A 51795-nucleotide genomic window follows, 5' to 3' on the forward strand; every position below is an offset into this window, starting at 1 on the left:
GGTCAACTGCCTGATTGTTTGTGTCAGGCATTCACACTGTTCACTTCGGGACAGTATGCTCGATGTGATAGTGCACATAGAATGGTTCTCAGCGATGAACGCATATGTATGTACATACATATGTGAGGGTTTTAACGCTTGAATTTGTCGCAAAATATTGTACATGGGTTATAAATCGAACATCGGAGTATGTACGTACATAAGTATGCATACAAGTGGACTTACATAGCTGTGAAGATGTACAGCCAAGTACATGGCTTGACGGTCCGATAGTGATACTTCACATCTCTCAATGTGTTTTGCTTTTATTCTTGTATGCAATTGCACCAATTTATTCGTAAACAAACCAAATGGCAAGAGCTTTAGGAAGTAGCTATGGGATTAGTATTGGAATAATTTGAATTGTTAACATCAACCAAACTAAAAAAACTCTCAATTTTCTGCAATGCGATATTGAAAATTCAGGAATTCTACTTTTCCTCCTCTTATATCAGTTCTATTTATATTATTATGAGCCGGTTACCCATACTAAAAGGCGAAGGCAAGAAGTTATGTGGAGCCTGACAGAGCACGTTAAGAAAAAAAAAAACAAATTCGATAAAAAGTTGTAATTTAATATGTATTTGAATACCAAGAGCAATGGCTGTGTATGAAAAAAAGAATGGATATGACTGGCTGCTTTGTGTAAAGTATGCTTCGCATTGTCTGTCGTTTGCTTCTAATGATGTCGGTACTGATTTCCGCAGCTCATTACGCGCTTGACAACACTAATACCAGTATATACCAGACGCACATTTGTACATGTGTTCGCGATAAAGCTGATTACATTATCAGCACCGTTGTCTCGGTTGCCGTTCAACGTTTCAGTTTCTCTATGGAGTTCCGTCGTTCTTCCTTTCGCTTACGCTATTGCCTTATGGTGTAATGTTACGAAAATGGCTCAGCTTTTACAAAAAATTTCACTTTATACCCTAATGTGTGGCTGGCTGGGAGATCTAAATCTTTCACTACACACGCGCTTTCACTCCTACGAGTAAATCTTTGTATGCATGTACACGAGTGTGTTTTTTTTTCTTTTTACAAAGCTGACTTGCTTCTTCTGAACTTCCGACATTTAGTCTGCTGACCTTACTTCGTTGTGTCTCTTTAGTGTGTGTCAATTAAGTGTTTTTATTAGCAAATATTTGATTTTGCCTTATCTTATTTGGCGTCTAATGTATTAATGTACAAACATACATACATATGTATGTAAGTGAGTAAATTTATAGTCTGTATATGCATAGTTGTGTGTGTCTATTTCTAAGTGAACGGTAGTGGTAGTTATCGAAGACTGTCATTAATGTGGTAGCACTTAAAGCTATATCTACTCTATATAACTGACTAATCGGTTATTTCAGCTACTCGAACACACATTGTACACCTAGTAAATCCTAATGCTCATATACGCACACCTAATTATGTTGACATTAATTGAGACTTAAGTACAAAGGAGTAGTGTCAAGATGAAGCTTTTTAAGTTAAGTTTAGCTATTCAATTTCTAAGTATTAAACTGAGTTAAAGAGTATATACGGTATAGACTTGTTAAAATGTCCCAAATGCATACATATATAATATCACTTTGAAAATTTGTTTTTGGTTTTTGGTTCTTACACCATGGTGGTATATTGTTACTTTAGTAAAGCTAGTCATACTATATACTTAATCTTGTGTTTTAAACATTTTGAGCATTCACACTATGCACTTGTCACCAGTTAGTAAGTTAACAATTTGCAGTGGTAATTAGAGTTTTCTGCAAGAGTAGTAAAAAGGCAGAGTGCATACGGTTCAATTATTGTTATTAAATATTAAATAAGTAATGAATGATAACTGTAAATGGAAAGTCAAGTGTGAATGCCTATCTGGTTTTGTAACCGTGGTCTAACACCCGCTGTATGTATGCCTTGAGCAAGTATAGAATGAAAATATGAAAGTTATAGAGAAGGAACATGGTTCCTGAAAATTAATTGTTTTTAACATTAAAATCTTTTTATCATAGCATAAAGTTGTACATGTACATATATAATTATTCATATATCTTCAATTGATTTTTTTTTATGTTTTATAACCATTTAAAAGCTGTTTAACCGCGTAATTAAAAAAATATACACACATAACCTCAAAAAGTCTATAGTTAGGTTTCGGAGCATGGATGTGGTTCAAGTTTTTGAGTTATAGTTATTGAAAAACAAAGGAATATTGAAAACTTATTTTATTAATCCATTAAGTAGCAATGTATGTATGTCCATGGTATCTCCGAAATCTTTGTTGTCATTTTCATATGGTAAATACCTTTTGTTTGTTAAAAATAGTTTTGGTTTTTTTTTATTTTAAAATTTTTTAAGAGATTTAATACACTACATAATAAAATTTTTATACTCCTGTATGTAAGTGTATGTATATTTCTAATTTCCTATTCAAATTCGATTAGTAATATTTTAGTTTTAAAGTAATATATTCAGCTCTTTTAAATATCATCGTTATTTTTTTAATTTTGTAAGTAATTTCAATCTTTCCAAAGGCCGTACCTAGTTTTATTTAAAGCTTTTTAAAATGTGGGAATATTATTTTCCTCTTTAGCTCACCGTGTAGTGTTCATAGGTAGCGTCGTCTCCCGTTTTCACTCTCTAAATTGCCATTGTGTACGAAATCATATACATATGTATATGTACACACGATTATTAGATACTTTCGTATACTTTCATGGCGCTCGGTGAACACATCTCGATTACTGTCCAAACCCAATAGTGCAACGGAAGAATATATGTACGTAAATACGTATGTACATATACATATATGGTTGTGTGTGTGTGGATGTGTAATGTTTAAATGCTTGAGTTGGAGTCTTGCCCTCTTGTCATCTAATTCGACGCTTTAACTAAACTCAACTGGGATTGCGTCGCTGCTCATTTTCCAGCGGAAAGTATCTCAGCACATTCATGATGACCGGAATACGAGTAGCAGTGCAAAGAAAATTGCTAAGATAATGTTGCTATGCACTTCCGGTGGCAAGTGCAAATGCTTCCTTCGCATTGCAACTGTGTGAATAAAATGTAATTTTGTGCACGTTTTTGCACTTCTGGGCTCATTTCGAAGTGCGCACCATACATACAGACATATTGGGTTGGTTGGTGGGTGAATACTTATATAATTGGAAATGCGAAGTGCCGCTGAAAGCGACTCGTGGTCGACGGTTGGTGGTTGGCGGCTGTTGGCAACTCTATTTTAACAATTTTCATGCAATGCTTTGTGAATATCACTTTTCCCCTCTACTCACACTAGCACTTCGCCTAATCATTCCGCAATTCTCTCATGATGCTCGCTTTGCTTTTATGCTTTTACTCTTTCCGGTAATGGCGGAACCTCCACACCACATTAACATTTTCGTTGTGAATTATTTTTGGCCACGTTGTTACAACTTGGCTTTAATTGCATGCATTGCGCGCCCCATAACACTGCATGCCGTTCGCTCGCATAAGTGGCTGCAAGTTGCCATTAAATGGCACTGTCTCAAAGCGACCGCGTTATGCGTTAATGTAGTATTCGCGTTTCTTGTGGCACTTCTCGTAAGCGATGTAGCACAGTGCTATAGTGATTAGCACAATTATAGTGACGCCCATGCCGATGCTCACCCATATGATTTCATCGTTGATGCTTTTGTAGGAATGGCCTGGAAAAATATGGGAAGAGGCGGGAACAGAAAACATAGTAATTAGATATGAGTCTTAACTGTAATATCCAAGCCACATATATAATACATATAATGAGAATTCATTTTTAAAGTTTTTTTTCACTCTTTACCCTATTCAATTATGTTCATTTAAATATACAGTGGAACCATATTCTCGAACTTCCATAACTCGAGCTTCTATAACTCGAAGATCTCCATAACTCAAACTTTTGAACTGGCAATAGCGTTTAGAAGTCAAATTTCATAAAAATTTCCTTCCATAAATCAAACTTTTCGACAAGGGCATAATTAACAAGTAAGGAAAGGCTAAGTTCGGGTGCAACCGAACATTTTATACTGTCGCAATTTATTGAAGATATTTTATTAAGATAACATATAAATTAACCCATAAATTCGGCATACAGTTTAATAGAATAATGAAAATCGTCATATATAGTATATGAGGGCTGAGGTAATTCCTGAACCGATTTCATTCATTTTCACCAACAAGGTAACAAATCTTTTGAAAAACCTATAATTAAGTATATGGGAGCTAGGATATGTTATGACCCGATTTTAATAATTTTTGGAACAGAGACACACTTTTAGAAGAAAACATTTTCTTCTGAATTACATTAAATTATCTGGGAGATTTACCCATATATTCGGTTAAAATTTAACCTTAGGCGCTGAGTTCAACATGTTCAATATCTGGGGCCTTGAAAAGTTATAATCCGTATTCGACAATTTTTTCACACGTGAAACCAGAGATGATATGCACTATTTGTGTAAAGTTCTATCCCGCTATCTTCATAGGTTCCTTATGTTTATATTATAAAGTGAAGGAATAAGATTGAATTTGAATTGATTTGAAAATTGAGTTATAAGGAATGTAGTCGTGGTTGTGAACAGATTTCACCCATTTTTTATCCGTGTTATCAGGGTGTGAAGAAAATATTATATACCGAATTTCATTGAAATCTGTCGAGTAGTTCCTGAGATATGGTTTTTCACCCATAAGTGGGCGATGCCACGCCCATTTTCCATTTTGTAAAAAAAAATCTGAGTGCAGCTTCCTTTTGCTATTTCTGACGTTTTTCGTTAGTGAGTTAACACATTTTTTGTCATTTTCAACTTAACCTTTGTATGAGAGGTGGGCGTGGTTATTATCCGATTTCAACTATTTTCATGGTGTGTACGTAAGAGAACCGACTGCAGAAAGTTTGGTTTATATAGCTTTATTGGTTTGCGAGTTAAATACAATTAACAGATATGTGGGCGGGGCTACGCCCACTTCCCCAAAAAAATTACACCCAAATATGCACCTTCCTAGTGCGATCCTTTATTCCAAATTTTACTTTTATAACTTCATTTATGGCTTAGTTATGAAACTTTATGTGTTTTTGGTTTTCGCCATTTTGTGGGCGTGGTAATGGTGTGATTCCGCCCATTTTCGAAAGCAACCCTCTTTCGGTGCCAAGGAATATTTGTGCCAAGTCACAAGTGCGTCAAGATATCTTAATTTTTACTCAAGTTACAGCTTGCATAGACGGACAGACGGACGGACGGACAGACATCCGGATTTCAAATCTACTCGTCACCCTGATCACTTTGGAATATATGTATGACTCTATATCTCACTCTTTTAGTTTTAGGTGTTACAAACAACCGTTATGTGAACAAAACTATAATACTCTCTTAGCAACTTTTGTTGCGAGAGTATAAAAATTTAAAATTTTACTATCTAGGCAGATTTAAAATAGTCCCTATATATCGTATAGAGATTAACAAAAAATATGGTATTACACTTATGGATTTCATAAATCATGTAACAATGGAATGGGATATAGAGTTCAAGAGCTAAACAATAACAAAGTGCAACCAACAAAATTACAGAATAACAGGTTTTATGCGAAGTAAATAAATAGGGCTGGGAATAAACCTACATTGTACGCCTTTTTGAAAAATTTATGGTGGATTTTTGTGGATTATGGTGATTCGAGTTAGAAAAGTTCCACTGTAGTATTGTTTTGATTATGTTTAGTTTTTCATTTTAAGGCGAAAATTACAAATATCCTGTCCCATGTGTAGGTGAATACCTGACCAATCACTTTACGCTCATTCTAGAGATTACGGTTCAGTAATTTTACGCGATCTACCGGTTGAAATCAATAAATCAATCCCAAACACTTTCAAGGTTTGTTGCTGCAACTAAAAATATACTAATGAATAAATTGACGTGAAATAAAAAATGTACTCATTTATTTACACGTAAAAACTAGATACAAAATAAATATGCATCCACCAATGCGATACCACTTCGGTGGCGCATTTATATATGTACATTAGACTGGTCTTTTTTTGTATGGGAAAATTTTTTTTTTGCAAAAAGAGTGTACCGCCCCCGCAAATTTTTCCTTTTTATGTCAATAACGAAATTCCAAAATCTTAAACTGATTGCCCTAGGTTAAGGCGTGGCACATGCCCACTAAAGTGGCTAAAACCGGTTTATATGGACTTTTCAAGAGACAAGGCACGAAAATATAAGTAAAATGTTTCATAGATGTCTTTAGTATATTATTATATTGAAATTAACTTACGTTTAATGATTAATATTCTTTATAATCATTTAAACTTAAGCGTAAAGGTCTGATTTATTAATGCTAGCGTATTTTTTCGTATATTCAGTTACTGTTTGCAAGATGTATTGTTTCTCTTCTTCGTTTTTTGTTAGAGCTGCATTATATTCTTCCATTAGTTTTACAAAACGCTCTGCGGTATCATTAACAACATGTAAGTTTTTCACAATATTCATTCCTTTTTGAAATTCGGAGTCATTGTGCCACTTGGATGGGTCAAGTTTTAGAAAGTTAGTTTGAATATTAAATCTTTCGAAAAAGCTCACTGTTTTTTTGTTAACAAAATCTGAAATATTGTTTTGGTTTAATTCATTCATGTTTGTTACTATTCTTTTATTCTCATTAGTTTGTTCTTTTTTGAGATTTTCAACCATTTTTCTCTTTTCTCCAAGGTCTACAGCATTATCAAAAAATGAAAGACCTGCTGCTTCTGGTGTCAGGTACCACAAGTGATTCGAAAACTTGAGCGTTACTTCATTGCTTATTATTTCATTCAATTCATTGAATTTAATAATATTTTTAATAAAATTTAAATCATTTAAAGGTGCTTTCGCGGCAATTGACGCTTCAATCCACGGTCTCAAATAAATTTTCAAAATGAACACACTAATATCTTGTATAGCGTTTGCCTCATCTGACGACATTAAGAATTGGTGGCGGAAAAGAAAAATCTTTATTGTATATATCGCTTTAGCCATCCATCGGGCATGATGAATCGCTCCAGGTGATTTAAACCTTACAGGCTCTGTGTTTCGACCAAGAAATATAAGGCTCAATTCCAATAACTCCTTGTAGTCTGCCCTGGGATGTTGTTTAGTGATATAGTTATGAGCAAATTGAGCTAATTGGTCTTGTTCAGCTTTGTTTAGCGCAAGATTTATTTTTTTATCCACCATTCCACTTGCAAATTTTTGCTGATTGATTTTTGGCCAATTTTTTTTAAAACGCTGGAAAATATCTAATGATGGACCACTTAATTTTAAATCATATTTCGCGAAAGCACTTTTCAGCAAGAGCTCATATATGTGATGACGGCAAGGGAGATATAACAATTCTCTATTGAGGTGTTGTTCTAATAAAATGCAAGTACCTTGTAATCTACCTGTATTTGTCGCGGTAGTATCAAAACATAAAGCTTCTACCTTGTTTGGAAAGAATGTTGTTAATATTTACTTTTATAAGAAATTACTTTTAAATACCTTTTCTGTTAGATTCCATTCCTTTAATAGTTCGAGTATGGCGTAAGTCTGTTCTTTGCCAGTACCAGCTGACAGGGCAGGTACTCCAAGTAGATGTTCAATGCCATCTGTTGTTATCACAACTGGTAATCTGTCCACTTTTGCGTTTCCTGTTGATTGATCTATATTGCTGTTTTTAAAATCCGTCATCAGTTTTGCAGCAGTTTCCGAACGAATTTGTTTACGGCAAAGCCGAATCAGTACCAATGTACTGATATCATGTTCCAATGCTTCAGCCGCAGCTATCAGAATACGTACTGCGTCCCTATCACTGACTTTGCACTTGTCTAAGGTCGCAACAAGCTTTGAAGTGATAAAATGTTTTATTCCTCGTTTTCTGTTTTTTTGTTGAAATCTACAGTTAGCAGTTTGATCAGTATTATCATCAGTATTGTCATCGTATACATCAATTAGTTCTTCAGTATTGTCACTCAAATCATTCGCTGTTAGGAATACTTGGAATTGTTCTTCATCCTGCTTTCCTTTTCGGATAACCTCTTTCTCAATACGAGTATTTCTTCGCTTTTCTTTTTCAAATAATGAACGATCGCATCCCACCATTGCACCAGGTCTACCTTCTTTACGTTGATTCTTCAAAAACTCTTTATCTTCTTCTATTTTAATTAAATCTAACGCATTTCCGTGCGCAATGTCAAATAAGTTATTCATATTTTTAATAAACTGATCTTCTCGCATTTTTTGAAGTGGTGTGCTGCGTTTGCAAGTTTTTTGCAGATTTTTCCATTCTTTATATAAAGCTTCAACTTTTTGAACACTTCTATCAATTTGGCGCACTGGAATACGGGCTTTATTCCAAAGAATTTCGGCCTCTTTGATAACCAGATACGCACTTGAACGAAGATCCAATTTCACTTTACGCTTTATAAAACAACACTTTCAAAACTTGCCCATTGGAAGGCAGCTTAGATCCAACAATTTGGCTTTCGTCATATTCTAATAAATAAATTTTTTCACTAGCCCTTGTGTCCATTTTGTAAATACAATCAATATCAATTCTCTTTAAAGCAATAATGTTTCTCTGATTCAAAGCTCAAAATAAATACACTTCACTTTTTACACACTTTTAATTGCCACGTGGCTCAAAACTAACGGTATTGACCAGATGTTGACTTTCCTCCGTTGTTGCCAACATTTTATTTTACGATTTAAATATAAGTTTACAGAGTTGCCTTTTTGCGATTTTTTTAAAGGCTTATGTTTTAAAACTTTTATGCAAACAGTAACTGAGTATAGGAAAAAATACGGTAGCATTAATCAATCAGACCTTTGCGCTTAAGTTTAAATGATTATAAAGAATATTAATCATTAAACGTAAGTTAATTTCAATATAATAATATACTAAAGACATCTATGAAACATTTTACTTATATTTTCGTGCCTTGTCTCTTGAAAAGTCCATATAAACCGGTTTTAGCCACTTTAGTGGGCATGTGCCACGCCTTAACCTAGGGCAATCAGTTTAAGATTTTGGAATTTCGTTATTGACATAAAAAGGAAAAATTTGCGGGGGCGGTACACTCTTTTTGCAAAAAAAAAGAAATTAAGTCCGGTCTAATGTACATACATATGTTTGGTAACCATTAAGAGATAAAAAGCTTTTACTGGTTTTCTTTACTTTTGGCATTGTCTAAAATTACCCCCATGAAAAGCAAGAGTCAGCGCTGATTGATTTGTATCACAATATCTTTCGTGCTTCATGTGAATCTGAAGCAACATGATTTTACACTTTGTATTCCCAGCACGCCGTGACTTATTTTTTATAGTTAAATATTTATGTATAACGAATACACTGACGAGTATATATATGTAACTTGATTTAGCTACATTTTTATAGCTTCGAAAATTGCTGCATAAGTGTCTTGTAGTCTTCGTCAGCTAGAGCTTCGTTAGCACAATATGTTTAAAAAGTTGCAAATTTTCGAAGAAATGGTTTGACCATGTCCTCTAATAGGTATAGCATAATACTACGAAACATATCTCCCGTAAGAAATACCGTCAGAACGATAATTTCGGTGATAATCATAACATTTACTCAGCAGTGCGAAGTTGGACAATGGACATGACATTGGTAACTTACGGGTCATATCTGCCAAACCACTGATTTTGATATTAATCATAATCCTATTCACTTAGAACCGAAAATGGATGACATCAGTCCATACCAAACCCTTGTCCACTTAAACCGTACCTGTTAATTGCTGTTTATCTGGTTGACGATTCTAACCCAACTAATTTAGAATTTAATTATACTCTCGCAACAATTTTTCTACGAGAGTATTATAGTTTTGTCCACATAACGGTTGGTTGTAAGTTCTAAAACTAAACGAGTATGATCAGGATGACGAGAAAATTTCAAATCCAGATGTCTGTCTGTCCGTCCGTCCGTGCAAGCTGTAACTTGAGTAAAAATTGAGATATCTTGATGAAACTTGGAAGACGTATTTCTTGGCACCATAAGAAGGTTAAGTTTGAAAATGGGGGTAATCGGCTATGAAAATAAAATTTGGTATGAAGGATCGCACTATGAAGGGGCATATGTGGATGCAATTTTTTTGGGAAAGTGGGCGTGGCCCCGCCCCCTACTAAGTTTTTTGTACATATCTCGCAAACTACTAAAGCTAGATCAAGGAAACTTTCTAGAGTCGTTTCTTTTAGGTACTACCTTATACAGTCCAAAAACTGAGGAAATCTGATTGTAACCACGCCCACCTCCCATACAAAGGTTATGTTGAAAACTACTAAAAGTGGGGTAACTCACTAACGAAAAACGCCAGAAACAGTAAATTTCATATAAGATATGGCATATGGAAGCTGTACTCAGATTTTTTTACAAAATGGAAAATGGGCGTGGCATCGCCCACTTATGGGTCAAAAACCATATCTCAGGAACTACTCGACCGATTTCAATGAAACTTGGTTTGTAATAGTTTCCTTACACCCCAATGATATGTTGTGAAAATAGGCCAAATCGCTTCACAACCACGCTTACTTCCTATATACCAGAACTTTGAAGCTAAATTATTTCCTCTGCCTTTGCTGGCACCATAAAATCTCAATGGCAATCACAATTCTATTATGATGCATGTTATAATAGGATTGTGATATTTAAAATTTAAATATAGTGTGAAAGAACTCTCAACTCTGGGTGCATAAACGTTTACCAGTTTAAAGCAAAAAATTGATATTAGTCTACAGTCAACATTGCGAACATTAATGTTTTTGTATATACATAATATACAAACATACTTTTCCAAGAGAAATTGTATTGCATATTTGCGCATCATCGCAAACATTGCGCTTTGGATTGGCATTCGCGCGAAAGTGCCTTGGGTAAAAGAGTGATTTATATCGCCAAAAAAATACATATACATATGTATATGAATATAAATACAGAAACAAGTTTATAGAGTTTCAACACAGAGCAGATGAAACAATTCTAAAATGTGTCATATGCATACATACATGTACATCATTTTATGCTTGTGTACGTTCACAAATTTACTTCCGCTCACATGTTACTTCAATATATTTACAAATGCACAGAGAATCGAGAGGGCATGGTGGCTTTTTTCACTGCACGTTACCACAGAAGCTGTCATTGAAACGCCTCTTGAAATTCGTGCAGCTTGTCAGTTTCGACGTCCTTCAGGCCTATCCGCGAAGCGCTGTAATCGACATCACCACAGGCTCCCATGCATTCACTAAGAGCGTTTAAGTGCGCTTGTATTCGCTTCATCTGCTTTAAACGCATTAAACACTTTCGGCCACTTCGCCTACCTTTGTTCCTTTGTTATTGGCTTTTTTAAACATGAGAATTTAACTATGGAAATGCTATGTGTGCATCCTACGTATGTAATTGTTCACTCTTATTGTTAAGTTTTCCAATTCAAATGAGTAAATGAGTAAATAAAATGTGCACACATTTGCATATATAGTAAATAGTATATACTAAATAGTACATACAGTCACAGGGAAGCCGGTAAATTGCAGGAAGACAATGGAGCAAAGTTTTCGCAGCCACTGAAACTGTGCAAGTGGCTTGAAGTTAGAAAGTAATAAAAGTGTTAACAAGAGGGTAGTTAAGAATAAATACTTTTGTTGGTCCATTTCACCCAATCTCTCGTATATAATATTTGTGTTGCACAATGCAAGCATTCGAGTTTCATTCAAACTTTGTATCTGTTGTGCGGATATCTGCGGATATACATTTGATGTGGTTGATTAAATCTGTTCCACAAATAGCATTAATTGCTTAGTTGTTAAGACCAATGTGTTTTTTTGCAAAATAAAGTAGAGATTAATAATTTCCAATAACAAAGTACAATAACTCTCTGAAAAACTGCATGGAATGGGGGGAGGCATTTATTCGATCTGTTCAAAAATTTAATTATCGGCGCTACTAAAATATCATATATAATATATCATAAACAATTCGATCTATGAAGCATGCTATTGTGGTCCACTGCATTTCCATAATGTTCTTTAACACAGCTTCAAGTTGGAAAAATTGGTCCATAGCCAACCTTAAATCAGTGAAATCAATTCATATGTTTTCATAAAGGAATTTTAGTGGTTTTGGTCTACCAATGTCACTCCATTTGGCATATGCATACAAGGGGTTTTTCAATAGGGACGCTACAAAAGTAGACCGATAGGAACAGCAAACGGCGGCATATTTTCCCAGCTCTTTTGACACTTCTCTTTAGTAGGAATTGACATTTCGTCATTGAAAAATATCCCATAGACACAACAACGAGTCGAAATTATTATATTCTACTACAGAAATTCTGAGTCATTGAATGATATTGACTTGGACAATATGTAGTTCCAACAGGACGGCGCCAAAAGCCACACAACGAATCAAATATCGCTCTTATTGAAAACCAAGTTTGGTGAATGTGTTATCTTACGAAAATTAGGTTCAGCGTTTGGAATTCTGCAAATACTACATAATGGCATCGAATGTACTTTCATGGGTTTAAAGAATTTCATTGATATCGCAAACCGTTTTAGTTTTATGTAAAAAAAACTCTTGTTGCGCTCTTATTGAAAACCCCTTTATAGTATTAAGAATATTTGGTAGAATACCTGATACGAGTATAATGAGTGAAGATATTGCGTGATGGTCGGTTAAATTCAATTATTTAAAATAATGCCAGGCTGCGTTAAGCAGCGATAATTTAAGTATTTCTAATAACAAGTGAAATAAATATAATGATAAATAAAGATTTGAGAACTATTCGTGAATATATCAATTAATCAAATTGTTGCAAACAGTAAGAAATGGACACTTTCATTGATTGGTGTATATATGTGTAAGTTTATATTTCCAAAATCCTTCGAAATAGTTGTCTGGCAGCGAATTCCATATATCATTATATAAATATTTGATTTAAAACGTCATTAAGTGTGCCATTACTCGCGGAAATATCTTTTGCATTGACCTCGTTTCGGTGTCAAATGTTTTACTGTGATTTTTTGTACCAAAAGAGTTCAAAGCTTGAAATTGCTGAAAATAGCTGGAAAGTGTCATAGTGAAGGTCGAGCAGAAGTCGCTTTATTTCACGTTGCATTACGCTTCCCAAACAGCGCGAGCGTTGAATCTGTCGCGTGTCATTGAGAGCGTTAAGCGAAAATGGAAAGAGTGATTATTTTATGAGAATAACAAGAACATGAGTGGTTGTATGAACGATAGTTTATATGCACAAAATTCACACAGAGAAAGCGCTGGGCGAAAGGGTGAAATATTGACACTTTTTCGGTACATTGAATTCGGTCAATGAGTTCCATTGTATTGCCAGCATGTGAATATACATGCGGGAGCATGTTGGCCATTTGTAATGAACACAAAGCGCCGAGATTTCTCCTAGCTTGTTTACTACCATATTTTAGTCATTTTGCGCAAAAGCTATTAATTTTCCTTGTTTGAATGTCCCGCTTCAGTTAGATGTTGCTTAGGGTTCATCGTTGACACTAGAAGCTAGCAGTCCACTGCGTTTCGGTAGCAAGGAAAACTGTTACGATTCATACTATATACATATAGACGTGCATTTATTATGCCGAATCGTAGCTGTATCACATGACAGTGGGAGGGGTTAAAGGCGGGGTAGGTGGAGACTGTGAATTCTCATTTTCTGTTATTAATGTGTCCGCTATGTTGTTGTAACTAGCACTTGTAGCCGAAAGCTTAGAGCGTGGATGAGCTGTTGGCCCTGAATAAAGTTATGAACTTACCACTGTAGTAACTGCTGTCGGAATATCCGTATTTGCCAGCTGTGCGCCCACCCACGGGCATTTTGTGACAAAATTTGATACGCCAAAAATGAAATGAAACGAGTAGCGTGGCTAAGCCAACGCAGTCAAGTGAATGTTGTGTAGGTTGGTGGACTGGCGAGCTAACTGTTATGACTCCACAGTCGGCCAACGTGGCAGTTGACAGGCGTATGAAGAGCGTTTACGTGTTTACTAGTACGTTCCGGCAATAAAAGCCGTACCGTTTGTTATTGGCTTTGTTCTAACGTTGTGATTGACGAGACTGACTATGCTGAGGATGGTTTTGCGCCTTTAAGTAGTCGAAAACAGTGATGTTGTTGAAGGCAATTTTCGCTGATGCAGAGCTGTCAAGCGCTTCGTACCCTGTGGCCTTTGTAAATGTTTGCACCTCCTTATTTTTACCGCCACTGTTGTTTTCAACTTTCCGACTTGCTGATGCTATTTCTGCAGAGATCTTCCTACAAACTCGGAGATGAGTAGTTAATAATTGCTTTTATGGTAGTTCTTCAGAATTGTTGTTGCCTCTTCTGGTATTTAAATTTGAATTAGCCTGTCGAAAATAGAAAATTCATTACATTACAATATTACAATGTTATATATATTTACATACAACTACAAAAACTTACAAGAGAGCAAAGCAATTCAAAATCTCAATCCATCCATACCCACAGCATCGTATGTGGTTTCTGCTCAAATTTACTTCAAAATATAGTTAGCCATACAAATTATAACTCAAAACATCAAACTAGTTAGAAAACTTCCAGTTTACTCCTATCTAGATACTTATGACTTTTGAAGCTAAAACGAATTGTATTCGTATTTATCTATTTTAAACTGGTATAATACTACATCAACATCCGATGAGACGACACTAGGAGTTTCCGAGAGGAAAATGGCCTCCACTCTGTTGAAGGGACCAGGTGGAGAGCAACCTGGTAACACTTTGAATCTCCAACTGGCGCCGAACTGCGAGGGAAAGAGAAGAGATTCGGCTATAATCGGCTAAACGGTTTCTACGCCAATCACACACATACATACATACATAATACTATTATAGGAAAAAATTTTAAGAAGTTGGCTTAACAGTTGTTATCGAGAAGAAGAGCTAAATTTCATACAATATTGCTTAATCTAATAATTATTCTCAAATAGCATTGAAAGCCGAATAAGTTCGTTAATCCCACACTTATTTCGGACATCTCGTTTGTTCTGTAATAAACAAGATTATTAACGTTTTTCTCAGGATATTCAACTCTACAAAAACAAACAGATGTATGTATCCAATATAAATCGTTTTTGGCGCCAATGCATTTGCCTTTTGAGTGTTTTTGCGGTATAATTAAGTTGACATTTGAGTATGAATCCCTGTGATGTCCTTATTAATGAATAATAAACCCATCTACATACTTTATTGTGGGGTATATTTCAGTCTTGATTATGGTCATTAGTTTTGCCTTTCTCTTTCATCGCTGTTGTTGAATATGTTTAATGCTTGGTTTTTTGCTTATGCGTTTTTATTCTCTATAAGGATTTTATGTGTTATGCTTTACCACCTATTCTATAAAGGAAAGTGGTTCGACGCATGTACACATTCATACATACTAACTTTTTGTACTTACAGCCTTTAATAGTGTTGTGTGTGTGCACTTAAGCACTTCTACTTTAGCATCACTAATGTGGCGCATAAAATTACAAATTACTGCCCACAGACGATTTCTCTTTGTCTATGCTCATGAAGTAATATTCGTACATTCTTGGTTTAATGGACTCTTAAAGGGAAAATTACTGCAAGATCTTTATACTCGATATAATGAGAACGAGCGGAAAATACGTATGTATTCATCGGATAGAAGAGAGAGGTTAGAGAATCGTTTACTTGACCTGTAAAAAATTTTATTTTTGTCCAAATAAATCACTTATTTATTTTTAGTAAGTACAGTTGCCATACCGTGAAATGATAAAGTCAATAAAAAATCCAAATTCCAAAAAGCTCATTTTAATTTCAAACTAAAAATAAACTTCATATTTTTTTTTACTAGCGTTTGTTTATTTACCAACATATGTATATACCATAAAGCATGTGGATGTAAAGCTTATCGGAACATGAATTCATCATTTATTTTAGGGAACTCTGCAATTGATAGAATGAAATAAGCAGAGATATACATGTATATATATATATGTAAATATAGTTGACCATTAATAACAGCCAAATAGTAATTGAAGGACAGAAAACGAAAATCTGGAAATATTTATAAATAAATATTCATGATCTAAGAAATGATTTTTAGAAGATACTTTCCAAGTGGTGTTTTATACAGTTGATGTAGTATCGAAAAGTAAATAGTATACTAGTAGTTGCCAAGGTTTGATTCTGTGGAAAACTCTATACGAATTTTGAATTATATATTATTTTACCTTAGGATCACTACTTTTGAAAGATATAGAAATAGCATGCTTTTTGAACACTAATATGCACGACAGTCTATTATTTATATATACTATAGGAAGACTTAAAACTAACTCAATTCAACACCTTCCTTCAACTGCTTTATGTACTTTTCCGTCTTTTGAAAAAAAAGACGCACCACATCGTTTGATTATAGCGATTCCAAACACATGAAAGTATGTGGGTGTGCATATGATTTTGTTCCAATTGGCAGCACAGCATAATTTGGCACTAAACTCTAAATGACTAAAATGCAGTGTTCAATTCGCAGAGCGGCAAGCGGGTTCTATTCTATTTGAATTTTAAGTGTCATTGCGAGCGAAATCCTTTATTTAATGCGCGCGTCGTCGAAATGGAGCAAAGTGCTGACATAAAGAATTTAATGAACGACAATGAACGCGTTCAATTGCTGACGGTCAATAAAAAATTACGAAAATAGAAAATGCTGAGAAAACACAAACTCAAGGAATAAGTTAGATACTAATAGACGCGCCAGACAAGATAAGACATTGGTTAGACTTCCAATTGTGGTAATTTTAATGGAACTAAGGCGGACTGAAGACATACGAGTACATGGACACATGCCGCTGTAAGGCGAAGTGTTCGGGGGCAATGTACGATTTTTGGTAGGACCTTAGAGCGTTAGCATGGTTGAGACTTGGTGGTCAATGTGCGTGTGAGCGTACATATTTGGAGTTTTTCTGAAAAATATACCGTAGTACGCTCATATTAGTCGCATCTTTATGATATATCAGTAATTTTTTTCTTTTAGAACTGCGAGGAGCCGCAGAAGAAATATATAATATATAAATTTTTTATGTGGCTTTTTATTTACACTTCTTTCGCTCTCTTTTTTGTCTCTCTGAACGTAATCTGATTAGTAGGAACAATTGAATAGAGGAACGTTCCCCGGTGACACAACGCATTCATGTTCTCGCACCGCTAAATGAAATCAGCAAATACTTCGGCGTACAAAGGAAGACATTTGAATTGTACGCACCTGTACACGTACATATGTATGACCAAATTTTAAAACTCACTGACATTAAATGAATTTATAGCCGCCATGACGACGAATAGCTCAGGCTGTTTATTTGAAAAGTGTGTGTCAAGCGTAAAGGACTTACGAGAAAGAATGTTCTACTTAAACAAAAAATAATTCATTACATTAGCAGAAATGAGAGATATCTATACTACGAATTTCGAACGAAAAATTCAATAACAAAAAATATCCTTATATTATCGTCTTTGCTTTGTTTTGATACTCTTAAGCTGATTAAAATTACAAAATCGAGTAGACATACTCGTATGCGAGAAAACAAAATACAATAGAAACCAGTAGGGAAGAGTTGAGTTCGGTTGCAGCCGATTCCTTTAAACTCTTGCAATTATCAAAGGTCTGAGTACTATTTCAAATGCCAGTAATACTTTATAAGAGACTATTTAACATATATCAGGGTAGGCGTGGTTGTAGTACGAATTAGACCATTTTCAAATTATAAAATAAGGATAAAGATGGACTATTATATATATATTTTAGAATTTTACATAAAAGTTAGCTGTACCAAACCCATTATGTAATTTTAAAATCGATTCCCATGCTAACCTGCAGTATTATTTTACTTAAATAATCTATCTCACCACCAGGTATGTACATTTAACCTATTAGAGAGCTTTGGTTTTTTTAACCACTGATTCCCATCCGTTATATGATTCATACATATATGTATCGTTTAGTTCTAGGTGTTACAAACAACCTTTATGTGAAGAACACTATTGTGCTCTGTGCAACATATTGCGAGCGTAGAATGAAACCTACTCTTAATATCATTTTATGACTTCTGGCCGATTGATTGAATCTTTTTATATGTGCAAATATACATAAACAAAACTCTTGGATCCATGAAACCGAGACAACAATCCAACATAATCAAAGCTTCTTTGAGTTTGTGAACAAAAACATTCGTATGTGAAAAGGCGTTGCTTTGGGGAAAATTGCAAATGCAACAGGAAAAATAAAAATGTGAAAAAAGTACATAAGCACATTTGTACATACATATGTATGTATCTATTAATGTATTAAACCCTATGTAAGTATGCACGGATTTGTATAGGAAAGCATATCCGAACGAATGAACTGTGTTAAGCAAATGAGCGAAACGATTGTGGAGACTTTATGGATAGGAGATAAAGGGCGATATTTACACACATTACGTATTAGGGTAGTTTAGTTCATGTGCTATGACGTTTACATTTTATTTCCTTAAAATTATAAATGATAAAGTGCTTTCAATTACTTTTTTTTACTTTTACTTGACTTTTCAAGTGTTTCATTCTATGCATGGAAGTTCTTAATATTCAGTTCAGATAATGTTTTATTATGCTTTCATTTTTGTGTGATAAATAATAGAGCGATCAAAATAAATATATACAAAATTCTGCAATATCTATATGCTCGTATACTATTACATTCTATAAACCAACTTAAGTTTATTCAATACCATAAATGACACCCTAATGGAAAGAAATCTTTATTTATATACAAATGTGTATTTGTTTGTACTTGCATTTTAAGCCAATCAAGCAAAGCAACCCAAGCACTAAGAATAATAATAAAATAACGTTTTTGCGTGCAAATAAAAACCCATCGCTGAAATGGTAAATTCAAAAGCATCGACCGAGAAACAATTTCTATTTCGTACACACATATGTACGAATGGATGTTGGCAAGTACGTAAGCAGTACGTTTGTTTGACTTTATGCAAAGGATAAAGAAAGGGGTCCTTTACGCATGTAAGTATATGTACGAGTATATGAAATTTAAGAGCTGAATTCATGGAAGCTCCCAATTTATGATACCAGAAAATCGTGACACGACTCTAGGTGTAGATGTTTGAAATCGTGATTGACATCCGATTGCATATTTTTCATTCTCTTAATCTGAATACTTCGTTGAAAAAATTGTCTAAATCACATACAACACATAAATATTTATACATATGTAAAAGACAGTAAAACATGTTCGACAGGTCGTATGATGAACAAATGCAGTGTTCCGTCTAAATGCCTCTTTGCATTTGATTTGCTCTCGCATCATCAAGTTGCACACGTAAGTGTTTTGCTTTAAGTGCTTATTACGTTACGATTCAAAATGGATTTCCTTAATGATTCATCATTATTTTAATTCACAACTGAAGTAGATTCTCAATTTCAGCATAATATAATATAGTCATACATTTAATTTTCTATTATACATATATGTATGAGTAAATATTTTCTACAATTCACAACTGCAGTCATTGCTAAATTAAATTTCAAAAGACTTGCCAAAGGCTCCACTATTATCAACAATTAAAAAATATATGTCAGGTTGATACAAACAACTTGTCAATTTCGATATTCCGAATTTCGAATGGCAACGAGATGTTGATTTTGCTTTTCGGTCATCAAAGTTGCACAACCGTATGTAAATGTTGCAACAACAAGAGACTGAAATGTTAATTGATACAATTAAAAGAACACTGGTGAGTTGCCAAACGCAGGCGACAAAGGTGGATTGCATAATATATGAGGAATTTAATTGCATTCACATTCGTCCAATCATTGCTTAAGTATGTATATAAGTATATACTTAAATTTTGGGTGGGATTTATTGAAATTCGTATGAAGAATATTCCAGTAACGCCAGTTTGTTGTTGTCAGCAATTAAATCACTTTCTCGCTAGAATATTAAGAGGAAATGTCCTGCGCCGCTTACTACTGTCTTAGCACACTCCGTTTACTCCGTTTGCAGCTAAGCGAGATTAGGCAAGTGATTTGCAGAAAAGACTCCACAAATCCCTTACGTCCAATTAACAATTTATCGGCATTACCGCAGATCCACTTGCTCAAATCTCCATGAAATGGCTTACAGGAGCTGATGTAGTAGTTCTTTCAGCCAAGTATGAGAAATTCTTCGTATGACAGTTGAAGAGAGCCAACAACACTCAGCTCATATGCATAAATTTCTGAAGAAACCTTGTTGGAATCTTACTTTGAATATACTCACAAATGTAAATGAAATAAAGAACAAGTAAGGAAAGGCTAAGTTCGGGTGCAACCGAACATTTTATACTCTCGCAATTTATTGCCATATTTTTATTAAGAAAACACACAATTTGACCCATATATTCGGCATAAAGAATAACGAAAATCGTCCTATATAGTGTATGAGGGCTGAGGTAATTCCTGAACCTATTTCATTCATTTTCACCAACAAGGTACATTATATTCAAGACTATACACTCACTTAATTTCGCTAAGATATCTCACATATTAACCAATACATATATGCAGATAAAGCCCACTGTATTTTTGAAAAACCTTAATTAGGAAATGTTATTATCCGATTGTAATAATTTTTGGAATAGAAACAAACTATTAGAAGAAAACAATTTCCTTTGAATTACATTAAATTATCAGAGAGATTTATCCATATTTTCCGTTAAAATTTACCCTTAGGCGCGGAGTTCAACATGTTCGATAACAGGGGCCTTGAAAAGTTATGGTCCGTTTTCGACAATTTTTTCTCAGGTGAAGTCAGAGATGATATGCACTATTTGTGTAAAGTTTTATTCCGCTATCTTCATTGGTTCCTTATGTTTACATCATAAAGTGAAGGAATCAGATGGAATTCACAATTGAGTTGTATGGGAAGTTGTCGTGGTTATGAACCGATTTCATCCATTTTTCTTATGTGTCATCAAGGTGTCAAGAAGGTATTATATACCGAATTTCATTGAAATCAGTGGAGTAGTTTCTGAGATATGGTTTTTGACCCATAAGTGAGCGAAGCCACGCCCATTTTTTATTTTGTAAAAAAATCTGAGTGCAGCTTCCTTCTGCTATTTCTTCTGTAAAATTTAGTGTTTCTGACGTTTCTCGTTAGTGAGTTAACCCACTTTTAGTCATTTTCAACCAAACCCTTGTATGGGAGGTGGGCGTGGTTATTATCCGATTTCTTTCATATACTGTATAAGGAAACGGCTAAAAGAAATGACTGCAGAAAGTTTGGTTTATATAGCTTTATTGGTTTGCGAGTTATATACAAAAAACCTATTTGAGGGCGGGGTCACGCCCACTTTTCCAAAAAAATTACATCCGAATGTGCCCCTCCCTAATACGATCCTCTGTTCCAAATTTTACTTTTATAACTTTATTTATGGCTTAGTTATGACACTTTATGTGTTTTCGTTTTTCGCCATTTTGTGGGCGTGGCAATGGTCCGATTTTGCCCATTTTCGAAAGCAACGTCCTCAGGGTGCCAAGGAATACGTGTTCCAAGTTTCGTTAAGATATCTCATTTTTTACTCAAGTTATCCGTTGCAAGGAGACAGACATCCGGATTTCAACTCGTCTCGTTTAGTTTTATGACTTACTAACAACCGCTATGTGAACAAAACTATAATACTCTCTTAGCAACTTTTGTTGCGAGAGTATAAAAACACTTTCACTTTATTATATAAATAAATACTTGTATTATAATTTGTAAAAAAATAATGTTTATATAATAAAATATATGTGTTAAAGAACGGCATGCAAACAGTGAGTTAAGGTATTTTTTCTGTGGAACCATGCTTCACAAACGAATGTATATTTTATATTCCCCAAATAGAAAATGCATTGCAGCTGTATATGAGCTCACGCATATTTAATTATTACGATATTCAAATAACTGTAGTTAATTAAAGACATAATTTTACAGAAATGCCGTATTTATTTATGAATGCATGTATGTATATTTAATTGCTCAAATTAAGTTGAAATGGCGCTTTTCGTGTAAAAGCTTATTAATTGTTTAAGTATTTGTACGTAATTGGCGTAGGCATCGCCAATAAAAGCGCGCCATTCGTCTCTTTTTCTCGCAATTTGGCGCCAAATTTAAACCATTTCGCTCTCCACCTGTGCTTTCCAAGAAAGTAGAGGTCTCGGAGTGCTTTTGTCCATTCGGACCCGATAGCCTAGCCAGCGTAGCCGCTGTCTTTTTGTTCGCTGGACTATATCAATATCGCCGTATAACTCGTACAGCTCATTGTTCCATTGTTTGCGGTATTTGCCGTTGCCAGTGTCCAAAGGTCTATAAATCTTTCGCAAAACCTTTCTCTCGAAAACTCCAAGTGCCGTCTCATCAGATATTGAAATCGCTTCCGCACCATATAGCAGGACGGGAATAATGAGTAGAGTTTGGTTTTAGTTCGTCGAGAGAGGAATTTACTTTCAAAGCTCAAGTATTTACTTCTAAAAAACTGCTATACTTAAGACACAATTTTCAGGAATGAATGAAGTACATGGATTTGTTTAGAAACAATCAATGGAATGTCTTGATTTTGTTGATTGAAAAGCACTACATTTAGTAAAGCCTAGGCGTATGTAGTTGATGTTGCTATGAAAATCATAGGTGTACATTTAAGCAACAAATTAGATGAAAAATACTGTCGGAATTGTTTCATCTATTTTGGTTGGAAATTCCCCGTGCGTCATGGCGTATGAGTGTTACACTGATGGTGAGACTATTAGGCTTTTCCCAACTACAAACTAAGTGAAGGAGGCTTTTGGTATCAAAAATATCATAGCTAAAATAAAATAATACGCATTAATACATCAGTTTAATCTTTATCTCTCACAATCTATTACATACCAATATCCTTATAATCCGCAGAAAATTCTATAACTCAGCTTTCCTCATTTTTATATAATTAAACATAATCACAACTTCCTCCCTATGCACGTAATCAAATGGATGAATATAAATGTAGATATTCTGTTATCCTCAATTTTCCGTGGGTATCTAATATTCCGTTCGTGATTACACGCTTTTTAATTTATTCTTGTGGAATGAAGCCTGTTATTACGAGGCCTTGCTTGTCCAACTTGTATGTAATTACATCGAGAGGATGCAATCAGTCGGAATAATTGAACGAAAAATGTTGTAAAAATAAAATTCCTTAGCATTATGTTATTATAACTCCCACCGCCCTTTTGGCTCTTTGGTGGTGCAGGTGGTGAGCTATAAATTTAAGTGCGGGGGACTAATTGGCAACTCATCACTAAAAAATCTACAACCTGTGTACAAGTAAATTAAAATTTGAATATTTCAAAGCGTGCTTTCATGAATTTGCGGTTTTGTTTTTGCATTTAGTAATTGAAAGTATATAATCGAAGTTGGGAAGTCCAGAAGGGCGAAGCTGCCACTTTCTGCGTTGCTTAATTATTGAGCCGATTTTTCATGACTAGTAATGCAAAAGTTTTTCGACGTTTATGGAAAAAAAATCATGAACATAGTGTCAAAGTTCAAAAACACAAGCAAAAGTCAAGGGAATAATGTGTGAGCAAAGATGACTGAAGCTGACAAAAATACAGCCAAGACGGTTGGAATAATTTTATAGTTTGTGGCTATAAGGCGAAACTTCTGCCAAGTCGTAATTTTATCTGACGCACTTATTTTTCCACAGACTTTAGAAGTTGTGTGTACATAGCAACGTCAACAGCGTGGGATTATACTAAATATAGTTTCGAGTTTAATACTTTACACATACAAACATACATACATACATACATACATATGTATATATCTATAAATGTACATGGTATGTGGAATATCTACTAAGGACCAAATTTACGGCTGAATAGTTTCGATGGTACAATAAACACTGCTACGTAAATTACTGTGAAATGGGTTACAGATACACTAGCAAACGCACACCCACACCAGCGGCCTTTGTTACCAGTATCAAATGTAGTTCATAGTTACAAGCTCAAACATATGCCACCGATACCTGGCTAATACAGATATCTCTCTACATCACAATATGCACCGCTTCCTGGTGGACGCACACAAACTTTTGGCATTTCATGTCACTGACTCGATTCGTGTGTATAACTTGTGGGGCTAACCAAACAGCAACGAGTCCCAAATACATATATGTGCATATGCGATTGTGTGGCATAGTACACCACCATTCGGAGGCCGAAATAGTATGATACAATTAAATTGAGCTGCAATTATGCTTCGAGTATTTATGGATTAATGGAGGAGCTCGGCTTCTGGCAAATAATTCCCACAGCAATGCCATATGAACAGTCGGAGCATATAACATGTACTTATGTTTATACGCACTCAAATAGGGTGGCCCCACGAATATTTCAATCGCCAGAACAAAAGCCCGAAGGCAGAGCTGACACACCACACACCGAGCGCCGTTCTAAACGATCGACGTAATCATCTAACACCCGTTCGGTAATTCATCTAAATGTTTATCCATAATGGTGAGTACCGCAGTCTCTGCAGTTTATTTAAGCGCTATTGGTGGGGGTTTTATAGGTCTGATTTGAAATAGTCATTGTCTAAATTTTGATGGCGTTTTTTATGCGTTCGCCGCCTCTGTTCATATCTCTGCTTAACCGAACACGCTTTCAACCACATTACCCTCGCAGTACTCCCACATTAGCATACGCAAAAACACTGCGCACTCGACAGCAGCCATCCATCCAACCAACCGTCCATCCGTTCGTTCATCGACTTTATTAGCGGGTGTCTGTCTGCCCAGTAGGGAATTTGCCGACAATCAGTGTATTTGTGTGTTGTGGTCGCAGCAGTGTGCCAACCGCGTTGGTAAAAAGCCTTTTATCATTCCAATTCAGTCTTTTTCCTTTTCACTATTTTTAGCTTGGTGGTTTGCTTTCGCTCTTTGTTGATATTTTTTCAGCCTGCCTCTTAACCGTTTTTTTGTTCACCTTGAAGCTTTTGACATCTACTCGAACTCACCGTTTACCACCAAAAGTTTGCCCATCTCCACTGCTTTCACTTTCGATTCCCGCACAGCGACGTCCAATATCCATTAGTTCTATTCACTGGCAAACTCTTTGTACTTGTGCTTTTGTGAGCCACGGCGCTTGTGTGTGACGAGAGATTGATTTAAGTTGTCGCCTCGGGAATCACAATTTGAATGCCAGTGCGGGTCAGTTGGGTCGGTTGGGTATTTGCAATGTCTATTGTCATAAATTATTAAGTTTTAATTCAATGAAAAAGCGAACGTAAATATCTGCATATGTATTGGTAACTTCTATAATAAAGATTATGGAATTGTGTCCGTTGATACCGGTTGAAGGTTGGACAATTTTTACAAATGGATTATTTACACATACTCATCGGCCTTGGGAAATTTGAAATGTGGCATTTCTAAGTGACCTCAACGGCAAAGGGTGATAATATACATATTTACGCATAGAGCTTATCCGCTAGGATGAGCTTCAACGGAGCTAACATTACTTTGAATTTGAATTATATATGTCTATATGTATATAGAGTTTTTAGACCGCCTTTGTACCGTTAATTGAATTTTTTGATATTAATAAACTCCTCAGAACTCTTATTTGTGCATTTCTGCGATCCGATTTATGGTATCCATTTGGAAGTGTGTGGAAGAATCATTGAATTATCCATTTTTTTGTCTCCTGCTTGGCGCTTTATGAGGCAATTAGCAATTACAGTGGAATTTATTGCAGAAGAGAAGTTTTGTGATAAATATTTCTGAACAACAACAAAAAGAACGATAGGAATGCAAGGGTAAACGTATAAAGGCATTTCTGTTGCATTCATCGTCGCGATGGCAACTCTGTAAAGCTTTTTGTACATTTATGCAGGTATTCATACATAATTACACATGACAATACAATTACAATATGCACAGAAATGAATAACGGCATTGTCTTGATTGCAGTTTCAATTAGTTTAGTGCTGCACCCGAATTAAGTTCTTCCAAAAGGCATGCCAACTTTCACAAACTACAAATACATATTTCTATATATACGAGTGTGTGTGTATATTCAAGTGCGTACGATTCGCCTGTTCAACTTGCTCTTCCTCCCTGCGGCCACCTATTGTCTCGATAGTGAATGAGTGAGTGCTCAGCCTGCGTGAAATGGAGGATGTTCCATGAAAGCGGAGGAGAATGCGTAAATATCCGTGTCATGTGAAATATGCCTGTGTGTATTTACGGTACAAAATATGAGTGTATACGAGTACATATATGTGCGTAGGTTTACGGGAGTAGCGCAGTGTGGCCGGTTGCTTGTAAATTTGTACTCCATGTTCGTATATGTAGTTTATCGAGATAAGCCCTAGTTATTAGTGCTGTTGCTCTGTGAAGCCAGGAGCAAGCTCGTGTATACATTCGCCAATTTATTTGTGTGTACTCATACCCTACCGGCTTGGGTCAAGTTTTGAAGAATTTGCATATGTGTATTATATATGCAAGTCAAGTGAAGCGTGTCACTTCATTTTATCACGCCGCCGACTTGTCAATCAAACGGAGTTAAGCCGATGAAGCAACAGCATACAAACTCACATATATTATTATGAAATTCATTTTCAGAACACGCACTGAAAGTAAATATCGCCAAAAAAGTTTAAATAATTTCCAAAAAAAATATAATTTATTCATAAAATAGGCGAGAATTGAAATTCAGGAGGAAGGATAATTTTTCACACTGAGTTCGTAGTTTGTTGCCACGTATAATATATTTTAGATGCTTTGTTGTATTATTCAATAATTCCTATATAATTTTATTGGAAAGGCCAAGCCCTGTACTACTCGCTGAAGCTCACCCTAGCTGGTTTGAATTGTTGGGCATTATCCCAAAGTTTTCTTTAGGGTGAACTAAAATGTTTATACTCTCGCAACAAAGTTGCTAAGAGAGTATTATAGTTTTGTTCACATAACGGTTGTTTGTAACATTCAAAACTAAACGAGTTAGATATAGGGTTATATATACCAAAGTGATCAGGGTGAAGAGTGGAATGTCTGGATGTCTGTCTGTCCGTCCGTCCGTCCGTCTGTGCAAATTGTAACTTGAGTAAAAATTAAGATATATTGATGAAACTTGGCACACTTGTTTCTTGACACCATAGGAATGTTGCTTTCGAAGATGGGCAAAATCGGACCACTGTCACGCCCACAAAATGGGGAAAACCGAAAACACATAACTAAGATAAAAATAAAGATATGGAAATAAGATTTGGTACAACATTTTAAATGGGTGTGGCAATGAAACTTGGTTTGTAATATTTTCCTTATATCCCAATGATATGTTGTGAAAATGGGTCATATCGGTTCACAACCACGCCTACTTCCTAAATACCAGAACTTTAAAGTCGATATGAATAGTTTACTCTACAATATATAAAGTTAATACTAGTGAAGATATCGGAACAGAACTTTGTAAAAATACTGTATTTAAAGAGTGGCATCGCTCTTCTAAAAATCGTCGAAATCGGTCCATAAGTTTTCAAGACCGTATATATCGAATATGAGGACCTCAGTACTTGTAACAATTTTTTTACTGAAATTATAGTTAAGTCTCTCAGATATTTTGAAGAAATTTTGAGAGAATATGTTTCTTCTAATAATATGTCTCCGTGCCAACAATGAGTGAAATCGGGTCATAACTTCATATATCTCCCATATACTTAATATTAGGGTTTTCAAACTTTCAATGGCCTTTATACCATATACATATATGCCGAATATGTGAGTCAAATTGTTTGTTATATTAATAAATTTAAATAATTAATTTGCGAGAGTATAAAATGTTCGGTGACTTAGCCCTTCCTTACTTGTTTTATCTGATTTAGATCTCGATACTATGAGTTGGTTACTCCTAACCGACATGGACCAAAGAAATCAAAGGTGGTAATCAATCAAAAGCAATCAAAATTATTGGATTGTGGATCATGGTGCTTTTCAGACATAGCTGACGTAATACCGGATTTTCATTTGGTTGGAATTTAATTGTGTTCTGCTCACAAGAGTTTATAATAAATGGTTAATACCATGAAATGAGCCTTAAAAAATACCGAAAATGTACCAGTATTACTTTAGAACTGGATAATCTTCTAAGACTTCTTGTTCGATCTTTGTTGACTTCAAAATTAAATGAGTGATCAGATATGATTTGAACAGCAGAATAATCTATTTATAATAGTATAAAATTTGCGCCTTACGTATGGAAATATGGAAAGTCACTTTAAATCGTTTAATTTTCCAAATTATTAACTCAATCAATTTTGGCCTATAAAATGAATATTTTATTAATGTCCCATCGAGTTTGTCTTGATTGATTTAATTGGCAGCATAATAGCTTATCACACATACAAGCATAAAAGTGCGTTCCTAACCAGACACGTACTTTCGAATTAACCTACCCCGCAAGAAAAGTGCCAAACACAATTATTCATCTTCTATAAGAGATGAAGGTGTATTCAATTTGACTACAGCGTAGGAAGTGTCAATTGACAAGTTTGCTTTCTAGATATACAAGGGTAATGAACTAGTTATGAACTAGTCAACAATGCGTTAGTTGTCGTCTAATTCAATTTAACAGAGGAACGATTCTAAAATATTTGAGTACGCATTTTACATTTTTTATTGATTAACTACTGCTCTGTATTGTTGATTGTTGACGTTAACTAGCAGGAGGGTATTTTTAAACTACCCACATTTGTTGCAAATCATTCTTCTGTCTTCTGTGTAATCTCTATACTTTTTAAACTACGTGGAATATTAAGTTTATATAGAATATTTATCGATTTGCGTTTGCCTGCAGGGCATTTATATCATTTCGCACAGACACAGTTAAATATAGAAACATTTGAAGCACTTTTAGAAGTTCGCTGTTGTCATGGCACGTTCACATCCTGGCATATTGGCGCATATAGATGAGATAAATTGCCGTTATAAATGCGAGTGGCAAATATATAATATATGTGTAGTATGTATGCGTGTGCTGTGTGTGTGCGCGCATGTTTTCGGCAACGGTAGTCGTTTGCTAAATATTTCAGGTATTTGATGTCATGTCGCGGTCGAGAACTATGTTACAACCATGGCAAATAAAATGAAAATGAAATAGCGAAAGTAAGGCCGAGCTAGCTACGTGCGCAGTGCGCACTCTAACATACTGTGCTTTAAAGCAAATTGTCGATTTAGTTTGTTATTATGGATTCCTTTAAAATGGGTGTGGCCAATTTTAAAGATACTACATATGTATATGACTGTTGAAATGGGCGTGGTAGCTTACAGAAACACACTGTCACAAATGAATATTCTTTTTTGTCTGTGTCAGTAGTTCCATTTACAATTATATTTTGATAAACTGGTTAAACAAAGATCGATTTGTGTGCAGCAATGAGTTGTGCTCGGGTAAAAAAATAACGCAATAAAGTTCGCATGCAATACTGTGGGTAGTTTGGTACAATGTAATTCTATATTAACCTAAAGCATACGGACATCATCCATCAAATAATTTATAAAACGTGTTTTTATACTCTCGCAACAAAGTTGCTACGAGAGTATTATAGTTTTGTCCACATAACGGTTGGTTGTAAGTCTTAAAACTAAACGAGTTAGATATAGGGTTATATATATCAAAATGATCAGGGTGACGAGAAAAGTTCAAATCCGGATGTCTGTCTGTCCGTCCGTCCGTGCAAGCTGTAACTTGAGTAAAAATTGAGATATCTTAATGAAACTTCGAACACCTTGTTCCTTGGCACCATAAGAAGGTTAAGTTCGAAAATCAGCAGACCACTGCCACGCCCACAAAATGGCGAAAACCGAAAACACATAAAGTGCCATAACTAACTCATAAACAAAGCTATGGAAATAAAATTTGGTATGAAGGATCGCACTATGAAGAGGCATATTTGGATGTAATTTTTTTGGGGAAGTGGGCTTGGCCCCGCCCCCAAATAGGTTTTTTGTATATATCTCGCAAACCAATAGGGCTATATAAACCAAACTTTCTGCAGTCGTTTTTTTAGCCATTTCCTTATACAGTCCAAAAGAAATACAGAAACAGAAATCGGATAATAACCGCGCCCCCTCCCATACAAAGGTTAGGCTGAAAATTACTAAAAGTGGGTTAGCTCACTAACCAACGACGTCAGAAACACTAAATTTCACATAGGAAATGGCAGATAGATGCTACACTCAGACTTTTTTACAAAATGGAAAATGGGCGTGGCGTCGCCCACTTATGGGTCAAAAACCATATCTCAGGAACTACTCGACCGATTTCAATGAAACTTGGTTTGTAATAGTTTCCTTACATCCCAATGATATGTTGTGAAAATAGGCCAAATCGCTTCACAACCACGCCTACTTCTTATATACCAGAACTTTGAAGACGATCTGAATCGTTTACTTTACAATATATAAAGTAAGTACTAGTGAAGATATCGGTGCAGAACTTTGCACAAATACTATGTTAATAGTGTGGCAGCCCCATTCTAAAAATCGCCGAAATCGGACCATAGGTTTTTAAGGCCCCATATATTGAACACGAGGACCTCGGTACTTCTGACCTAATATTAGGGTTTATAACTTTCAATGGACTCTATACAATATATATGACGAATATGTGGGTCAAATTGTGTATTATATAATATAAATAAAGTTAAATAAATAAATTGCGAGAGTATAAAATGTTCGGTTACACCCGAACTTAGCCCTTCCTTACTTGTTATATTTAACAATGTAAAAGCTAAAGGTCAAACGCATCACTAGTTGAGGAGTTTATTATCTTAAATCTCATCATTGCTAAGCATGATACGTATAAGTACAAATAATATAGAATTGGAAAAATAGTTACGAATCTCAAGATGGCCTCCGTTCAATCACTTTTCTTTTCTCCATCAACTTTTACATATTTTCTTAAGATTATTCCTTTCATAAAATTCTCCTCGGACGTAAAATACACTGACTGGCATGTGTTGGTGTAAGTCCTCAGCGGTTCCCAAAAATTTTAAATAATAATTTATTTATTTGCAAAAAGCATGACCATTAAAAATAAATGGGAAATATGCGCACTGAACTTCCGGCGTGGAAATTGGTTGCATAACCTTCAAACTAAAATCTGCACATAAATATTAATTATGACAACAATAAAGTCTGTACAGTTGACTAAATGCAACACTGTGCAAAATTGTGCAAAAAACTTCCGTTGTTAATGGAGGAGACTCAGTTGTGAAATAACTCGGAAGTGGTTGAAATAATGGAGATAAATGGGGTGTAGGCGGAGTGAACGACCAACAGGTAATTATGCTGTGTATAAAATAACAAATTGTGCCATTCTCTACAAGTCATTCAGGGAGACTTTAGTGTTGTTGTTGATTTAAATGAGGAGTGAGTGTGTTTTATGTTGGCGGATAATTTCGTAACAAGACAACGAATTCTAGTGAATTTAGTTAGTTAAATCATATAATAATTGTAATACATATATTGTTTTAGTTTTATTTTTGATATTATTAAAGAATAATTGATGATCCATTTTAATTTGTTATACCAGAATTATTTTTGTAGTGCGGAAAAAGTAATAATTGCCACTATTTTCGTAATACATAGAGCCAAAGATTGTACTCCGTTTGCAAAGGTCTGACTGATTTCATAGGAACACTTAGTACTAATACTATTATTTTACCTACTTTTTGCTGTATTATATGTAAATATTTTAATAGCAAAATATAAATTATTTTTAAATATATTTCATTATGTTAAAACCGTTTTTACAGCGTAAAAATTAAAAATAAAAATGTTTAATCCTTCTATCACCAATCTAACACTATACATTTACCCATTAAACACATAGTGCGGTTCCGCACGTACGACACGCGCATTGTACGCCAACACCATTGTAGAACACCGAATATGGTCTCATAAAAATATTAAACAATAGATGCGCACTTGTAGTCGAGAGTGTGAACACCGTTCGATGGGTCGTGCGAGAAACTAAGGACTCAGTGAACCTTTTTGGTTAACCAGTCTCAATTTTTCCCGTGATGCACAAGTTTCACAAAAATATTTAATATTCTTTCGGAGTTCACAGGTTTTAGAGTAAGTCTAACACTTGTGGGAGTTGCCTGGACAAACAGAAGGCATAAACACAGCCATACTATAATTAATTTGACGAGAACAATGAATTGTGATTCTTGATGATGTCACGCTCACGCACGCAGCCACAGGAGGGTCCGTAGGCGCATTATTTCCTTTTCAATCATATAAACAAACATACAATCATAGCGACTGCCATAGTCCCAGACTCTCACTCTCTCGTCTTATACTTACTTGAGGCACTTTCGGGTTTGTTTGTTTAGCTAATGCAGCCGCCTTCCTATCACCAACATTTTCAATCTCGGCAATTACCCAGAGCAAACGGTGCGTGAAACTGTAGTAAATAGTAGACAAATATCTATAACGGAAGACGCCTTTGTCTCAGAGGGGTGCGTGCAAATAAATATATTTCGAACGTGGAATTTCGTACATCAATCACCAAAAACTCGGAAATTGAGCGAAAGCGCTTTACTGCAATCGACACATAAAAAACATAATTTAGTCTAGTTTGCTGCGTCGCTAAGTGGTCAATCACCCCTTTACAGGGAGAATCAATCTCACAATGGCAGCTTTCAATCAGTTAAACAAGCAATCGAAACACAAATAAACATATACATATGCATTCATTCAGGCGTCATACTTCAACGCAATCTAAATCAACTCTTACTTGTGATGCTGCGGTCGCTGATGCCTCCAATATTGCTGTGTCTCCTCGCCTCCTTAACTCCACGACCCTCCGGTGTTCTGTCTTGATTTCGTGTGGCGCCAAAGGCTGACAAATGTTTTGTGGCGTCTTTATTGGACGGACATGGTAAGCAAACAAATCGTGCGCTCTCACGCTTCGCACGGCACGCGGCACAGCGTTGCGTATGAGTGATGCGCCGAAAATCTTCGCATTTTTTACTTCCCTTTTCTATTTACACCACACAATGCACACCGCTTCTGTGCTCCGGCGCAAAAATCACACGCGCGTGACTGACACAACTTATTAGTGAATCGGATATGGTTATCTTTTATTTGGCGCAATTTGTTGGACCGATGTTCAACTAAGCAAAAAAGCTACGCGCACTTTGTTCAATCACTGAGAAGCGTAGAGCTCCTGCCGTTCAAGTTAGGGAGCGTGAAACACTAAACACTACCAGTGTCTTCAATTGTCTGTCTTCGACTGATTTGTTGTTCACTCGCCACAACAGCAGAAGGATGCTGCGAAGCAAACGAACTCATGGCCGAAGCGGCAACCTGATGGCGCCAAAATGCCATCAGCTGGGCTGTGTTAATGAAAGCTCCACTAGAGTTTACAAATATTTTTCTTTGTCTGTATTCAACGTGTGCTTTTACTACGAAAAGCTAACGGTAACCAGAACAGATTTGCTAATACAATGCTTTGTATGTCATACGAAGGAAGTTGAGGTTAGCGACACTTGAATGGCTTTTGTAAATATATGAATTGACTTGTGCATGCCACTAGTCTATATACTATGTCCTTACATATCCATATGTACATATGTATATATGATATCATATATACGCGTTTGTGGTGTTCACAATAAATATATCTACATAATTTAATACAGTTATAAATTATGAAGAAAGACAGCGGTACTTTGAATATTTAAGCGGTCAATAGAGTGTTGGATGGTTTGCTAAGTCGTCCTCGGCCTTATATTTGAACTCTCGCAACATGCTGCACAGAGTGTAATACTTGACCGTTGTTTAACCTAACCTAAAACTAAGTGATGGATATGATGTAGAGTTATATATATCAAACTGATTAGGATGACGAGACGCGTTCAAATCCAGATGCATGTCTGTCTGTCCATAAGTCCATCTGGAAATTTTAAGATATCTTAATGAGGCACACATGTTCCTAGAAACTTATCAATATTGTAGATGGGCGAATTCGGATTATAGCCATGCCCACCAAATGGCGTTAAGCGGATGGGTGGGTTTTAAAATTTGAAAGAAACATCGTTTGAATAACATTATCAACAAATACAAACAAACAACATTATGAAGAAAGGATTTTTTATATTCGGTCCTATTCCCGTTGTCGTTTCGTTCCTAAATTGGTATTCTTGAAGTATATCGTAACGTCTAAGTAAAGTTATCGAAATTTGTCTCTTTTCCCATATAAAATTTCTTTATTATTTAACGAGACAAATTTTTAAAACAGTCCTTAATGGATTTTATGCTATTCTCTATTGACTCTAAACAACGTCATCTCTGTAATTATTGTACTTATGTACAACAATGTTAGTCTTCCATCTTTATTTGATTTTTTAAAAGAAGTAGTGGTGACATCTGCGTCCTCATAACTTTCTTTTAAAATATGTTATACTTCCATTGTCTCATGCTCTTTGCTACTGGCTAATCAGACAACTATACCTAGTGGTCCAGCCAAAGGAGACAAGGGTATCAGTTTATTAACTCCTCGTCTTGTTGGAGTACTATTTTTTTCTTCGTTTTGAATTTTTAGACCTTTCATATCTTAAATATACTCTTAGATATAAAAATGCAATTCTATTAATGCCAACAATTTCCGACGCGAGAAAGCCGTGGAATGGATTTAGTTTTTTTTTTTTTTTTTGAGAAAAATAATATCCCTCCCAAAAAACCGAAATTTAAATGATTTATCCCTTTTCTAAAGTCCTTGGCATATGTAGGATATTTTTCCATTTCAGAAAATAAAATTTCAAACTGTTTCCGATTTGGAATTTTCATCTTCACTTCAAATATTCCTTCAAACAACCGCGTCGTTTCTATGTCGCTCACAATTATAGCAACGACAAAAAACGACAGTTTCTATGTCGTTTCTATAGTCGTTTCAAATTGGGGAATGTCAATTTATTTTCGATAAATGTCGTTAACGCCAACAGGAATGCCAAATAGGCGTTCTTAAGTCGTTTTCAAACGATAACGACAACGGGAATAGGGGCGATTGTTATTATAAATACAAATTTCGATATTTTCTTTTTTCCTTCGTTCATTAACAAGATTAACCCAGGTACTATCGAAATATTTTTGGTTTCTGTAGAGTTATGATGTCCACCGCAAGACCTTTTTTTTGCACACGTCATGGAGATGAGATACCAACGGCTTAGTTTTCGGGATTTTTAATTACAAATTTCAATAACTACTATTTAAACACGTATCTTTGATACGCTGAATTGTTTGAATGAAATTTTATATGATTGTATATATTTAAAAAAAAAAATTAAAAATACCATTTTTTATCATAATTTAGAAACCCACCTAACCCCTTAAAAATCTATAAAGTGCAATAATGTATGTATATTTTAATATCTCCATAGAAGGGGATAGTAATCATGTACAATTATTCTAAAAAATGCTATACCATTGTATTATTATCTGCTATTTTCAAATCAGAGATTGGCTGCAAATTTAAATTTATTTGTTTAATCTTACTTTTATGAACACTCAAAAAGACCAGCACAATTTCTCGTATTTACAAAAACAATTATGTATTTTTAATAATTTATCTTAATCTGAATCTTCAATAAATAAGACTCTAAATAGAATAAGACACTTGATGTGGCATTATTTATTTTTCAAATAGCTACCGAAGATTATGCCTTCAAGAATTTTGCATGATGATCAAAATGCTCGGCAATGAAAGTGGCAATGAAGAAGTAACTGTGATCATAACCTTCACGTTTCTTATAAATCAATTGTAAATGGTCATTGTCAGCGGCGACGTTCAAGAGATTTTCCGGTAACAATTGTTTCTCTTTAAAGAAATTGTCCTCGGAGCCTTGATCAATTAAAATTTCCAAAGGTGTACCGGCGTAGGTATTAGCTAACTGAGTAGCGTCCCAATCTTTCCAAGATTCTTCGTTTGTACCTAAATAACCTTTAAACGCTTTTCTACCCCACGGGCATTCGATTGGGCTAGATATGGGTGCAAATGCAGACACTGACTGGTAAACACCTGGATTCTTCAAAGCACATATTAAAGCTCCGTGACCACCCATGCTGTGTCCAAAAACACCGCGTCTGTTAGGTAGCACCGGAAAATTGGCATTCACCAATTCGACTAATTCTGCTGTAACGTAAGTATACATTTTGTAGTTCTTAGACCATGGGGCTTCGGTGGAATCTACATAGAAACCGGCACCACTACCAAAATCCCAACTGTCGTCTTCTCCAGGAAGATTCAAGCCGCGGGGTGAAGTGTCTGGGTTAACAACCACAATGCCATGCTTTGCGGCATATTGCTGAAAGCCAGACTTCTGAATAAAGTTATCCTGTGTGCAGGTTAGCCCACTTAGAAAATATAAAACTGGACATTCCGTGTGCTCATCGACAGCTTGAGGTGGCATGTAGACACCAAATTTCATTTCGCATCCCAGAACTTCTGATGCATGCGAATAAATCCGCTGTTCTCCACCGAAACATTTGACAGTCGACATCAATTTCAGAGCCATTTTTGTTCCTAAAAATCTATTTGTTTAAATGCTTATTATCAAATATTATCAGAATATGCACTGACCTTGTACTTTGAAAATTCTAGTAAGATTCATCACAAATAATAAAAAAAAATTATCTGATTGCCGGTTAAATGAACACAAATGAATTGCAGAAACTCCAGTGTTGCCGCAACTGTTGTACAAGAAAATCTATTATAATGAAAACAATGTTTTTTGATTATTGTTTAAGCTTAATAAGAGAATATCAAAGAGAACAACAAAAATTTTACTGTAAATATTATCGCTTCACTAAAAATATGTTTAAAAAAGTATTTGCAGGATCATCAAAATATTGTTCAATGCAACACTGTCGTGAACACACCCTACAATAATTACAAAGTATGGCAAGGCTGAATCGGTGGCAATCAGCTGATTTTCGCGGTATTTGAAGCTAATGGAAATGTAAACACACTTTTAAAGAGCACTTTAACAATTTAAATATATTGCATATACTCTTATTTCAATAATAAAATTTAAAAAAAATCGCAATATGTCTGAAGACGCCAGTACATCTTCGTTTGGTTTTAAAAAACGGAATATCAGGAAACCAACAACCTTACGTCGTAAACAAAGCGGATCGGAATCAGGTTCTCTACCAGTAACAACAATATTATTTTTTAATGATTGTAATTATTATTAATTATCAATTACAGAGAAGAGCAGTGATGATCAAACTAACTCAGTGATTGTGCGTAGTGATAATTCGCGTAAGCGGTCAAATCCCAATTTTCAAAGCACCAAACGATTGATGACCAAGAGAGAACGTACAGCTGAAGCCTCCTCTGATAGTGAGACTGAAGAGGATGATAACAAAATAAGTGTTTCTTATAAGTCAAAAAGAAGTGCCTTGCCGAGTGGACCACAAGATCAGGGTGCTACTTCCATAAATGAAACAGATACAGCACAGGATCGTGATGCACAAGCCTTGCATGAAAAAATGTTAAAAATTAATCAAGAACTCGAAGGCAAAGCAGATGATAAAGTATATCGCGGCCTTAATAACTATGCACAATACTATAAAAAGGAAGGCACTGCACAAGGAAATGCCAGTTCGGGTATGGTGAGAAAGGGGCCAATACGTGCACCAGCTCATTTGCGTGCCACTGTGCGATGGGATTATCAACCTGATATTTGTAAAGATTACAAAGAAACCGGCTACTGCGGTTTCGGTGATAGCTGTAAATTCTTGCATGACCGAAGTGACAATAAAGCTGGATGGCAATTGGAACTTGATCATGCTGCTCAACAACGTGGCGATGCAGAATCCGACGAGGACGACGCGAAATACGAAATTCACTCTGACGAAGAGTCGTTGCCTTTTAAATGCTTCATTTGCAGAAATAGTTTCGAAAATCCTGTGGTAACAAAGTAAGTACTCACCTTCATATGTGCAAAAGCAAATATAAAATATTTTTTCATTTCAGATGTAAACATTATTTCTGCGAGAAATGCGCTCTAGAAAATTATAAAAAGTCACAGAGATGCAAAATTTGTTCCCAACAGACGAATGGCATCTTTAATCCTGCCAAGGAATTAATAGCGCGCTTAAAGAACGAACCCGAAGGCGGCCAATGCGTTTCATCTGACAGTGAATAACCTTAAGGACACATGTGTTACATACATACATATATATCTATTGTGTAGTTTTTAGTAGATAAAGTTGCGATTGGAAATAATGTGCTCTGTAGCAAAAGTTATTGTTAAAAGTTTTATATGCAATGACAAAAATATTAATAACATTTCACAAGTTTTATAAGACAAATCATTTCTTATGGTCAATGGGAAAATACTAACGTCAAGAATACGTACTAAATGCAAATTACTGCATTGTGATAGTTGGATTGCCAGCATATACATATGTATTAAACAAACGTATAGTTTTGTAACCCAAGTCTGTACAAATTGAACGAGTGTTTTTACGCAGACAAATTATGTCGAAATTCGGATTAAAAGCTGATCGTACATTTTTTTTCATTATTTTAGCTCAGTTTATTTTATTTCAGTTTATTTTCACTTAATACATAGCAGTCGTTGGAAATGGGTGCCTTCATGGAGGAGGAGTTTGGTTGGTTTGTGTACATTACGTTTTTAGATATCTGAGTATTTCATTGGGTATTATTTATTGTAGATTTATGCTTTGCTGCTGCTACATACATTACTAAATTCATAAACAACTATTTTATCTTAAATTTTTTTGAAATCTTAATATTGAATATGAAAGTCATAGCTGACAATTTTCCGTTTTATGCTCAAGAAAAGTGAAGGTCAGGGCTGCTGCCATGCATGTTCACATACATATGTGCTATGTATCGTGTTATTCGTAAAAACAGCAAACATGCATACATACTCATTTGTATAAAAGTGTAACAACAAATCGACTAAAGGAAGGGTGAAACGAGGAATCGGTACTCATGCACGTATTGCAAACATTTGAAGTAGACAAATAGACAGATGCCAACTCAAATAAGCGATTCGGTAGACAAGCAGCAAACTGGAGGAGTCAAACGACATTAAACTTAAAAAACCAATAATGGATATTAGGTAGTAAGGCAATAACGAAGAACTGCAGTTTGTATCTTCGACAGTCAGCATGCGTACACATATACGTACACACAATGAAATCATATAAGCTCGTTGCAGTGGTTGAATGTATTTGTGTAGAAAAGTGTGCGATTGCAAATGGATTTATTTCTTGGAAATGACTTTGGGCACATCCAGTATACTTTCGATACAAAACAGCATAGCCGTTGACATTGGATGGTACAGTATCGAACTCTGATAAATTTGAAAAGCGTGTATGTTCAATTAAGACATGTACATTAAGCGACTTAAGACTTTCTTTGGACTGACATAAAACAATAAATTTTTTGGGTGTCACTAGTCTGCGCTTTGTATCTATCTTTTGGTATACATATCTACACATTGGCAAGCCTATTTTAAATCATTACACTGCCATGACCATTGAGGCCTTGCGTCTGTTTCTGTGATATGAATATTCGCTTAAGCGACCAAGCGTCGTAAGGATAACAACTTTCAGCCTGATAATATCAACGCGGTTGCCTTCATGTTATGACCGACTATACTTTGTGTTAGGTTTCCCTCTGCTGCATTGTATCATGTTATAGCAGCGACTTGTGTTGTTGTACAGATGTCAACGATATGCCTACCTTTGCATTTATGGTATAACTGTACAACAGTTTTCACTATAAGACTTCTTTTATCTATTCATTAGATATCCTTGATTCGCTTGACCTTATCCGATTCGCTACTCACTAATGATGGACGAATAGAAAACAGCTATTCTTGTTGCTTATTGCCAAGATAGCAGAGCTCAAACTTAGCGAACAGTTAAGTGACAATATCGCTATTCGAACAATTCGTTAACCGTTAGTTTTTCCATAACATAAGTTTACTTGGTTAATATATTTATATATGTATGTACAGTCATATACATGTACCTTCTTCTTCTTCTTCTTGACTGGCGTGGTTATAGCCGAGTCCAAAACAGCGCGCCACTTATCCCGCCTTCTGGCAGTTTGGCGCCAATTGGTTATTCCAAGCGAAGCCAGGTCCCTCTCCACCTGGTCCTTACATCGGAGTGGAGGTCTCCCTCTTCCTCTGCTTCCACCAGCGGGTACTGCATCGAATACTTTCAGAGCTGGAGCACAACATGACCTAGCCAGCGTAGCCGCTGTTTTTTTATTCGCTGGACTATGTCTATGTCGTCGAATAACACATACAGCTCATCGTTCCATCGTTTGCGGTATTCGCTGTTGCCAATTCTTAAGGGACCATAAATCTTCCGCAAAACCTTTCTCTCGAAAACTCCTAGTGCCGTCTCTTCGGATGTTGACATCGTCCACGCTTCTGCACCGTAAAGTAGGACGAGAATGATGAGAGACTTGTAGAGTTTGGTTTTTGTTCGTCGAGAGAGGACTTTACTTTTCAATTGCCTACTTAGTCCATAGTAGCACCTGTTGGCAAGAGTGATTCTGCGTTGGATTTCCAGGCTGACATTGTTATTGCTGTTAATGCTGGTTCTCAGGTAGACGAAAATATCTACAACGTCAAAGTTATGACTGTCAACAGTGACGTGGGAGCCAAGACGCGAATGCGCTGACTGTTTATTTGACGACAGGATATATTTCGTCTTGTCCTCGTTCACCACCAGACCCATACGCTTCGCTTCCTTATCCAGTCTGGAAAAAGCAGAACTAACGGCGCGGGTGTTGTTTCCGATGATATCGATATCATCGGCGTATGCCAGTAGCTGTACACTGTACCTAGTATATGTATATTCGCATGTGCTTATATCCGTTTTTGACATATAATTTGCATATAGGGAAAATAATTGATATAGGATAATAATCAAATCAAAGCTGTCGACAGTTGACCTGATTCAACAACCACTTGCCAAATCCCACAAATGGTGCCAAATACAAATTTAATATTGGGTTCTCTTCCAATTGCTTAATGCGGATAAGACTTTACATACGAGGGCTGCTATATATATTTCTGGCCTAGGCAACACTAAGTGTTGCCAGGTGCAATCTGACGTTTTGTCATTTAATCGTGAATTGTTTTATTTATAGGGAATTAAAAAATTCATCTCGGCCAAAAAATGGAATCAACTCGTGAACATTTTCGTGCGATCATTTTTCACAACTTTCGACGTGGATTATCGCGACAAGAGTGCATCGATGAACTAAAATCTTTGTATGGCTATGAAACACCATCCTATAGCACTGTGAAAAACTGGTACAACGAATTCAATCGTGGCCGACGCTCGCTCAAAGACGAATTCCGTGAAGGTCGTCCAAAAACAGCCGTTGTGCCAGAAAACATCGATGCCGTACGTGAACTGATAATGCAAAACCGTCATGTAACATACCTTCAGATAGAGGCATGCCTATGCATTTCTCCCACCAGCATACATTCGATATTGCATGAACACCTGGCCGTAAAAAAGGTTTGTTCTCGTTGGATCCCGCACAATTTGACAATCGCTCAAAAAAAGACTCAAAAAATGTGCTTCGAAAATTGGTTTGAGGGCATGCAAAAGTGTATAAATCTTGATGGAGAATATTTTGAAAAACAATAAAACCATTTTCGTTGATAAATATTTCTATTTTCATTATTAGGCCAGAAATATATATAGCAGCCCTCGTATTGAGTTCTCTCCCAATTGCTTAATATGGATAAGTTACTACGTATTCTTGTATGTATGAATATTAATAAGGATAAGGTTGATTTTTACTTGGTAATTGGTTGGTTGAAAAGATAAGTCACAAAGCGGCTGATCACAAGCAGAGTCAGGTGGCATCTTAAATAAGTTCTTCGAAATCCATACATCCGCTGCTTGACGCTATTGTAGACTTCAAAGAGTGCTTAAAGCGAATACTCGGAGTGGCTCCAATAAAGCTCGCACTCGTTTAGCCAAACGCTCATATTGCGAAAAGTTTGCTCATATTTACGAAGGGTAAGTGGATGTTTTTGATAGGGGTGATTAATGAGTGAATTTCATAGAATTTCGTACAAATTCGTCACAATCGTTTGTGAGGATCGATGATCATTCCATTTCATTAGCTGAAATCGCTTCTCTGCAGAGTTTTTGACAATACCTAACTGCAAAAATATTTGAAAATTCGTTCAGGAAAGTATTTTATAAAAAATGATTTGTTTTAGTGCATCAATTCTTGAGAAAGTTAAAGCACAATCTGTGATGTCCTAAGCATCTACTCATCTTTTATGAGCACAATCAACAACTTATTGCTCTCAGCAGGTATTAAAGCATTGGACCATAACATTTCATTGAGAAATTACCAACTATTGTCAATGTCTATTATTGCTTTCGTTTATTAAATTAGTAGAAATATTGTGATTCAACCGTCGACTATAAGTATGCATGATAGATATGTACATATGTATGTATATGTATGTCTACAGAAATAACATGGTTAAGTATGAAATCTACGGTGCTCTTTGCTTTGAGTGTTTGTATACTCAAGAAATGCCGCTACATACTTAGCAAAGCGCAAGCAAAGAAAAGAGGAAAATGAACTGAAAATTGGACATTAGCCAAATTGTTGTGTGCAAACTTTGTCACAAAACTCATTCAACGCCACAACACTCTGTAATAACTGCAAAAACAAAAGCAAAAACAAAAGCAAAAACAAAAGCAAAAACAAAAACGCTGCAAACTCTCAAACTAAGAGCAAAGCAACAACACTAACTGAACTGAAGTGTTGTGAAGGCGCAGAACAGTTTACAAAGCAAAGAAACACGACAGCGAGCACTGAGCAATAGGATTAAGCCCAACAATGCGGTGAAAATATGTGTATCAAAAATGTCAAAAAAGAAGAGATGTCATTGTGACAACAATGCCGCCAACCATGCCACCAAAGCCGTCATTGCCGCCGCAGCCGGGATAAAGGTGGGCGACGAAGGGGTGTTTCAAGTTCTGTTGTCTGTCTGTGACGGCAAATCCATGCAACAAATTTACGCTTAAACTCGCCGTGTTGTTGTTATTATTGCTCCAGCTGCTATTACCGTAAGTTTCAGTTGTTGTTTGATGTTGCTGGTGCTGTTGTCGTTGCCGTTGCCTTCTCCAGTGGGAATCAAAAGTCACTCAGGCGGTTGTTTAGCTGTTTTCGCTTATTGTGATGGCTTCTTTGCCTCCATTGTTGTAGTTGTTGTAAAATTTCATTTCGCGTACACTTGTTGTTTGTGTCACAACGTTTGGCCCATATTCGTGTATAATACCCATGAACCTAAATCTGAAGTGTTATCCGTCCTCCGTACCCCTTTTCAGCCCTCTGTGGGCACCGTTGCCAGTTTCATCGCTTCTTGTTTCGTTTCGTATGTCCGCCCAATGAGCAGGTTTGTCATACTTTTGTTATTTTGACACTGTTTTTCTTTGCTTTCCGGTGTTGACCCAGTGTTTGCTATGGCTTTTATAAAACAAAAACAGAACATACCGAAAACAAAGAACAAGAACAAGAATTTGCATGACACAAAATTCATGTTTTGGCTTTGCTTCCGTCCGTTTCATCTGCTGTTTGGCCGGCGTGTGTTTGAACTTTTTCTGGAGGCGAAACCATGTGGGCGGATAGCACTTTTTAGTGCTTGACTTGCTCACTGCTGATTGCTCGAGTTGGAGAACTTTTCAGAGCGATTCAATGCACCAATTTCAACTTTTTAGTATTTAGACTTTTGTTGCTAGAAATTGAAACCTGAATATAAAAACAATAAAACTCCGTGTAACTCAAGCTTTCTGCATTTTTCGCAGCAAAAACCACCCAGTATTCAATAATTTCAACTATAGTTCAATAACATCGTTCAGGCCCTTAATCCTCCGCATTTATTTTATTAATTTTTAAACTATTTTAAAAGCTTAACTTTTCAACTAATCTCTACACATATCGTAATACTATTATTACCCTAGCAAGCACTAAGATTCTCTCATAGTGGAAAGATTTCGCGAGATATCGCGTTCTGTACAATCTCCGGTTTCCTTGATAGTCTTATATGTGCATAGAAATTATTTGAATCCAACAGTCCTTCATACCTAATACCGTTATGTGATTACTTTTGTATGGAAATAACTACTTTGAAGTAATTTAAAGATTTAACGATGTTCGCCATCGTTGTAACGGTTAAACAATTTATGTTTAGGACCATCAAGCACATATAAAATAAATTAAGTACCGTTATAAAATTCGAACGTAAAGAACGTTACCGTAATATTCCGTTACTAATAAAATTAGCTGTAAATGTCACAAGTGTTCATTGTCTTCGGTGTTTAAGAAACAGCTTTGCCAACAACAACTATTTGTAGAGAACTTATGACATCCGAGATGTACCATAATAAAGACTCTAATTTAGGAAAACATGCAGCAACAACAATAACAACGTCGCACATAATACCTTCTACATGCAATTGAGAAAGTAAATAACAACATTTAACTTCCGATAAACAAAAGCCACAAATTCCAAGTCAAGCCAAGTGCCGAAATGCCTGGTCGACCAAAGCCGAACTATACTTATGCACAGTCAATCTGGCACAATAATAGCAATAACGATAATTTACAAACGTTACAACAAAAACAATACGGTTGTATGGCTGGCTGTGCATGGTGGGTGTGTGTGTGGCGCTTGTGTTGTCCTGCGGATGGACTTAATGATAATTGACACAATAAACGACAAGTTGATCCGTTGCTGTCAAATAAGGAAAAGTGTGAAATAAGTGTAAGAAACATTGTCGGCGAGTGTGTTTGTGTGTTAGCCACAGTCGGGCGTTGGTCGGGTGCCGCACCGGTGGGCTGTCGTACGAAGAGAATGGTTGAAAGCTCTGAGCTACTGAAACGAGCTGCCTTAACTAAAATGTCCTGGATTTTCATCGTGCTGTTAACATGGTATATTATGCCTGGCAGTGACTTCAGGTGAATTTGCTAGAAATTACTTAACGAAACAATAGAATGTTTATTGCGTCCTAAGGCGCTATGCAGAATTGCGAAATTCCCGAAAATGGTATGCAAAATTATATTATTTCAGTTGATGATTGGCTGATGTAGTAACACACTGTATTTTCGATTTTAAAGTTGCACTTTACCTTTTTTAGTGATTGAAAAGTCGAAAGAAGGCCTGACGGCATAAGGTTATTTGGGAGTGGTTGGGAAAAATTGGGTTTTGGGTAAGTTTCTTTGTTTCTTCATTGTTGTGTTACCTATTAAGAAATTTTTTGGTAGCTTTCAGGAGAAGGTTCTGTAGTCCTCTACAGAAATACACTGCCACGGTGTTACCGTTCGTTAATGTGGAATTTCTAATTCATTCTAAATGTTTTAAATTGGTTCAAATTTGTACTGAATCGCTTCCACAGCTTGTAATAAAAATCATCTTTGCATGTTCTTCTCGATTATACGGTCTCTGGCTCTTAAGAAGGATTCTTGTTTCAACCGCTTATCAAAAAGATCAAAATTGTTGAGATGAGCTTTCAGTTTTCAGCATTTGGACCATGAGAGTATTCTAAAGGCATTCCCAATGGTGCTGTATCAGATTTATATCTGAAACGAATGTTTGCTTTGGTGAGCATTCCAAAAGGACGCTACGAACTTGCCTTCCCTTTTTTCTGATGTTCCCTACCTTGTTTTCCGTTTAGAATTGCTTCATAAAAAATTAGTTTTATTCGACTATCTTATGTGTCAAAACTCAACCACAAAATTAAAGTTATTTGTTCAAGCTAAAACTAAGTTCCTAATTAGCAAATATTTCCTGAGTATTTCTTGGTTTTATCATCAGATTATTGTTGGAATAAGCGCTTAATTTTGTGTGTTTACTGCTATAAAATAGTGGCTAAAATACTGATATTATCTCTCCGTTTCAACGATTCTGCAATAGGCAGAACGCCTCTCACTGGCAACATCAGATTTCGTAATAAATCGCTTTAAGGCGCGCTCTTTTCTTCTTCGCTTTGCATTATTCGCTTTTCAATATTATAGTCTCTGGCTAAATGAGTCAAAACGAAAAACACACTCATATCATTTCACCACACTACATCCACCTCATCACGCCAGAGAACACTACACGTTAACGCACACACACACACATACATCAAAACACGATGACAGCATACAAACTTTAACAAAAAGGAATAGAAAGGATAGCACTTCACCTTTCTTTTCGATAACGTCGTTCGCATCGCACCTCCGTGTTCGCAGCATCCCGGTTTTCCGATATTTGGCACCCGCTTATATGTTTCAACATTTAACATCCATTTTTTTAATACAACCATTTTTGTAAACTAAAATCACTAACGATACATACATTTATCATAACGTTGTTCAATATAAATACATAAATAATTCGTGAATTATTGTGTAATATTATTAAATTCAATAAATATTTATAACGTTTATTCCGAAACAAGTGCGTTTCTTTCTTCCTTTAAAAAAAAAGGGATTCGATAATCAAAAGTGAACATCAAGGTGAGTTTTTGTACATGGTCCTTCGAGCCACAAAGAAAGGCACTGTGGCTAAATAAATATAAAAAAATTAATATACATATATGTGAAAAAGTGTTTAATAAAATAATAAAAATTATACAAGTGACAAACAAAATCAAACAAAAAAGAAAACCAAACAACAAAATTGTGCCAAAAACCGGTTTCGCGAAACAGCAAGTGCAGTGACCTATATTATTTAAGGTACATACAGTATATACATATGTATGGGTGGATTATAAGTGGCCAAGTCACTGAAAAAATAAATTCTTTCACAACACAAGTGGAAAACATCACAAACGAATATTTAAATAACCAACTTAAAAAATTCTGGGAAGTAGAAGAATTACCTCAAATCACTCAACTTTCAGAAGAAGACCAGGCATGCGAAGCCTACTACAAGTCCACAACAACAAGAAACGAACATGGTCGTTATGTTGTGCGACTCCCATTCAAACCTACTTTTCCAGAAACCACAGCTCTTGGCCACTCTAGAATATCAGCAGTCCAGCAATTCCTAAGCATGGAAAAAAGCCTGATAAAGAAAAGTGAGCTTAAATCAGCATATGATAATGTGATGGAGGAATATCTTGACCTCAATCATATGGAAGAGACTGTACCATATGAGAAAATTACCTTCCACATCATGGGGTAATAAGACCAGATAAAATCACAACGAAAGTACGAGTGGTTTTCAATGCCTCAAAATGTACGAGCTCAGGCAAATCACTCAATGACGTACTATACACAGGGCCAACATTACAACCTGACCTCATGTTGCTAATACTAAATTGGCGCATGTTTAAATACGTTTTTAACGGAGACGTTGAAAAAATGTACAGGCAAATTATGGTACATGAAGATGACCAAGATTTCCAACGCATAGTCTTCCGCAATTCAATTAATAGTCCAATTAGCGACTACAAACTTAAAACAGTTACCTTTGGCATCAATTGCGCACCTTATTTAGCCATTAGGACATTACATGAAGTTGCAAAAACATGCGAAACTAATTTGCCCCTAGCATCTTCTGTGTTGCAAACACAAACATACGTGGACGACATACTATCAGGTAGCCACAGTATCCCATTAGCGAGCGAATCACTATCTCAAGTGATCAAAGCACTTAATTCAGCAGGGTTTCCCCTCAAGAAAATTACATCAAACCACCCCGAAATAATAAAAGATATAAAAAAGGAAGACTTATTAGATACAGACTTCCTTAAGTTTGAAAAGGCTAGTACAACAAAAACACTAGGGATTCAATGGAATGCGATAACAGATCAATTCTCATATACAATTGAGTCAATATCTGCAACGTCCGCCATAACCAAACGCCAAATACTTTCCTCGGTGGCAAAACTTTTCGACCCCGCAGGATGGCTTTCGCCAATAATGATTCAAGCCAAAATCCTCATTCAAGAATTGTGGCAAGATGGCACTGAATGGGATGAACAGGTAAAACCTATACGCTTAACAAAATGGGTTCAATTTGCTAACAACTTACACACTATATCAGAAATTCGAATCCCTCGATGGGTAAACTTCAGCCCTGACATTAATGTAGAATTACACGGTTTCTGTGACGCCTCTGAAAAGGCATATTGCGCAACTGTCTACGTACGAACTCAGTACGATAGTAAAATATCTTCACATCTTTTGGTAGCCAAAGCCAAAGTTGCACCTTTGAAGACACTAAGCCTGCCACGGCTCGAACTGAATGGCGCCCTTCTGTTAGCAAAATTAATTTCAATAGTTCAAACCCATCTCAAATTAAACGATCACAAAATGTATCTTTGGTCAGACTCAGAAATAGTTCTAGCATGGTTAGAAAAACCACCCTATACTTGGAAGACGTATGTCTCTAACCGTATATCTCAAATATTAGACTTAGTTGGCCCAGCAAAATGGCAACATGTTGCAAGTGCAGATAACCCAGCGGATCTTGGCACAAGAGGTTGCAAACCACTTCACCTCACCAGCACTACACTCTGGTGGAACGGTCCTACATGGCTAACAGAGTCACAAGAATTCTGGCCAAAATCTCCTGCTCGGAATATAATTCCGCCGGAAAGTCGGAAAATTGAAAATTTTCATATCACTCCCGAAGAGGATGATATTCTCCACCGATTTTCATCATTCCCTAGAGCACTAAGGGTAATCGCTTACATCCATAAATTCATCCAAAGGATTAAACAAAAAATTAAGGGAATATCAAGTGATCATTGCGCACAACTAACTCATTCCGACTTGCAACATGCCAAGGTCAGTCTCATCTTATATACCCAAACTCGCTATTTCAGCCGAGAGAAATCAAAGCTACTGGAAAAACGACCTCTCGAAAAAGGAAGCTCACTTCTCGTCCTTAACCCATTCCTGGACGCTAAGGGATTAATACGGGCAAATGGAAGACTAGCAAATTCCAGCCTTAGTTATAACGAACGATATCCCATTATTATTCCAGAGAAATCCCGTTTTACCAATTTATTTCTGATATATCTCCATCAGCTTACACTGCATGGTGAGCATCGCCTGATGCAACAAATGGTCCGGCAAGAATTTTATATACCGCGACTAAAGCCACAAATTAAAAGAACCATCTTCATGTGTAAACAGTGTACGATATACAAGCACAAGATGCGTACGCAGATCATGGCAGCCTTACCACCTGAACGCTGCAATTATGCTCTACCCTTTACCATCACTGGGGTTGATTTTGCTGGACCTTTCCAGATAAAGGCCTCGATGTTAAGGTCTTCCTCATTTAGAAAAGGGTATGTGGCTGTCTTTGTATGTTTTACGACAAAGGCAGTACACCTAGAGCTATGTTCCGATCTGACTACTGCGGCTTTTCTTGCAGCATTTGCACGATTTGTCGGACGACGTGGATTTCCTTTAAAAATTATGAGCGACAATGGAAAAAACTTTGTCGGAGCTCAAAGAGCCACAGAAAGGGAGTTTTTACAATTCAGCCAAGAAGTAGCCCCTGAAATTGTCAAAAAATATGCACCCCAAGGGATCGATTGGCAATTCATACCACCATGTTCTCCACACATGGGCGGACTTTGGGAATCAGCAGTAAAAAGCTTCAAATTCCATTTAAAGAAAACGGCAGGTAACCATAAGTTCAATTATGAGGAGTTTACCACACTACTCGCTCGTATCGAAGCCGTTCTTAACTCTAGACCTATCTCACCACTCTCGCAAGATCCCTACGACTTCACAGCCTTAACCCCAGGGCATTTTCTCAAAGGAGCACCCATTCTGGCCATACCTGAGCCAGGCGTGGAGTCGCTATCCTTATTAAACAGATGGGAACGAATTAAAATTCTCCATCATGATTTCAGCCGTAGATGGAAGGAAGACTATATCAAGGACCTCCACAAGAGATACCGCTGGAAAGTTCAAGGAAAAGAACCAAAACTTGGAGATTGTGTCCTTATACAAGACGATTGTCTCCCACCTTCGGAATGGCGACTTGGACGCATAAAGCAGCTTCACTACAGCTCCGACGGTCATGTTCGAGTAGTTGATCTCCGCACCCAAACCGGAACGCTAACCAGACCGCTCGTCAAATTATGCTTTCTGCCAAACGCCGAAGATAAAGAAACGTAAATATACTCGAAAACCGAATGTTAATTAATAAATCGTTAAAACAGATAAACCGCTTACAAACTCGAAACCTCGAACATCAAAAAACGCCATAAAACCCTAACATAAATGTCCGATAAGAAATAACAATCTATGCATGCCACATAACGTGGCACTCATGTTCATATTATTGTTGACTCCACAATACATATAACTAATATAACAATTTTTCTATACAGAGCAATATGGACGTAGAAATGGCATCACCATCAACGCCAACTATGCGTTCGGTTGTTCCCGCTCCGCGCCCTGGAACTGCCCCAATCGCAGCACGCCGGACCACCATTCCAACCGCCGTGCCTCAACCAACAACAGGCACCACCGCGCCAACGGCCCCGGGCAATAGCATGGCATCAACACCAGCATCACCCGCACTAACAGCGGATTTGCAGCGCATTCGATGCCCATTGTGTCGACGCCCGCATCGACTATCGCACTGCGGCATTTTTAAAGGCATGCCACCGATGCAACGCCAACAAGTTGCACAGGCACACGGCTATTGCCTAAATTGCCTGGGAACTACTCACGCAACGCAGGAGTGCCCGTCCAACAATCGCTGCCAAATCTGTGTGCGTTCGCATCACACGCTGCTGCACCGCACTACCAGACGCGACGCAGGGCGACAAGCGGCTCCTCGCACCAGTGATAACATCAGGCGTTCTCAAAGAGCGCCTTTGATACAATACCGCCGGCGTGGACCCCCGTCTGCAGAATCCCGTCACTGGCAACACCGTGCCACATCAGCACGACGTCAGCAGCCTAGGCCGCAATCCCGCCGGTCAACAGGCCTCAGCAGCGTCGTAGCCACGCTACAGCAGTTACAGCGGCTTCTAGGCTAAACATTCGCCTAGGGGGGCCGGGATGGCTAAATGAGTCAAAACGAAAAACACACTCATATCATTTCACCACACTACATCCACCTCATCACGCCAGAGAACACTACACGTTAACGCACACACACACACATACATCAAAACACGATGACAGCATACAAACTTTAACAAAAAGGAATAGAAAGGATAGCACTTCACCTTTCTTTTCGATAACGTCGTTCGCATCGCACCTCCGTGTTCGCAGCATCCCGGTTTTCCGATATTTGGCACCCGCTTATATGTTTCAACATTTAACATCCATTTTTTTAATACAACCATTTTTGTAAACTAAAATCACTAACGATACATACATTTATCATAACGTTGTTCAATATAAATACATAAATAATTCGTGAATTATTGTGTAATATTATTAAATTCAATAAATATTTATAACGTTTATTCCGAAACAAGTGCGTTTCTTTCTTCCTTTAAAAAAAAGGGATTCGATAATCAAAAGTGAACATCAAGGTGAGTTTTTGTACAGTCTCTATTTTTATTTGTTTCGCCCAAGAGGCCATTTACTATCCGCCGCAT

At 36.3% G+C, this 51795-nt stretch overlaps 4 protein-coding genes across 4 annotated transcripts; 2 read left to right on the plus strand and 2 right to left on the minus strand.

Moving 5' to 3' along the window:
• Positions 1-1517: 1517 nt before the first annotated feature.
• LOC105221655 (uncharacterized) lies at positions 1518-34806 on the minus strand. The gene is made up of 3 exons (XM_011198790.3): positions 32918-34806; positions 13840-14428; positions 1518-3707 (listed from the first exon to the last, which is right to left on the minus strand). The coding sequence occupies exons 2-3, from the start codon at positions 13898-13900 to the stop codon at positions 3562-3564; spliced, it is 207 nt and encodes a 68-aa protein (XP_011197092.1). The 5' UTR covers positions 13901-14428; positions 32918-34806; the 3' UTR covers positions 1518-3561.
• An 836-nt stretch (positions 34807-35642) lies between these two features.
• Positions 35643-36909, minus strand: LOC105221654 (S-formylglutathione hydrolase). Its single transcript, XM_011198789.3, has 2 exons — positions 36761-36909; positions 35643-36703 (listed from the first exon to the last, which is right to left on the minus strand). The coding sequence occupies exons 1-2, from the start codon at positions 36789-36791 to the stop codon at positions 35838-35840; spliced, it is 897 nt and encodes a 298-aa protein (XP_011197091.3). The 5' UTR covers positions 36792-36909; the 3' UTR covers positions 35643-35837.
• Positions 36910-37083: 174 nt separating this feature from the next.
• Positions 37084-38502, plus strand: LOC105221653 (E3 ubiquitin-protein ligase RNF113A). Its single transcript, XM_011198788.3, has 3 exons — positions 37084-37324; positions 37391-38105; positions 38162-38502. The coding sequence occupies exons 1-3, from the start codon at positions 37228-37230 to the stop codon at positions 38331-38333; spliced, it is 984 nt and encodes a 327-aa protein (XP_011197090.1). The 5' UTR covers positions 37084-37227; the 3' UTR covers positions 38334-38502.
• Positions 38503-46569: 8067 nt separating this feature from the next.
• Positions 46570-51518, plus strand: LOC128924124 (uncharacterized). The gene is made up of 2 exons (XM_054235925.1): positions 46570-46720; positions 50566-51518. Exon 2 carries the CDS (start codon positions 50572-50574, stop codon positions 51223-51225), a length of 654 nt encoding a protein of 217 aa, XP_054091900.1. The 5' UTR covers positions 46570-46720; positions 50566-50571; the 3' UTR covers positions 51226-51518.
• The last annotated feature ends 277 nt before the right edge of the window (positions 51519-51795 follow it).

The sequence above is a fragment of the Zeugodacus cucurbitae genome, chromosome 2 (genome assembly GCF_028554725.1).
Source record: "Zeugodacus cucurbitae isolate PBARC_wt_2022May chromosome 2, idZeuCucr1.2, whole genome shotgun sequence".
Lineage (NCBI taxonomy): Eukaryota > Metazoa > Arthropoda > Insecta > Diptera > Tephritidae > Zeugodacus > Zeugodacus cucurbitae.

What these genes read in the sequence shown, in the direction of transcription:
- LOC105221654 (XM_011198789.3), bottom strand. Translation starts at nt 36,791, where the DNA reads ATGAATCTTACTAGAATTTTCAAAGTACAAG. An exon ending in TAGAATTTTCAAAGTACAAG is followed by an intron (nt 36,704 to 36,760) that starts GTCAGTGCATAT and finishes ATAGATTTTTAG; the next exon opens with GAACAAAAATGGCTCTGAAA.
- LOC105221655 (XM_011198790.3), bottom strand. Translation starts at nt 13,900, where the DNA reads ATGCCCGTGGGTGGGCGCACAGCTGGCAAATACGGATATTCCGACAGC. An exon ending in CGACAGCAGTTACTACAGTG is followed by an intron (nt 3,708 to 13,839) that starts GTAAGTTCATAA and finishes ATATTTTTCCAG; the next exon opens with GCCATTCCTACAAAAGCATC.
- LOC105221653 (XM_011198788.3), top strand. Translation starts at nt 37,228, where the DNA reads ATGTCTGAAGACGCCAGTACATCTTCGTTTGGTTTTAAAAAACGGAAT. An exon ending in ACAAAGCGGATCGGAATCAG is followed by an intron (nt 37,325 to 37,390) that starts GTTCTCTACCAG and finishes TATCAATTACAG; the next exon opens with AGAAGAGCAGTGATGATCAA. An exon ending in GAAAATCCTGTGGTAACAAA is followed by an intron (nt 38,106 to 38,161) that starts GTAAGTACTCAC and finishes TTTTCATTTCAG; the next exon opens with ATGTAAACATTATTTCTGCG.
- LOC128924124 (XM_054235925.1), top strand. Translation starts at nt 50,572, where the DNA reads ATGGACGTAGAAATGGCATCACCATCAACGCCAACTATGCGTTCGGTT.